We start from the raw sequence: 72,089 nt of genomic DNA on the forward strand, positions 1-72,089 counted from the left end.
TTTAAAAGTTGTAGTGGTTTTATAGTTATTAGCTGCCAAGCTATTAATGGAGATTGTGTGGCCAAGCTACTGCAGTTTCAAGACTACATAACTGTTGAGACCAATGCTGAGAATTATTTTTATTGTAAAAAGGAGTAAGAGGCCAAAGTCCAAGTTCTTCAAGTGTTAAAAATGGGACATAAGGCCTCACAGTAACTGAACCAAGTTGTATTTCATCAGGCAAAAGTGTTAGAAAGAATGAGAAAGAATTAAATGTAGCTGGGAATCACCAAAAAGACTGCTGGTACATGGCTTAGGAGCCACAAGGCATTTCACCCGTAGTTTGATCAATTTACTAAAGTCATATGATCCTATCAGTTGAATAGGAGGTTAAATAAGGTCCTAATGGTCAGGAGAAATACTGAACACTTGAGAATCAAAGGCGAAACAGTTGTCACAGACATAGAAGATCTACTATTTGTGCCAGATCTATGAAACAATCTTATTGCCATCAGTACACATGAAGGAATGCAGTGACCAATTCGCAGACTAACAGTATGTTCAGAACAATAAAGGAAAGAGGTACTGTAACAGCACAGACAAATCATTGCCAACAACTTTATATATTAGCCCATGAGGAGTATTGTGCAATGGCAGCTGCATTTACTTTTAGGGGTTTAAATAGGTATACGTTACTGTTCAAGACATGATAATATGGGCCTGTAATTAAGCAGCCAGAGTGTGCAGTGATATTTGAACCCAAAACCTTGTGCATTTGCTGCTGTTGTTTTAGCCACAATAGTGGCTCCGATGTTCCCATACATGCTGTAGATATTTACTGTAAGACAGGAACCAGCACTCTCATTAAATGTGCTCCAATCCAGAAACTGTATTATGCATTGCCAAAAATGGTGTCCCTGGATCTTCCACCACTTAGGCCATGAGTCCCCCAATAAATGTCTCTTTCATAGCTCTTGTTACATCAATAAATCACTGATCATAGTAATGCAGCCCAGTAGCTAGGGCTATGCCCTCACTGCCCCATGCTACCTGCATTTGGTTTGCAGTGTGTCTGGAAAAGCAGTAGAACCCTCCTTGACAGCCATAAGAAACTCCGCACACTCACTCTGCAATGTCCATAGGATGCCCTGGTGATTCCTACTGGTACTTGAGCTTTACCCCTCAATATGACATCATTGCATCACACGTTGGACTGCACAAGTCATATATTAGCTATATTACAGTTCTGTAGTAATGTTTTGCTGCAAAGTGTGTTAGCTACTTAACGACAAGTGATCTACTATTGCAGAGATGCGGACATGGGATCTTCAATATAAATAAACGTAAAACAAAATAAAAAATAGATTATATAATTACAAAAATGTACTTAAAAAATGGTTTGCCTCTCACTGCCAGATTCCTCCCCAACCCCCCATGCCCTTCTACTTTTTTCATGATAATCACATGGTCATAATAAATTGCACAAATGTCATGCAGAATGTCCATATCCCAAATTGGAAAAATAGTCACCATCCTCCTAAGTTTTGTCCATCAAGTGGCACAACATATGGATATATTAATGCACCAATATGTAGCATCTTCAAACTGTACATACTGTATATGCATGTATCTATAATGTGTAACGCATAATGTCTCTGGGTAGTATGACTGTAATGTACATATGTGTCTTTCCTGGGCTTAGGAGAACTAGGAAGTTATACTTTGAGTACATAGCTACAATTGCGTTAATTGCCCAGAACTAACTTTGGGGAAAATTATACACATTCTGTATATATATAAATCATAATGAGAAAATGTTTTCCAAAATGAAAGCATTATAGCTTTTTATGACCTGAAAAGAATCATACAATGTGTTCTGATATAATAAAAACTGAAAACCGTATTCCAAGTGAAACCAAACTGCCTTAATTGGCACCTTTGGGATATCACAAACTGCCATAACTCAGACAGCAGGGCCCATAGTGTAGATTCCATAAAGCAACTGAACATTTTTAATAAAGTAGTCTTTAATCAAGAATTTAAAACAAAAGACCAAAAAAACTAAAAGCGATTCACTAATGACAAAGTAGAAACACCAAGCAGCGTGTAGCAAGTTTGGTCCAACACCTCTTTGATCAGTGGCGGCCCCAGAAGGGGAGGCTGCCTGCAGCACACACCAAATTTCAAAAAGGGAGTCGCAACAACTGCCACTGACTCCCGGATGGCAATGTTTAGCAGTGTTTGGGGTGGGGAGTTGGTGTGACCACTATTTGAATTATGGCCAGTACTGCACCCCCAGCTCATATTTATAATGATTACATCCATTCAACTTGGTCTCACTGGTGTAAAAGAAACAGAAAAATACCAAGGCATCAATTTTAATTAAAAAATAGTTGAAAATAAACTAAGCTAAGTAAGTCTTTTGTTCACACTTTTAAATGCCAAACCTTGTTCGGTACATCTGGACCACAGCGATAAGCCCAACGGTGCAAGTACTACTGTTTCCAGTGTAAGCATTTATTCTGCTTAGCGACTGTATTCTGCTGGGTATTAGCTGTAAGTCTTATTCTGCACATTACATTATTAATATTCCTAGCATGTTCCCAACGCAGCCGCCAGACCAGGCACAAGAGCCTCTGTTGTGGCAAATTCTCTCTCAGAGATGAAAGCAGGAGAATATGTATCTCTGCATGGTGTGTTTTACATCCTGCTGCTGGCATTCCCATTTATATGTTTATTTTTATATTATTTAGCATGGCATTTTCTGTGTGGGAAATGATTTGGTTCTAGAAAAAAAAACAGCTGTCGGAAAAATTTGTCTTCTTCACTATGAATGTAGCAATCAACAGAATAGTGAAGAGGATTTTACTTATGAGTAGAACGTTACCTGACACAAATGTACCTCTAAGCCAGACGTGTCCAATCAATGGCCCTCCAGCTGTTGTGAAACTACAAGTCCCATCATGCCTTGCCACAGTTTTGCTATTAGGGAATGCTAAAACTATGGCAAGGTATGCTGGGATGTGTAGTTTCCCAACAGCTGGAGGGCCACAGTTTGGACATGCCTGCTCTAAGCGTACAGTGGTTTGCATTCATTCTTGCAGGTACACAAGAAATTGAACAGATTTAATATAAAATAGTGAAATGTGAGAATTGCAAAAGTTTGGTCACCCATCGAGTTGGGGGCGAGCATTTTAAAATTATACATATACTATGAGCCCGATTCAGTCCTGATCACTGTTGTGTAAATTAGCATCGGCCAGCGAACAAGCAGATGTCGCTCCGCTATAGTGAAATCCCACCTTGTGAATTAATGTGCTTGCTGTACGAATAGAAGTGTACAGCGAGCGAAGATTGCGCAGATGAGCGAATATGTCAAAATCCATTTGTTAGATGCTCACCATGAAATGATTTTTCCACTGGGCACCAGTCATCGCAGGCTCAGAATAGCCATTGACTTACTTGGTGGCTGCGATGAAATCAGCCTGATCGAGACTGGAGCTGGTGTCACAAACCCTCCCCTAAACCACTTGGGCATGCCTGCATTATCCTAAGCATGCCTGGCTTTTAAAAAGGAAAAAGTTGCAGGATTTCCTTGCAAGCAGGTGTTCCGTGCGCACATTGGGGCCCATACGCATGCGCAGTGTATCGGTAATCGGCTGCTGTGCGAAGTCGCACAGCAAAGATCAGGTCTGAATCGTGCCCTATGTATGAGAATGATATTGTCTAATTAGAAGTAGCAAAGAAAAGGGCCAGATTCAGAAAAGAAAAAAAAAAGAAAAAAAACAAGTAACTTTGTGTACAACAATGTTGCTACACAAGCTGGAGTACAGTCAAAGGAGGGAAAGGTTACAAGTGGAGTACCCCAGGGATCTGTACTTGGACCGGTGCTTTTTAATATCTTTATTGGTGATATTGCAAATGGAATTGAGGGTAAAATGTGCCTTTTTGCAGATGACACAAAGGTATGCAACAGGGTAGACACACCAGGAGGGGTAAAACAAATGATTGAGGATCTAGGCAGATTAGAGAAATGGTCAAGAGAATGGCAACTACAGTTTAATGACAAAAAATGCAAAATCATGCACTTGGGTCTCAGAAATCCAAAGACTCAATATAGTATAAATGGCACTATAATGGAAACTACTGAGGAAGAGAGGGATCTAGGTGTCACTATTTCAGGGGACTTAAAAGCAGGTAGGCAATGTAACAAAGCAATGAAGAAGGCAAGTCAGATGCTTGGTTGCATAGGGAGAGGTATCAGCAGTAGAAAGAAAGAAGTAATAATGCCACTGTATAGGCCATTGGTACGACCTCACCTAGAGTATTGTGTTCAGTTCTGGAGGCCATATCTTCAGAAGGATATAAATACATTAGAGACTGTACAAAGAAGAGCAACTAAAATGGTGCATGGCCTACATCACAAAACGTACCAGGAAAGACTAAAAGATCTTAATATGTATACTTTAGAGCAGAGAAGGGAAAGGTGGGACATGATAGAAACTTTCAAATATATCAAGGGCTTTAACAAGGTACAGGTGGGAGACATTCTTCACAGGAAGAGGAGCAACAGAACACGAGGACATGCACTGAAACTAGAGGGAGGAAGATTCAGGGGAAATGCGAGGAAGAATTTTTTCACAGAAAGAGTAGTAGATAAGTGGAATAGCCTCCCAACAGAGGTGGTAGACGCAAATACAGTAGAACAATTTAAACATGCTTGGGATAAGCATATTGATATCCTTACAAAAAAATAAGGATCAAATATGGTTTGAGGTAACATGTTTAAAAAAAGGGGCAGACTAGATGGGCCAAGTGGTTCTTATCTGCCGTTAAATTCTATGTTTCTATGTTTCTATAAGCTGAGCAAATACATTTATAATATTTCTCTGCAGGGTAAATACTGGGTGCTTTTGTATGTAGCCCATGCTAGACAGCTTTATTTTACACTGCAATTAAGATTTCAGATTGAACACACCTCACTCAAATTCAATTGTCTCTGCCCATGCTACATCTGCCCCACCTGCAGTGAAATATGGTTTTGCCCATTTGAGTGCTAAGCCGAATCAGTTCCAAAGTCTGCACCTAATCTAAACTGGTAATAAGCCTTTGTGAAGACGTGTGATTGGATGAATTGTGACTGGATGTGTATGGCAAGAAAAGTTGGAAAGGACTGCGCCCCAACGCAATTTTTGTCTTGTGCAGTTAAGTTGGACTATAACTCTAACCTTTAGGTGAGTGAGCAACATCTAGCTTCTAATAAATGTAACTGTTACTGTTGTCACGGCGATATTGTTCTGGGATACAGTCATTAGATTGACCCTATTTAGGTCAACATGCATTGGGTCGACCACTGAAGGTAGACATGGCTTAGGTTGACACTTGAAATAGGTCAACATGGCTAAAGTCGACAAGTTTGGAAGGTCAACACAAGCATTAGGTCGACAATGGGAAAGGCAACAGTCAAAGGGGGGTATTCAATCTGGAGGTCCCGGTGGTCAAGCTTGACTGAGAACATGCAGACGGGATTCAATGTCCCGCCTGCAGCGGGACGAAAAGGGGGCGTGGACGGGAGTTGCAGCCGGGAGCTCGTCACTTCCCGGCCGTTCTCGGCAGAACGAGCCCGACAGTTTGTGAAGTCGGGCTCGTTCTGCCGAGATACCCTGCTCAATTTCTGTCGAGGAAGACAACATTGAATGGGTGCCGGGCGGCCATCTCCCCCGTGGGGAGATGGTCGCCGGTGATTGAATACCCCCCACAAGGTCGACATGGGTTTTTTACAGGGTTACTCTTAGCCGACATGTGAAGACAGGCGGTATTTCATGGCCTACCATCCACTATGGTGTGATCGGAGAATAAAATAGTGCTCAAAGCATGGCGAATGCAGCGGTACACTTTGATGGTGTCCATGTCGACTATTTCGACTGTTGGGATATGGTTGTGTCAACCTCTTTTATGTGTAGACCTATGCCATGACAACCTAATATGGGTCGACCCAATGACCCAATACTGAACATGTCAACACTGTTACTGCTGTTCCTCAATAAACCGGCTAGCCTAGTTGTAGGTCACTGTGCCACATATACATCTATCACAATTTTGCAGGTGTAGGTTTTGCACCAATAGGGTATGTCAGAAATAAACACTTTGGAAAATGTACCCTCTTATCCCCTGTATCACACTGCAATAATTTCACTCTGCAAAAGTACAGTAATGGTGCTTAATACATACAGTATAAGGGTGTTGTGGGTAAAATGAGTGACCTACTGTAACTGGTAAAATTATATTCAAAAGATAAAGCTTACATGGATTTTCGGTGAAAAGGTATTTGTCCTGCAACTTCATCCTGTACTTTTATGGAGTAAAGGCGGTACTTGTTTCCTAGCACGGCCACAAATCTTATGGATCGTGTACCTTTAGTTAAGGTACACGATCCATACGATGGACCCGATTTCCTTTGAAATCAGGTCCATTTGGCCGGCTAGGACAAAATATCGGGGGCATCGCGTCGGTCGGGACCGTTAACAATGGTCCCGACGCGACCGACGCGATGCCCGCGATTTCCCCATAGGCTTCAATGTTAAAAAATATTTTAACATTGAAATCGTGTCGGGAAAGGTAAAATATCGGGGGCATCGCGTCGGTCGGGACCATTAACATAGGTCCCGACGCGATGCCCCCGATTTTTACATAGGCTTCAATGTTAAAAGATTTTTTAACATTGAAATCCTGAAAAAATGTGAAAAATGTGAAATGGGCCAATATGACCCATTTCACATTTTAGACGTCCCCGTCGTCACCCCACGATAGACGCCAACCCGAAGCGTGGCGAGCGCAGCGGTGCGCGTCCTCCGACCTTTTCATTCCCCTACTATCCACGTCGGCGTGGAGTTGAGAATAGAATAGTGTGGCGAGCGCAGCGAGCCACCGAGCCCGAAGCGTGGCGAGGGGACGCGGATACCTTCACAGTTATACGCGTCCCCTCGCGGGCTTCACAGGTGTCCGTGGCGACGCGGACACCTGTGAAGTCCGCGAAGGGACACGTTTACCTGTGAAGGTATCCGCGTCCCCTCGCGGGGCTCGCTGCGCTCGCCACGCTTCGGGCTCGGTGGCTCGCTGCGCTCGCCACACTATTCTATTCTCAACTCCACGCCGACGTGGATAGTAGGGAAATGAAAAGGTCGGAGGACGCGCACCACCGCCCCTCGCGGGCTCGCTGCGCTCGCCGCGCTTCGGGTTGGCGTCTATCGTGGGGTGGGGTGTACGCCGTGACATTTGGGGGGGTTGGGAATATTTTACATTGAATCCAATGTAAAATCAGGTCCCAGGGACCCGATTTACATTTCATTAAAAAAAAAAAATCGGGTCCAAAATCGGTCGGTCGCGTCGATCGCATCGCATGCGACCAAATCGCATGCGATGCGATCGACCCGATTTTTCCGACACGACCACCCCGATGTAAATCGGTGTGGCCGTGCTAGGAAACAAGTACCGTAAAGGCAAACCTCAAAGTCCTTGAGTCCCTGTTTTTAAGTAGAGGTACATTTTTCTTATTATGTAATCACCTTCGTTAGCAAACAGATGTGTTTATGTTGTGATGAAAATGATTTATAGGCGCTTTATGCTGTCGTACACACAGATCACACAATGAATTGTGAATAAAGTCTATGTACATTTGCTAGCTGCTCTGTCTTGTTATTTTGTCACTGTGAATTGCAATCAATAACTCACTGTTATTCCATCACTTTTCATTCCTCCCTTTGCAGCTGTGCTTCTCACAATGGCTTGTGCTGGCGATTAAAACACACACAGAAAGACCTCAAAACAAATAAATAATCCATTTTAAATTATATTTTTAATGTACTAGGCACAGCAAAGAGACTTGAGGAGATTTTACATTAAAGGCACGGCCAAGAGCGACAAGGAATCACTGTGTATAAAAGATGTATTGTGTTTTGGAATCTTTTCACTGCAGTCAAATTTATTGTTGTATCCAGCTCTGCTCATTGCTAAAGAGGCTGAGACCGAAAGGTCAGGAATGCTTTGCCAGTGTGAAGCTGGTTACTTAGCTAACAGTTAAAGCCAGTGGCGTAACTTGTGCAAGGCAGCCCCCGCCACTGCTTGGAGGAGCGGGGGCTGCGTGGGCGCTGGCTCCCGCCCGGCACACTGAGTGCCAAAGTGAGCTGCTGCTTTTGCTAGTATTGTGTTGCTGACGGCCGCTGCACGGCCGCAGCCATGACAGTCTGACAGACTCACTGTCAGACTGTCACATTGCCCTTACTTGATGGGCGGGCGGCTTTCCAATGGGAGGATGGGTGTGCCAGCGGCTGTCGAATGAGAGGGCAGGGGGCGGGCAGGTGCGCGGCCTGGAACAGTGACAGAGGAAGCAGCAGTGGCTGCTGGTCCCTGCCACAGCTTCTCCTATGCGTGTGACGTCATCACGTCACACGCTGGAGAGGGCAAACAGAGCAGAGGAGCCGGGAAGATTCAAGCTGAGCATGGAGGGAGCCTCAGGGAGCAGAGAAAACAGTATCCCAATCCACCCAGTCCTAGTCCCGGGAGCGCAGGAAGTCTCTCTCTCTCTCTAACCTGCATATCTGAGGTGAGGTCCGTCCTGTCTCTCCCCCCCCCCCCCCCTTCCTCCCAGCAGCAGCAGCAGCAGCAGCACACTGGTAGGAAGTTCAGAACTGTTTCTGTGCACACTGGCAACCTCCGTCTGTCCGCGCAGGCTGGGCAGCTGCAGCATTGTCCCTCTCCCTGCTTTCTGTTCCTGACCATCCTGCGTCCTGCTCCAGCGGCTGCCTTCTCTTCCCCTGCACTCTGCACTCCGGTTACAGAGCCCTCCCCTTCTACAGGCTTCAGCACAGGAGCTGAACACAACAATAAGGTTAACCCTTTCAAACCCTGGTTTTCTACAGTGGGATGCAAAACAGTCAGTGTCTGTGTCATCACATGTCAGCATATTTGTGTCTGGGTGTCTGTGTTATGTCTCTAGATGTCCGCGTCTGTCAGGATCAGTGTCTCTATGTGCAGTTTGTGTGTCAGCGTATCCCTGTGTATAGGCATCTGTCAGTGTCCATGTGTCAACATGTGTGTCTGTGTCAGCGTCCATGTATCAGCTTGTCAGCGCCAGTGTTTTAGGATCTGTCCATTTTTCAGCATATGTCTGTTTGTCGGTGTCTGCGTCGGTGTCCAAGCGTTAACATATGTCAGCATACAGTACTTCCCATCTGTACCGATTTTCATGCGACAGGGATTTTTTGTCTGTCCCATGACATTTTGCGCCTACACAGAGCATCTATTCACGGAAGACAGAGGGGCTGGGGGCATGCCAGAAGCTCACAGAGCGTTTAGCATGCCTCCATAGTGATGAAAACGGGAGGCATGGCTTGTGGGAGCATTATTCCCAATAATCCTTGCCCCCTCTCAGTGCAGTCACACACTTTTTCTGGCGGCGGTGCGGCTTCGTCGCACAGAAGTCTTAATTATAGAGTAAGAAGCATAAGGATGTAGGGTGGAATTGAATGCCGCCTGAGTTCAGTGCAGTGCAAGATGTCTGCTGAATTATGACGTTTTTTAAAGGGGCATTAACTTACAAGGCAAAACCATGCCTGTTAAGTTAATTCCCCTTTAAAAAACGTCAGAATTCAGCAGACATCTCGCACTGCACTGAGCACAGGCGGCATTAAATTCCGGCCATAGTGACTTAGGTGTGTGGAGTATAGTGTAAGATTAATGACAGCATGTGGCATATAGTGCAAGGGGCATTATGATGTGTGACGTAATGTTTAAGGGGGGGGGGGGGGGGCGCCAAAAACTTTTTTGGCTGGGGGGAGCAAAATTTATAGTTACGCCACTGGTTAAAGCATGCCTGACAAATACAAAAACCATCCAAAATTTGTCATTGCCAATAACCTTGCTAATTTATCACTCAACGCTTCTTGAATAAATGAGTACAGTGAGATTTCAGCCAGTTATGTATCCTACTTGTTATTTTTCACATTTGCTGACTGGTGTAATGGAATATTTGGAGGGTTTCCATCTGTTTATAATATTATTTCCAGGAAATGCCCATATATAATACTTTATATATATATATATATATATATATATATATATATATATATATATATATATATAAAGTATTATAGAATAGCATTTTGGAAAGGTTACAATTCAGTGGCATAACAATAGCCCGCAGACCCCGTTGTGACAGCGAGGCGCTGAGTAAATGTGGGTGCCGGAGGTCTGCGGGGCTATCGCTGAACCACTGCTGCCTGCCGGGACTGCAGATCTACTTGCCTGCAGTCCTGACTCCCGGCGCTCCTCCTGCTGCTGCTGCTAATGAAAAATAGCCCTAACAAAATGTCCACCCCCTTACAGCAGACAGGTTTTGAGGATGTTAGAGGAGGCAGTCTGCTGTTAGGGGCCACCATTTTGTTGAAGGTATTTTTCATTAGCAGCAGGAAGAGCGCCGGGACCGCAGGCAAGTAGATTTGCAGGTCCCGTAGACCAGGGTTGCCAACCCTCCCGGAATGGCCTGGTGGCTCCCAAAAATCGGGTCCCCCTCCCCGCCCCCCGGAAAGGTGGGCAACCCTCTCGTATAAAGGCGTACCCCCTTTCCCCCCTGCATGTCCCCAGTGGCAAAAGCTTTAAATTGTTGCGATTTGCAGCTTTTCGGTGGAAGGGGGTGGGGCTAACAATGCAAATTGCGCATATTTAGCCCTACCCCCTCATCGGAGACCCGCATATTGCGGGATTTGCATTACTGGGAGCAGGGACTGATGATGTCTCCATCAGGCCCTGCCCCCAGAAGTGATGCTGACAGTCTCCTCTCCGGGAAGACCGTAAAAGTTGGCAACCCTGCCGTAGAGGCGGCAAGTAGATGGGTGAGTGAGGGTAACTTTACTGGGGGGGGGGGGGTTGTTGATGAGGAGGTTGGGAGCGCTGCCGAAATTTTCCGGCAGGGGCAAATATTTTGTAGTTACGCCACTGTTACACTTGCAGTACCTGTCATTTTAAGGGCACCTGGGGCCTGATTCAGACCTGCTTGCTAGACAACGTATATTCGCTGCCTAGTGAGCAGTTGAACGCCGCCCTGCCGTACTTCCGCGTCCTGCAACCAGAATCCCCACAGTTGCATGCGATTGGATGTGTACGCTTACACCATTGAATGATTTTTCCATTGTTCGTTAGCCTGGGCTGACCTTTCAGTGTACTCTTCCCGAGGAATTTGAGATGGGCAATAACGTCATGTGACATCAGCCGCCCACCCCAAACAGGCATGGGCACACCTGCATTCACAGGGGTATGCACAGCATTTCTGTAGGCCCACCCATGAAACCCCAACATCCACCCAATGCCCCTCCCCTTCCGGCCCACTATTGAGCGAATACTCCAGTGAGTGTAAAACTTCACCAAACGCGTTCACTCTGGGGGTTTGCACAAGCGCATATTCATGTATGCACATGTGCAACCCCCAGACATTAGACGGGGCAGTGAATTCGTCCCACACTGAGCGGGTCTGAAACGCCCCCATAATGCGGTGCAACTGAAACTTTAAACAAGTATGCATGTAAATATGACACAGAAAAGTAGTTCCGAAAAAAAAAAGGAAGAAAATGGAATTGCCATAACTCACAGGTTCTCAAACTCGGTCCTCAGGACCCTACACAGTGCATGTTTTGTAGGTCTCCTCACAGAATCACAAGTGATATAATTAGCTCCACCTGTGGATCTTTTCAAATGTATCATTGGCAACTGCCTGGTGACCTGGAAAACTTGAACTGTGTGAGGTCCTGAGGACCAAGTTTGAGAACCACTGCCATAACTAAAACACAAGTGAAATATGTAACCACCATAATATATGGAATTCATCTGGCACTAGGGTAAATGCAATGTGGTGGCTTTTGCAGTACCCTGCTTTTGATGTGCTTATCCTCCAAAGTTTAAGACGACAATAGAATTTCATGCATTACATCTCATGTTTTGCATTTAACTTTTCAACATTTCAAATTTGGCATCAAGCATGCCAAGGAGCAGTGGTCTTCAAATACCACCTCAGCAAATTTACACTAAGGAGTAAATTTGCAGCAAAAGAGAAGAGATACAGTATAAACAAAGTTCACTAAAAATTCTACCTTAAGCTTGTCTAGTCAAATGGTTAACGAAGAGTTTCCCAAACTCCAAAATTACGTACAGTCCAGGTTAAGGATATCTATACTTGAGTCCAGCTGGCTAAGCATGAATAACCATCCTGTGCTATAGCATGAATATCCTAAAAACCTAGACTGTAATGAAAGAGTTTGGGAAACTCATGGCTAACATTTCATAAAGGGGGCGTTCAATCCTGTGCCATATAACACGGAATATCCCCTGGAGAGGGCATGCATGTAAAGTCAGGTATTCTCAGTGTAAGGGAAATGGGGTGGAGAGCTGCGCTTCAAATTAATAGAAATGTGTATAAAAATATACACCTTAAATAAGGATTTCTACCTATATACTATTACAAGGGAGTGCAACTGTATTATCAGTCCGTGCCCCCGGAAGTCCGGATGACGCGGCGAGTGGCTCTGGCTGCAGGTTCCCTCCCCCCGACGTCGGCGTCCATTGCTGGCCGCGTCGCCGGAGGACGCGATAGCCGGAAGTTGTCACGGTGTCTCCAGGAAGATACTCCCTTCCTGACCGCGTCACCGGACAGCCGGAAGCTGTCGCGGTGCCCCCGGGAATATACTCCCCTCCTGACCGCGTCACCGGAAGTCCGGATGACGCGACAAAGGGGAATACATGCTCTGCCGTGTTTCCCCTCTCTAACTATATGGGACACTCTTCTAAGTCGCGCTGCCGGAAGTCCGGACAGCGCGACAGGGAATAGCAACCCCCCCTGCCCTCACAACTCATATATAAGCATGTTTGAACAACCTGGAAACGAATCACTTATCCCTCCAATCGGAGCACCTGTCAGCTAAGGTCATGTGAGTTACCATGACCACCATGTAAACAATATTGAAGTCATTAGTTAACAAACACTATATATGTCCATTACAGTGGGAAAATACCCACAATGTAAATGCCTATCTGGTTACTCCATTTATACTATGAATGAATATGTAAACATTTGCCTCCTACTTTAGCGTTATAATTATTTATTGAATAGATTGGTTGATCTAATTAATTTGGTCACATGACCCATGTAACAGGAAATAAATAGCCAGCCATGCTTTAGACCTGTTATCCTCTGATAAAGCTGCCTGGAGCAGCGAAACCGGTCAGGACACAGGCTGTTCATCTCTATCCAGAATTCCAACTGGTAGCATCAAAGAACCCGGAAGCGCTGGTTTGTGTTGCTTCTTACCACCTCTGTCCAATTGGACCACCCAGCATTAGCAGCAAGGTCGAGGTTGAGGACCACATCCCGCATCACTACATCCAGCGGAGGGAGACGGTTATTTGTGCCACCCTGGGCCGCTCCTGATCAATACCATCGAGTCCTCCCCACCATCTGCTATAACAGGGACACCAACCAAGCCCCACTATTTGTGGATTCCAATCGGGCCATCTACAAAATTGCAGTCCGGCATCACCATCTCTAACCGGCCTGCCATTGGATTACAATTAATAGCAGGAAAGGTAGAGGTTGAGGACCATAACCCGCTTTAGTGAATCTAGCGGAGGGAGTCGGCACACTGTGTCAACCCGAGCCACTCCTTACATCGTTACCCGGTCCTCCCTCCCTACTGCTCCACTTGGGGAATATTTCCCAACCCTACACAGGACGTGTACCACCTCAGCCCTGTACAGGACTTTTTGGACTTTCCGGGCCCTACCCTTATTCCTATTGTATCTGGTGAGATGAATTTTTATATGTAATATATTATTTAATATATTTTTACAATTGTATTTTGGCTATGTGCTAATTTTTAGATAATAAATTTTCCTTGTACTAGATCAACCAATCCATCATTCCTTTTTTATCTGTAGAAATCCTTATTTAAGGTGTATATTTTTATACACATTTCTATTAATTTGAAGCGCAGCTCTCCACCCCATTTCCCTTTTTTTGTATAGTACAGGACTAACTACCCTGTCTTAGAGCAGCAGCTAGGGATACACAGCTCCGGCCAGGCGCACCTGCACCCCGACCCACTCAGTGTGGTCGAGGTCACCTCCATTCTCTCTTATTCTCAGTGTAAGCCTTGATTCTGGTGACCATACACTGACATATTTAAGGGAACCATAAACCAGGAAGGGCAATCCGCTAATCTACTGAAAGCCCTTAATCTACCAACCGGATGTGCCATCAATGATTAGTGATCTGTCAGCAGATCGGGGAAATGTATCATGTAAAACACAACTTGTTTCTGCAATTCCTGCCAGAATTGGGGATGGGGTTTTTTACATGTTTAATATCCCCGTTTCCCCAACGCCACCGTCAGGACCGCTGGTCTATGGGCACCTTTATACTTAATATCCACGGGTGGTGAGTACATAAAGGGAAACACGGGGGTGGATGGAGGTTCGGCCTCTGAGAGCAAGTTATATTATAATAGCAACTGTCTTATTGGTTGCTGTATTTTTAGTTAGGTTTGCACATTTTATCAATGTATAGACATAAGCTCACAATATGCACAGATAGAAGATCAGGAGGATTTACAATGTCTTGTGTCTGGGGAATTAAACTTTAATACATTTTTTTGATTATACAATTAAGTCACAAGTACATTGAACACTCCCAGGTTTTGTCCTTGTAAATCTTTTTACCCTTGAAAATCCTTAAGGTTCTTATCAAGATGACGATTATGAAAAGGAGGAGGTGAGGCCAATGTCATGTAGGCATGTACAACCCACACACTATAAGCCAGAGTGTTTCCCGAAATATATAAAATTATACATTTCCCTCACCGATGCAGATTGCATTAACTGGAGAATCTTGGGTAGGGACAGGAAGTTGAGTTTAGCAGTACAAAAAAATAATACTATAGAACACAAATAGGTAACAACACAATTGTTACTAAGCAGCACACCCAAAAGAAAATATCTACTGTATTTCTAATTCTATGGAGATTATTAATGTCCCTGGGCTTAAAGTGGTCCTGAAGAGGTGGTGGAAACTCATTTCCTTCTGTCATCTAACCCCCCACCCCTCCGCCTCCCCCCATTAGGCAGAGCTAGGGCCAGTGGCAGGTTTGTGGCACCACCCTGCAAACTGTAATGCTTTTCTCTTAGAATTATTGTGTAGGGCCAAGATAGAGGTTGAACAACAGTAGTTCAACCTCCCCATTACAGGTCCCCCCCCCCTTACTTTAACCCCTGTATTTCCCTTTAACACAAAGCTTACTTTGCTATATACCGTAGTTAAGGTTAAGGTTTGCACATTTCAACAATGTATAGAAATAAACTCACAATGTGCACAGGTTTTTAAAAAAAATTATATCATTAAACATAGACGTACCTACTAAAGTCAATTGATATTGATCAAAGAGTAGTCATAAAAGCTCCACATTGAACTGTATAGTAAAGCTGGCGACTAACTATAATAACCGCTGTTAAATTAGATCGATTCCAGCATATGCATAAATGGAGTCCAAAATGAGGCTTGGATATGGACTGATAGAACTTCCGCATAAAGATCTCCTATCGAAAGACATATGTAAATAAAGCCATACTGAGGCTTGGCATACGGAGCCGGCAAAATGTCTGCGGAAATGTAATCGATACAGAGTCTTAGCCCGGTATGACGGGTGCATGCGGGAAAGCGGAAGTGACCGCTATAAATAGCGGAAATGCTGCTGTACCTATACCTCCTTAGGAAGCCGCTGAAATGGAAACCAGGCGGAGAAACGTGTAGGATCGGGGAAAGTGAGCTGCCATCTAGACAGAACCAGCGATTCCAATATCAGATTGGAATGCATTTAGGATTGCACCAGCGGTCAAAGAGGTTCGTTGGGGACTGAAAGTTGGATCCATATTGTTGTTTCCGGACATTCACTTGAGTATTAACCACAAAAATGTGCACATAAAGTAGGGACTGTTACTTATGAATTTCTACTAACCGGTTTTATCAAAGGATAATCCAATTCCATACAAATGCATGCTGCTACTAACCATTAATATTGACACCTCTGGAGCTATAAAGCTGAAACGTTTTATTAATTTGTGTGTGTAAGTCTTGTTTGTCTATTATGTTGGCCACATTAATTTTTTTTTTTTAATAAATACTGAATATTATTAAGCACAGCGCTGTTCCACTTAGTTTTTTTGCACAGGAAGAAGTTCAGGATGATTTACAATGTCTTGTGTGTGGGGAATTAAACTTTAATACATTTTTTTTTATTATACCATTAAGTCACAGGTACATTGGACACTCCCATGTTTTGTCCTTGTTAATCTTTCTACCCTTGAAAATCCTTAAGGTTCTTATCAATATGACGATTATGAAAATATCCAAGAGATATGTCAGGTTAGCTGGGTGTACATGTAATTCTATATACATACAGTAACAGAAACATGTACGTAGACTTACCTATTTTGAGGTTAGTTTAGCAGTACAAAAAATAGGTTGAGTTTCGCAGTACAAAAAAATAATTCTATAGAACGCAAATAGGTACCAACACAATAGTCAGTAAGCAACACACACACAAAAGAAAATATCTATGTTCTAATTCTATGAAGATAGTTATTGTCCCTGGGCTTAAAGTGGTCCTGGAGTGGTGGAGGAAACTCATTTCCCCTAAATTCCCATTCATGTCACCTAACCGCCCCGCCCCCCGCCTCCCCCTATTAGGCAGAGCTAGGGCCAGTGTTTGGCACCCCACTGCAAACTATAATGCTTTTCTCTTAGAATTATTGTGCAGGGCCAAGATGGAGGTTGAACGACAGTAGTTCAACCTCACCATTGCAGGGGGTGGAACTCTGTTCCACCCCGTCCCCCCTTACTTTAACCCCTGTATTGCCCTTTAACACAAAGCTTACTTTGCTATAAACCATATGCATTTTGATAATTTATGCAATATGTGTGACTATTGCACAAGATTAATTTGTTCCGCGTGCTCTGATTTAAACAAAGAATTCCCCTTTGGACAAATGTGGGAACAAAAGCATATGAACCTGTTGCATGCTAAATAGTATTTATTCTAAAAGCTTTTCTCTCACTAATTTTTATATATAGTGCAAATGCGGATAACTGAAGACTTCACCTGAGTTCTATGACTTTTGATTAGATATTCATCTCCGGTCTTTGAAGTACTTTAAATCAGAATAAATCTTCATAGTTAATGTAGGAAAGAACTGCTACCAAGAGCCCTGTTCTTGCTACTGGGATTAAAAAAAAAATACATTCTAGAACATTTAAAAAGTTCCTTAAAATAAACAGAAAAAAGGAACTCAACTGTAATTTGAAAAGAAAATATTTTGTTTTATGAACTTTATATAGTATTTTTAATATTCTTAAAACCAGAAAGATACAGTATGTTCTTAGAGCAGTGATTTTCAACCTTTTTACCTTGCGGCACACTAAATAAGATTTTAAAATTGCCAAGGCATGCCCTGAGATCCCCACAGTGCAAAACACATTGGCCCAAACAGGAGGAAAAAAAAATCTATTGGCCCACATATAGAAAAAACTCACACTGGTCCCCACAGGTAAAAACAATTAAAGTAAGAATATCAGAAAAACATTCTTACGGAAAAAATAAACAGCATAAAAATACATAGGGCCTTATTCTGGTCTGTGCGGCCGGAGCCGAATATGCGGCCAGGACCGTGCGTCCTAAACCCCGCCTTCCGTACGGATCGCTCACTCCCTCCGAATGCAGTAAGCCGCTGACCGCACGGAGCACTAGTGGATTTCTCATGTATACACCTCCTCCATCTCTGGGAACCTCCCCCATCATTCGATGGTCGCATACCATCGAATGCAGGACCGAGCGGTCAGGCAGCTCCCGCAAGCTCAGACCACTCGGGCATTTCTCCGTGCAAAAGCAGGGATCTTGGCGGGCAGCTGACATCCGGCAATGTCATATGTCCGCCCCCTACACGTGCGTCACGGCCGCATTACCATACGTACGCCCAGCGTTTTCATGGGAACGCCCATGAAACGCGGGGCGTATGCATATGTTAATAAGGCCAAAAAGCCCTTCACGCCCCTCTCCTCCCCCTGTTCGTAGTGTAAACAATTCATGCGGAATTTGGACGTATGTCCCTTTCGCACATGCGCAGATATGCCTCTGCACATGCGCGAGACACAAAACATCGGCGGAACGAACGCACGCGGACATATCCGCAACAACCAGAATAAGGGCCATAGTTACCAGAGATGATCAGATTCCTTATGAAAACCTTAGAATATGGCATTTATCTTTTAGTGATATATTTTAGGATATCGAGTTAAGATTATCTGAAAGACAAAGGGGTTATCAAATTATCTGGATACCAGCTTAAATGATGGGAATAGGTTAAGCCCACAGCAGTTTCCCAAACTATACCATTACAGTCTGGGTTTTAAGATTATCTATGATTGGGCACTGATGACTTAATTAGTACCTTCATCAATTTGATATAACTATATAGACTCATTCATGGATATCCTTACCTACGTTTTTTCCTGACACTCCCAGAAAATGTCCGGTTACCACCTACAAATGGTTGACTTCCTGTCAGTCAAACTGCAGACGGCTTGCGATTGAAAAATTCTCTGAAGTTTGTCGCTGGTTGGCATCACGCACACACATTGCGGCCTATACACATGCGCAGTCAGCTGCCTTGCAAAATGACAGGGCTGTGATCAGGTCTGAATAACCCCCATGGACTGTAACGGCAGAGTTTGGGAAACAGGATGTGACAGATTGGGTTTTCAAATAGTTTATTTAGATCTGCAGTGGGAGTAATCTTCCTCTCTGCTGATCGATGCTATTATACGCATCCACCACAATTAGTCTTTCATGGTTTTCCTGACATCACAGTGATACTATACCAAAAAAAATTGTGATGTCTATGGAACTGCAAACATTTTGTATCACAAAAACATACTTTCAAATATTTTGGTGCAATCCAATTGACAGCATTCCACCACTTGGTGGCGATTAAAATAAATTGTTACAGAAAAAATGCTATTGGATTGATCGTCTCAGCACCATTGTTTACCAATAGGCTCAACGAAGGTCAACATCGTTATTACTACCTTTAGTGACCAATTCATTTTTTTAAACTTTTGTTGCTATTTAAATCAGATTACACCTGTTTATTGGGTTATTTGTTCTTGATATTGTACTATACCACTTTAGTCTTTTTTCATTATATATGTATGTAACTGCGGGTGCAGCACTTATACCTGTTTACAATATTTTAGTTATGCTACAATTTTTTATATATTATTTTGTTATATAGTGTTTCCTTTTTGGGACTTGTGCTATATATGTTTAGAGTTCTCTATGGCTTTTTTTGCTTGCAGTGGCTGGTGTTGAACCAGGTCATTGGGATACCTGCACCAGCTCCAACACTTTCGCATTATTGTTCATGCGGCTGGATGTATTGTTGTTACAGTAGGTTGCTAGCATCAGCGCCATCATTTTTGCCCATCCTATCCATGCATTGTCATGCCTGAGGTCTGGTCTTGACCAGAGTATTACTCAAGCATAGGGGATGACTGAAACATGAACTGGGGAGCCTTTATAAGGCTTTTGTGCTTGAACTAGGATATGGTACCAGAGATCAAGCCCGAAGGCGTGACCAGAATGGAGGAGATTATTTGAATAAAACAAGTAATTTATTGTGCCTACAAATGATGGTAACAGATTGCAGTAGATGTTATGGAGTCTTGGTATCACGGTATTAGATATATAGACAGACAGGTAATCACATGCATATATAATAGAAACAAGGCTACTGTATAATGGGTAATATCAAGATGTTGCAGTGTAGGAATACTGATGATGTCCCAAATATAAATTACAGCAGATGATACAGTGGATGCTTGAAGTTGAGATACTGACTGCTGGAGACTGAGAATATACCAATGATGAGGAGTATTGATGGTGGAACACTGATGGAACTGGAAATCGATTTTGAAACACAGATGGAGCAGCGGTATCCAGGGTGGAATGCCAACGGAGTTCGGTATCGATGGTGGAACACAGATGGAGCAGAAGTATCAAAGGCGGAACACCAATGGAGCTGGATATTGATGGTGGAACACTGATGGAGCTATATATCGATGACAGAACACTGATGGAGATTGGGTATCCATGATGGAGCGAGGATTGATGGCGGCACAACGATGGACATACGCCAACATGGACACCGAATAAGTGTACCGTGTTCGCTCGCCATGCTTCAGGCAACGTGCCTTGCTACTCAAGGCACACTATTATATTCTCCCCCTATGTCCACTTGGATAGTAAAGTAAGCATCTTCCCAACTGTCACAAAAAACATTTCAGCCCTAATTAGGCATATCCTTAATGCAGCTAATTGCTCCATGAGCCCTGCTTGAAAACAGTTTTACTCTCCTCAATCTGGCACACCTTCCATCTTGAATTTACTACTAAATACATACATGAGTCTCCGTACACGTTCACAGGATTCTGGTCTCATGAATCTATCACTCGTAATCCAAAACACGCATGTTTTACAAGCCACTGCAACACTTTTTCTCCCTCCTTTTCCTTACTAATTTTACCCTTCTTCCCTCATCCTTTTCCTCTCTCCCCTTCTCCGCACACCTTCTTTTCCTGTACTTTTTTCTTGTTTTCCCTGTTTATAATATACAGGATTCCATCACCATTTGTTTTCCATATTTCTACACAGATTTCAACTTTACTTGCTCTCTGGAAATACTGTTACCGCAGAATGGTTGTAACACATGTGGTCAGCAGACCGCCCAAGCATGGCAGCATTGTGAATGCAGAAAATTGATGCGAGGAGCCATGGCGGTTTTTACCTATGGGCTGCAGCCCCCCCCCCAGGTAAAATCCGCCACTAAAGTGAAGCCAGATGCAGTCTGTGAGACCGCACTGGCTTCACTGTGACTGGCAGGGACTTCCTATTGGAAGTCCGACCTGCCAGTCACCAAGGCAGTCTTATTGGGAGGTGTTCCCTCCCCCGGGACACCTTTCTGTGGGCTGCCATGCTCAGTGCCTGTCATCTGTATTATACAGGCGCCGGGACCATGATTCCCTTTAGCAGCAGCCCATAGAAGCTGGTCACATGTGCAGTACAGATGTTTGTACTGTGAATGCGCCAGTCCCGACGCCTGTGATCATTCATTGCAGAGGCGCCGGGTACTTTCTACAGCAAGCACCAGGAGCAGCGGTGGTGACGGGGGGGGGGGGGTTGTGCCTGCATTGCAGTACCCCCGCAGCGGCTGAGTCAGCCCCCCTCCCCAGAACAGGTATGGGCCGCGACTGGGAGGGAGTCTAAAAAAACAGAGAATTCAACTGACTTTTCAGAATCCTTGGATCACTGACTGAAGACTAGTATTATGGAGCTGCAACCCCATGCTGAGATGGCCATGACCCACTTTAGGATAAGGACCCATAGTTTGAGAACCTCTGTCTAGAGCTTCTCCCATAATGCAAATGGATAGCAACATTGCTAGGCTTCCTCCACTATAGCATTAATAAATGTTACATTGTGGGCACAAACGGACTAGATATAAGACTATGAGAAAACTTCTGGTTTTCTCACATGGATTCATCTCAATGTTCCTCACTCCTTCAAATAGAGTCTTGATATCTTGGCATATACAGCAAATAATAACTACTGTAGGTACAATATAGCTTGAGCTATCAGTAGGTCTTATCTTACCCTCATGATTCCAAGATTCAAAGTTTTTGTGTCTCCAAACTTTTATGCAAAATGCCCAGTGCAAACTATTGCTAAACATTACTGGAGACCATTTAATCAAGAAACAATGTGGTAATTTGTCTGCCAGCTATTGCTAGGGGGCACGCCTCCCAAAAAACAAACTGTAAGTTGCATACCTCCCAACATTTGAAGATCTTAAATCGGGACCTGCTGCACCAAAAAGGGGTGGGGCTACTGAATGGATGGGCATGGCTTTGGGAAAGGAGGCATGGCTTAGCACCAAGACCCCCATTTTTGTCATTTTCGAGGACGTACCCAGCACTCCCCTAGCACCTGGGCAGCCTCCGGCTCCCTCCCTGTCCTCCCTCCCCCTGCACTGAAGAGATGCTGTGAGCAGGTGCACAGCATCTCTTCAGCGATCATTGCTGCTTTGCACAGCAGAGCAGCGGTAAACTCCTGCAGGAGGGCAGTCTCCAATAGAGGGGCTGTTCTGCTGTAATCGGGACAGCTAGCTCAAAAAGCGGTGGAGCTACTCAATGGGTGGGCGCTGTCCTGCTGTATGGGCGGGACTGTCCTGCTGTAATCGGGACAGTTGGGCTTAAATGTTTTTGTCACAGTTGGGAAGGGGCCAGGGAAGAAGGGAGTGTGATAGGCAGCATGGTTATGATATGCTTGTAATTGAAAGTATTAAGTAATTTACTGTATCCCAAAAGAGTCTAATTTTAGGGGAAGACCTACCAGATGTTTGCGAATGAGCCCTCTTCTCTATAATCCCTCCAGCACTTATTGGACAACTGAGACGGGAAGGTACTAAGAACCACGGGTAAAGGTGCTTAAATAGCTATTTACCTTTATTTGTATGGTTTTTTTTTTCTGTATAGGTGGATAGTATTTACTTATTTTTTTTAAAAATTCTGCCAATCCACCAAATTATCTTGATATAGATACCATACTAACCTGACTACTTATTGTACATACGGATTAAAAGAGGTGGAATAAAGTAGAGGTACTGTACCAAACTATTCACTCACTGTATACTACTGAATAGAAGAGGTGGATTGTGTCAAATCAGAATTAGGGGGAGATTCAATCGCCGTCGAGCATCTCCCGTGGGGGAGATGCTCGACGGGCCCTATTCAATGCTGTCTTGCCCGACAGCATTGAACAGGGTTTCCTGTCAGAACGAGCCCGACATCTCTAGCTGTCGGGCTCGTTCTGCCGAGAACAGCCGGGAAGTGACGAGCTGCCGGCTGCAGCTCGTCACTTCCCGGCCGCAACTCGCGGCCACGCCCCCTTCTCGTCCCGCTGCAGGCGGGACATTGAATCCCGCCTGCATGTTCTCGGTCGTGCTGACCGAGAACGGGACTGGGTCACGGCAGGCGAGCAAGCTCGTCTGCCGTGACCCGAACATTGAATACCCCCCTTAGTCTGAATTCTTTACCTGTTGCTACAGTATCTGTTGGTTACTCTGTTAAATCTAGTAATTCACAATAATCTTTATCATGTGTTACACTGGTCCTCCAAGAGAACACAGAAAGACACAGGAGTCTACTCAGAGAGACCGCAGAGCTTAATATTTTCACTGCACCCATTATAAATATGCCACTGTATGCGTCTTCATAGACTATTGCTCAAACTGTGCCACATTGCCCCTCTCGGCATGCCAATCCCAGGCAACTCGGTAGCACCGAGAATTTTCTATGTAAGTCCCATTATGCTCTGTGACTATGTACATATGTAAAACCAATTTGTGTGCTGTCAATATGATAGCCTAATGTCTTTAGTGCACTTATAGATTGGATGTTGCCCATAGCAACCATATTTAGCACCTTCTAGAAATTAATAGATATAATCTGATTGGTTGGTATAGGCAACATCCCATCTTCATTAGAACTCCCATCTTAGTAAATTTACCCCTCATTCTCAGTAGCGCTATACAATAAAGACACTAGGGGGCACATTAGACATTAGGCCTTGGAGAGTGATGAAGTGAAGAAAGATAAACTACCAATAAATGATCTCCTGTCATGTTCAAACACAACCAGTAACATGGCAGTTAGGAGCTGATTGGGTGGTACTTTATTCTCTCTCCACTTTACCACTCTCCAAAGTTTAGCACATCTCATCCTAGGTATATTGGGACAAAACTCTAATTAAAATCTCTGTCATGTTTCACTTCCATCATTGCTAATGCTAGAAGCTACCACAAAATAGCGCTACTATGTATTGCATCTTTGAGGCACAAAGTTCAATTTCAGACAAAATAAGTGTTCTCTAGAATCCACAATTGTTATCAAAATAATAGTGTCTGTCTTCTCTCAGAACCCAATGACATGGTTTTTACAATTACACCATGAAGTTTTCTTCAGTTGATAAAAGATTGCTGCCAGCTCATTGGTGCAAGCTGTGCATGTATAAAGCCAGAGATTATAATTGGCTCGCCATGTCACACATACTTGTTAGGTTGTCACAAGAAAGCTTCCTGAAGTGACCAAACAATGTGATTCCAGCTGTTGTTTCAGTTGGGCTGCAAAACCCTAACTGGCTGCTTTTAACAGGGTTTAAAAACATACTGATTTCCATAAATAGAAGTATAAGGTACAGCACCTTCTTTTTAGTGCAAAATGCTTTTTATTATTATTATCATAGAAAAAACAGGATGCATGCTTGATTTCATTTACTTAAAATTTGGCATTAAAAACGAAATGATAATTCTGCAATGAGGGAGATAGAAATCATTGAATCCTGCACAGTCTCAGTTTCAGACTTGTACCTTACAAATGGGAACTGCCATTGCTGAACCACAGTCTACATGGAGAGAAGCAGCATTCAATACCAAGGTCAGTTTATGTATTAGGCTCAAGAAACGCGCAGAGTAAGTCATTTATACTGTGATATTGAAAATCTCTAAACTTGTGATAGATAATCAATACAAATTGTTGGGGCTTCTCCATTGCATGTCGCCTCAAGAAGGGGTCTTTAAAAAGCAATGGACCCCATCAGAAAGTCCATGCTGTATCCAGGTGAGCCCTCTGGTGCATTGCACACTCTTCCCGTGTCCCCCGCTGTCACTCTCCCCACATGGCCTGCCTCACCTGACACTAACCTCACCACACGTCACTGTACCATACCTGTCCTGATGGGGGGAGGGGGAGTGAGGGACAGTGCTATCTAATCTGTCCTGATGGGAGGGAGGGGACACACAGTGCTAGCTATGCTGATGGGGAGTGGATTAGTAGGTGTTACATAGGCGTATGTCTCAACCCTTTACAGCCCCTATTCTCCCTCCACCTCTTTCTGATCACATCTCTTATCTTTGTTTCTCTACTCCCACCCCCATCTCGTATGTCGTTTAACTTATATACACCTGTCCCCCTCTCTGCCTATCCCCCTGCCTTTCTCTCCCCCCCTTTCCACTCTATATCACCTTTCTCCTCCTCTCTCAATCTCCCTCTCTTGATGACACCGTCTCTTTTTCCCTCTCGTTCTCCATACAGTATACCTCTCTATCACTTCCCCCTCCACCTCACTGACTCCTCCACCTCTCTCCCACAGGACCCCTCCTCTCTCCTCCTTCCAGGGGCGCTGGAACGTTTTTAGGTTGGGGGGGGCAAGATATAATCTCATTTTGGCGCCCCCTAAATTGCTATATGTTACCCCCGGGCACTATACACACTGGCAGCGGCATATACACGTGGGCATTATACACAGGGCAGCGGCATATATGCATGGGCATTATACACAGGGCAGCGGCATATATGCGTGGGCATTATACACAAGGCAGCGGCATTTACGCATGGGCATTATACACAGGGCAGCGGCATATACATGTGGCCAGAGACACCAGGACTGACATTAATCCAGGGGTTGTCATTTACTCGTAAAAAGTGGAAAAAGTGGCAGTGTCACCCCCAAACAGATTTATGTGATTATGTCTGATTATGATAATCAGACATAATTACATAAACCTGTTTGGGTGTGAATCCAGGGGTAAATGACAACCCCTGGATCTGTCAGTCACTGGGGAAGGGAGGGTGAGAGGAGCAGCATTTACCTTTAAGTTTTAGTTGTGGCAGCACAGCGTGATGGCTGCTGCTGCGGCTGTTGTAGGATGCTCCCGCGGCTCCCGCCCATGCACTGATCCACGCGACCAGTCTCCCTCCCTACGGCCCGCATCACGCCCGCCAATCACTGTGGACGCATCACATCCACAGCCACTGTGATTGGCAGGCGCTGGTTCTCAACATCTCCCAGCAGCAGTCATCCATGTGGGCGGACGGCTGCGAATAGGAATCGGATTCTTGCTCGGCGGGCGGCTGAGATTAATCAGTAATATAGGCGGACGGGCGGGAGGCTGGATCAAGCTTAATCAGCCCACCGCCCGCCTATATTACTGATTAATCAGCCGCCCGCCCGCACAGCTATATTACTGCAGTAATATAGCCAGGCGGGCGGGCGGCTGTTAAACAATAAAATATGCAGCTGGACGGGCGGGCCGGACAAGCACCCCTGCTTTAGCGCCTCAGTAATTTGGGGGGGGGGGCAAGCTGCCCCCTCGCCCCCCCCCCGTTCCGGCGCCACTGCCTCCTTCCCCACTCACTCTCCTCTTTTACTCTCTTCACTGATCTCTTTCCCCTTTTTTTCTCTCATCTCTCTCCAATATTATCTCTCTGCCGCTAGTATCTCTTTCTCATGCAAACTTGTTTCCCTATGCTTCCCCTCCCTTTCTTTCTTCCCTTTACTCACATCTCTCCCTTTTTTTTGGCAGTATTCCCTCTTTTTCCATGAAGTCCTCACTCTCCTCTCTCTTTCCCCTGACCATAAGAGGCATTGTAGTGATAATTATGGGAGGGGGGCCCTTTCAGATTTTTGCTATGGGGCCCACAGATTTAGCAGGACTAAATGAATGCGTTTAATTAAATAATGTATAGAAACCCTTGTTCATTCATATTTTGCAACTTTTAATAATATCTCTTCCTCTCTTCTTTGGACTAAGATCCCCAACATCGGACTAATTTTTTTTTCTTTATTTCTATATATCTCTATATATAGGCATATAATTATCTATCTATGCCCTTCTAGTTTTCTAAATTACTCTTTTTATCTTTTTTTATTTTCTGTATTGGTTTAATAATATATTAGATATATTCAATAATGTGATTGATTGATTGATGAATATATTAGATTATTACAATTGTTTCAATATTATATCATTACCAATACCGCCTATGTTGCTTTTTCGATATCTATGTCCCCAATAAAGAATTGGATCAATAACAACGTGTTAATCTCTTTGGATACCAAAAATTAATTAATTGTGGACACTCCTTGGGTTGTTATTGTTATCAATATTATTATAATTTTAAATGAAATGACATATAGTTGAAGTATCTATAAGGAGAAAAATTATACTAAGTTAAAATCAAAGCCGGGACCAAGCGGGAATTGAACCCAGACCCAGCCAACTGTGAGCTTGCTTGGTAAACAGAGACTCTACTGGGTGAGCTATTGCTCCCCATTTTAAAGTATGAAACCTTTTTCAAATTTTATGTATACATACATTCTTAAAGGTGCCCATACACGTTACAATTATTGTATACAATATTGTATACAATATCGCATCTCATCCGATCTCGGTTTTGTGATGACATCAGATGAGATGAGATCTAGTACAAAAAGTATGTGCTACACATACTTTTTGTACTAGATCTCATCTCATCTGATGTCATCGCAAAACCGAAATCGGATGAGATGCGATATTGTATACAATAATTGTAACGTGTATGGGCACCTTTAGATGTCGAGATGCCATTTCTTTATTATTGTTTATTGCTTTTAGTACATATATTCTTTTCTTATTATGGTATTATATTAGTTTAACCAAATATGAACCTATGAATGTAATATTGCAAATAACTGGATGAGAGGAAACTCTGTTTACTCTAGCATGTTATAAAAACATCTGTTTAATGTTAACACTTCTGAATTAATTAATGGGAGGATGATTGATAAGAGATTTTGATTGGTCACCTCACCTGTTAAATATTCTGGTGCTTCCCTCCAAAATATTTCTTCTGATGAAACCGCTAAAACTAACCCACAGCGGAGAAATGCGTTAAGGGTTTTTTGGACCACTCACACTCCTTTGGTGAAGTATTAGCCTTCTGGCTCTACTACTGAATTCTACTGGTATCTACAAGAAATCACTGTGCCGCAATTGCCAGGACCTTTATTACCGATGCTCCACCGATTAGTCCACTAGAGCAGCAACTCTACAAAGGAGACGGACGGCTCGCTCTCTGTCTGTTACATCGACATTAAGTGGCAGCAGCCGCACAGGTGAGCTTGAGCCGTCTGTGAGAACCAGATCTTGGTTGCTCTGGACCCCTCTCCTGCAAAGGGCACTTTTCCCAGCCCAAGCCTTAATCTGCTTAAATATTTTATCAGCCGACTAAAACACATACAAGTGGATATAAATCTGCCAACAAAGTATACAGGATCAGAATTTTGTTTGGATACCTACACCAAGCTACTATAAGTAGGTGTTGATTGCTACTTAATTTTTACAATTAAAAGCACTGGACACTTTCTCTCTCCTGATGGAGATGATTTGAATATAAATTCAGGACTTGTTTCCAGTATTTCTATAGGAGTGTGCTTTTTGGTACCATATTCAATTTTATTATTTGTGTATAAATGTATTTGTTTTTTATTCATTATAAATTGATTATTAATTATTTATTAATAAACTGGATTCAATATATTCACCTGCATAGCGCTCTTTTCCCTCTCCAGGAAGGACACAATGCTCTGTTTCTGGACTTCCCACTTAATGTATGATTGCCATCACCTGTGGGGAGCTAGGTAATTGATAAGAAAGGTGTTTCACCACAGGTGCTGGCAGTGGCGTAACTATAATTTAAGCACCCCCCCCCCCACCGATAAAAGCAGCCCGGCCGCCCATGCACCACCACCACCCCCCCTCCCCGGGATCCCCCGCAGATTTACTTGTATCCACTGTGGTGGTCCCTCCTGGCTTTGTTCCGATGCTATGAAAATTGGACCATCACAAGATGTCCGCCCCCATACAGCAGACCGTTTCAGAGAACAGTCTGCTATATGGGGGCAGACATTTTATGATGGTCCGTCTCCATAGCATCAGAATGAAGCCAGGAGGGGAGCCGGGACCACCGCAGCCAATACAGGTAAATCTGTAGGTCTGTGGCGGCGGCATTACAATAGCCCAGCAGCCCCTGGTACCCACACTTACACAGCGCCTACCATGGGGGCTGCGGGGCTATTGTTATGCCACTAGGTGCTGGCAATCATACATTACCAGGGAAGTTCAGGAACAGAGCATTTTGTCCCTCCTGGAGAGGGTCATGTTGGGAGGTATGCTAAAGGGTTCCAGAAAATGGGGCAGATGTATTATGCCTGATGAAGAGCTAAAGTGGAGATAAAGTTGAAGGTGATAATGCACCAGCCAATCAGCTGTTTTTGAAAAAATGACAGTTGGGAGTTGATTGGCTGGTGCGTTATCACCTTCTACTTTATCTCCACTTTATCTCTTCACCAGGCTTAATACATCTGCCCCATAGGTTCTAAAGGTTCCTACACATGGAATGATTTGAAGGATACTATGGGCATTCCCTATCGATCTGAACGACCAATCGTTCAAATCGTTCTGTGCATCATTAATGATGTGCGTACCCACCAATCGTTAACGTTGGTCTATGATCCATGCATGCAGGAAGACCATAGACCAATTTTTTGGGAAGTGTATCAAATCGTTCAGGGGCAGATTTATTAAGCTCGGTGAAGAGATAAAGATACTGTTTTTTTGTCACCGGCCAATCAGTTCCTAACTGTGAAGTTACAGGCTTGGTTTGAAAAATGACAGGTAGGAGCTGATTGGCCGGTGATAAAAACTCTTCACTTCACCGAGCTTAATAAATCTGCCCCTCAGTGTGTACGCACGATGAACGATTTGATACACTGGTGAACTATATCGGATTGCTTACGGCATCGTTCCGTGTGTATGCATCTTTATAACTATATACTGTCATTATATAAAACACGTCATTCCTATCATAACGAACAAACAAGCTTTACTCTTCTCACAATACCGCTTATGCTTTTCAGTTGCACTGCCAAATGAATAAAATAGTTTTTCACTACAGGACAATGCTTTTAAGACTTCACGAAAGACTACGCTGAATGTCAAAGGGCATTCTAGGTTCTGCATGGTCGATGTGTAACTTTTGTAACAGCAATTTCTTAATGGAAGCATGGATGGCAAAGAATCTAGCACTGTGAACAAAAACACAAAACAACGGTTAAAAATAAATGTTAGATAAGCAAGGTGACCGGGTGACATTGGTTGTTTGCCGTTCTGAGAATACTTAGCTTCTCTTGTGTATACAAATGACATACCCAGCTTTTGCTTAGTAAATTGTTAATTTAAACCACCTAAATGCATAGCCTCTCTCGTATATCATCTTTCACATGGCTGCGATACACTGACACTTATTCCTGCAAAAAGTCTACTAATATTGTAGTTTTGCAATCCATCCTCTGGTAAAAGTTAGGTTTAAAGATTTGGTACTCTTTACTTAGAAGGGCGCCCATCTCGGCCATCTCGGGCATTGAATGCACTAAAAAATCAGGTGCGATGCGACAGACGAGATGCCCGAGATTTCCCATAGGGAACAATGTTAAATGTCTCAATTGACCCGATTTTCCTGTTCAATGCCTCAATTGACCCAATTTTTCCATAGGAAACAATGTTAAATGGGCCACAGAGGCCAAATAGGCACCCTGAAGTGAATAATGGCCACCCGAATTGTTAACGCCACCCCACGATCAACGTCAACCCGAAGCGTGGCGAGCTCAGCGAGCCCGCGAGGGGCGGCGGTACGCGTCCTACGACCTTTTCATACCCCCACTATCCACGTCGGCGTGGAGTTGAGAATAGAAAGTGTGGCGAGCGCAGCGAGGGGACGCGGATACCTTCACAGGTATCTGTGTCCCCTCGCGGGCTTCACAGCTGTCCGCGTGCGCTCGCCACGCTTCGGGCTCGGTGGCTCGCTGCGCTCGCCACACTTTCTATTCTCAACTCCACGCCGACGTGGATAGTGGGGGTATGAAAAGGTCGTAGGACGCGTACCGCCGCCCCTCGCGGGCTCGCTGCGCTCGCCACGCATCGGGTTGACGTTGATCGTGGGGTGGCGTTAACAATTCGGGTGGCCATTATACACTTCAGGGTGCCTATTTGGCCTCTGTGGCCCATTTAACATTGTTTCCTATGGAAAAATCGGGTCAATTGAGGCATTGAACAGGAAAATTGGGTCAATTGAGACATTTAACATTGTTCCCTATGGGAAATCTCGGGCATCTCGTCGGTTGATCGCACCCGATTTTTTAGTGCATTCAATGCCCGAGATGCCCGAGATTTTTTACTAACGATGCCCACGATCAAAATCGTGGGCGCCCTTCTAAGTAAAGAGTACCAAAGATTTAAAGAACAACTAACGGAAAAACTGATATTACATTGAAAATGTATAACAATGCCCCATTTATTGAAGCATGTACAGTTGTGCTCATAAGTTTACATACCCTAGCAGAATTTGTGATTTTCTGGCCATTTGTCAGAGAATATTAATGATAACCCACAAACTTTTCTTTCACTCATGGTTAGTGGTTGGGTGAAGCCATTTATTGTCAAACAACTGTGTTTACTCTTTTTGGTACTTGTTTCCTAGCACGGCCACAATCTTATGGATCGTGTACCTTTAAGTTAAGGTACACGATCCATACGATGGACCCGATTTCCTTTGAAATCAGGTCCATTTTGCCGGCTAGGACACAATATCGGGGGCATCGCGTCGGTCGGGACCATTAACATTGGTCCCGACGCGACCGACGCGATGCCCCCGATATTTCCATAGGCTTCAATGTTAAAAAATATTTTAACATTGAAATCGTGTCGGGAAAGGTAAAATATTGGGGGCATCGCGTCGGTCGGGACCATTAACATTGGTCCCGACGCGATGCCCCCGATTTTTCCATAGGCTTCAATGTTAAAATATTTTTTAACATTGAAATCGTGAAAAAATGTGAAATGGGCCAATATGACCCATTTCACATTATAGATGTCCCCGTCGTCACCCCACGATAGACGCCAACCCGAAGCGTGGCGAGCGCAGCGAGCCCGCGAGGGGCGGCGGTGCGCGTCCTCCGACCTTTTCATTCCCCTACTATCCACGTCGGCGTGGAGTTGAGAATAGAATAGTGTGGCGAGCGCAGCGAGCCACTGAGCCCGAAGCGTGGCTATTCTATTCTCAACTCCACGCCGACGTGGATAGTAGGGGAATGAAAAGGTCGGAGGACGCGCACCGCCGCCCCTCGCGGGCTCGCTACGCTCGCCACGCTTCGGGTTGGCGTCTATCGTGGGGTGGGGTGTACGCCGTTAAATTTGGGGGGGTTGGGAATATTTTACATTGAATCCAATGTAAAATCGGGTCCCAGGGACCCGATTTACATTTCATTCAATCAAAAAATCGGGTCGAAAATCGGTCGGTCGCGTCGATCGCATCGCATGCGACCAAATCGCATGCGATGCGATCGACCCGATTTTTCCGACACGACCACCCCGATGTAAATCGGTGTGGCCGTGCTAGGAAACAAGTACCCTCTTTTTAAATAATAATGACAACAGAAACTACCCAAATGACCCTGATCAAAAGTTTACATACCCCAGTACTTAATACCATGTATTGCCCCCTTTAACATCAATGACAGCTTGAAGTCTTTTGTGGTAATTGTGGATGAGGTTTTTAATTTTCTCAGATGGTAAAGCTGCCCATTCTTCTTGGCAAAAAGACTCCAGTTCCTGTAATTTCTTGGGCTGTCTTGCATGAACTGCACGTTTGAGATCTCCCCAGAGTTGATATTGATCAATGATATTGAGGTCAGGAGACTGAGATGGCCACTCCAGAACCTTCACTTTATTCTGCTGTAGCCAATGATAGGTAGACTTGTCCTTGTGTTTTGGATCATTGTCATGTTGTCAAGTACGTCCCATGTCTGTAAATACCCTGTTTGTTGTATTACTGTCTCCTTTTGTAAAGCGCAACGGAATATGCTGCGCTATATAAGAAACTGTTAATAAATAAATAAATAATGTGCAGCTTCCGGGCTGAAGAGTGCAAATTTTCCTCCAGTATTTTCTGATAACATGCTGCATTCATCTTGCCATCAATTTTGACCAAGTTTCCAGTGCCTTTGTAGCTCACACATCCCCAAAACATCAGCGATCCACCTCCATGTTCACAGTAGGAATGATGTACCTTTCATCATAGGCATTGTTGACTCCTCTCCAAATGTAACGTTTATGGTTGTGGCCAAAAAGTTAACTTTTGTAAACATTGTAAGAGCGGATGTGTGACCCAAAAGCATGTTACCTGCACAACTTAATCTTATACTCTATATCAGAAATAAAGACACGGAGACTTAGGTTTGGCAGAATCTTGTTAGCTGATTTATTTAAAATTGATTCTTAAGCTAAATTATTTAAATTATTTAAATTATTTAAATTATTTAAATGGTGGCCCAGAAAGAAACGGCTACGGCTAATCTCCACCCCAAACTAGTATGCGTACTTTGGCCTAACAACAGAAAGCGGTATCCGCTCTACCCCTGCATCAACTGCCCACCCAGCCGGGTGGGATCGCTATCCCCGGTCGGGTAATGTAGCGGAGGCCTAAGCCAATGAGGGGCAAGCGCACCGAACAACACCAATTACGCAATAGACATAACTCAATAACTCATTAAACTCTAAACTTGCCGTTCTTTCCCGCCAACGCGGGGACTTTGCTCCCAAAGGCCCCTGCCCGCCACCATCTACCCTATGGATTCAATCACTACCCATAGGTCCTCAACAAACATGAACAGACCCTCCTGAACCAGATGTACTCCGTCGGGTCTGAACAGATGGCGGTGCCTAAACCTAATGCGCTCGTGTGGAACCACTGCACCGCCGTTAGCCAAAACCCAACGCGCAACTGCTGAGTTCAATTTCTTTCTCGCTTCATCAATGGCCCTGCAGTCCCTCGCACCTCTCCAACACAAGCGGGGGACCACAAAAGACCAAACAACAATGCAATCAGGCCATCTCGCTTTTATGGCAGCCAGGTCACCTACAATCAAGGCCCGCAACTCCAGTTGGGACATCTTCCCTAAATCATTCCCACCTAGATGAATCACTAGAATTCCGGGTACTCCAAAAACACTCATCTTCCTCATGAGGAAAGCCCTTAGCTCACGCCAGGACATCCCCCTCGCTCCCAACCAACGCACCATGCCGGAACAATGGGAAACAGGGCCATCACCACACATCACCATCCTGGCCGCCCAGTACACGAAAGAATGGCCTACAATCCATACCCTGCACGTGTTGTCGCCCACACCTATAGAGAAGGAATATTTAGTTTGAATTAGAAATTGTTCCAGTATATGCGAGCAGTTAATCATTATTTTAGGAGGGTCTGCCAAAGAAAAAATTTGAATTGGTGCACGAATTTGGTGCGGTGGACTGCTTCAATCACATTGAAGCCACTCCTAGACACGTCAGGTAAGAGACAAACTGAGGTAGGGAAGGGGAATGGATGGGTATAGGGTAACAGGGAATTACTCGGCCGGAGGAAAAAACGTCTGAACCTGCTGAGGGACTCTTAATTAGAAGCCAAATTAGCCGAATTAGAATTGCCAGATTCAGTCCGTCAGGTCAGGCAAAAAAGCGTGAAAACTCCGGACGCTGGCCCAACAACAGAGCGTAGCTAATCCCCGAGTAGGAAACTTGAGGGTGGGGGGTAACACAGGAGTACGACCACACAGCTGGAAACCATACACGCATAGACATCACGGCAGGAGATTAGGGCGTATATATTTCTTGTATGTCGCAAAGCGCCATCGCCCTAGTCGCTTAATGTCCTTGGTTGGCCATCCAGCGCTCGCTGCTGCCGTTGCTGCGCCAATCCTAAAGGAGTGGGTGCCGAACTCAGAAGGAGACAAGCCCAGCTCGCCCAAGCACCTGCGAAGCATCCAGCCAAACTGGTACCTTGTCAGAGGTGACCTGTTGTAATGGACCAACCACGATCCTTCTCCACTAGGGCGCACAAGTGCATAGCGTTCGGCTAAGGCTACTGGGCAAGCGGAGGCTGGACTTGTCGCCCCCATGCGCACCCACGTCCCTCTTGCTGCCTGATCAGTTTTAGAACGCCTAATCCTGCACAGGAGCGACTCCTGTTCTATGCGTATATCGGAAAGGAGTAGGGCCGACCCCTTAAGTTTGGAAGGGGACACTAATTCCAACACCCGAAAAGCCCCATGAAAGGCCATTGTAAAGGCCAAACTAAATAACAAGGATTCAAACGCTGAATCCGCAAAAACACCAACCTTACTCAAAATGGCTACTAACAAGGGAAAATCAATGGGGCGTCTATGGTCAGGCGCTACAGGGACCTGGCGGCCCCAACCCCTCATGGCTCTGCGCACCAGGAAGCATTTAGTGAAATCCTGGGCCCCTTTTAGCTGTGCAAAGAAGGAAATGCCTGCAAGATATCGCGTTGCAACTGCCCTTGATTTGCCGGAGTTATACAGGTTCCAGACAAAGGAAAGCAGTAGCTTCTGGCCCCGCCTACCTGGCTGCGCTGCACCTCCCGAAAAAGCTTGCCATTCCAACCACGCTTGGCGATAAATCCTAAGGGTAGCCGGCGCTACAGACAGCTCGGCTAGTCCCTCCAGTCCGGCCCGATGACCTGCCAAACATAAAGCGGGCATGAAACACCAATGACATCAGCGTTAGGGGCTAGTTCCTTGAACCGCTCCCACTGAAATCGCGACAAAGCATCGGCTACCTCGTTCTGAACTCCTGGCACGTGCCTAGCCTTAAATAAGATGTTATACCGGAGGCATTGCAAATTTAACTGCGTCAGGACCCTAAGCACTAGGAGTGATTTAGCCTTCTGGTTATTTATAGCATGGACTGTGCTGAAATTGTCACACCAGAAAATAACGCTGCTGTTCGCTATACGTTCGCCCCAGATTTCCATCGCCACCATAATTGGGAACAGCTCTAGTAATAGCAAATCCTTCGTAAGGCCCTTGCTAATCCAGGATGGGGGCCATGCCTGAGCGCACCAGCTTCCGGCTAAGAAGCAGCCGAAGCCGGTGGAACCGGCTGCATCGGTGTAAAGTTGCAGTCGGGCGTTGTCAACGGCCGGGGGCAGCCAGATGCGAACACCATTGAATTCGTCCAAGAAAACGGCCCAAACGGCCAAGTCACGACTAATTTCGGCAGACAGACGCACCAAGTGGTGCCCCCTGTTGACCCCGGCAGTTGCTCGCTCCAGCTTGCGACAGAAAAGGCGACCCATTGGGATGATACGGCAGGCAAAATTGAACTGGCCTAACAAAGACTGAGCTTGGCACAAGGTAATCTTCTTAACCGTACAGCAGGTGGCAATGGCCTGCTTTAGCCTAACCACCTTATCCATGGGCAAGCAGCATTGACCTCTGATGGTGTCAATTTGGATGCCCAGGAATGACAGGCATGTTATCGGACCCTCCGTTTTGTCTTCCGCAATGGGCACGCCAAATTGCCGGAAGACAGAACGTGTTGCCGACAGAAGTTCTGCACACTGACTGGAGTCAGCTGGACCTACGCACAAAAAATCGTCCAGGTAGTGAGCGATCCCGCTCAGACCGGACGACCTTTCGACGCACCAATGCAAGAAGGTACTGAACTTCTCGAAGTAAGCACAGGATACGGAGCACCCCATCGGCAAACATTTGTCGACAAAGTACTCCTCACCAATGCGAAAGCCCATGTACCTAAAAGCATTGGGGTGAAGGGGTAACAACCTGAATGCTGACTCCACATCAATTTTTGCCATCAGGGCCCCCCTGCCATGTGACCGGACCATCGCCAATGCGTCGTCGAACGACTGGTATGCCACCGAACAGCATTCGGCTGGTATAGAGTCGTTCACCGATGAGCCAGAGGGGTATGACAAATGTTGGATTAGCCTGTACTTGCCGGGGGCCTTCTTGGGCACCACCCCCACTGGCGAAATCACCATGTGTGGTATGGGTGGAGCAGAAAAAGGCCCAGCCATACGTCCCATGCGCAGTTCCTTGTCAACCTTTTCCCTCAATATTTCAGGGAGGGAAAGTGCTGACCGAAGGTTCCTAAATGAACCCCCTACAACTTCGCCCTGAATAGGGAGCTGAAAACCGTGTGAAAAACCCTCCTGAAGAAAAACAGCCGTCTCTCTGTCAGGGTACTGATGGAGCCAGCTGGACATGGCTCTCACCAGTACGGGGGTGTGTGCTCTATCGAGCGGTACCGGAAGTGGAGGGTCTGGCTGCTGCGGAAGAGGGCGCCCCTCGAGAGGGGCGGCTCCCCCGAAAGCAGCCCGATGCAGGGTGATTACCGGAGCAATTGATACAAATGTGTTTGTATCTGCACCGCTGCCCCTGACTGCAGAAGGAGTTGTTAAAAACATAACACTTTCCTTTTGCAGATCCGGGTGCAAAAGGCCTGGCGGCCGTGTTAAAACGCTTCTGCGCGGGCTCGGGGGCTGAGCGTTGCTGAGCTGGGGGAGGAGCGGACACCGGGACTGGTTGCCGGGAACCCTCGGCGGATTCAAGGTGTGCCTTTGTTAAACTCATCCATACCTCCACGTCCTTGCACCCCAAATCCATAATATGCAAGCAGTCCTGCTTACGCCGGAACTGCTCATCATAGGTTCTCCATGAAACCCCCCCATAAGACCTATACATGTCGTGAACCATGTGAATATAACGAATTATATTCATATGCTCATCGGGTCTGTCTTCCAGATAACAAGCCGCAAAAACGCAAAAACCAGCCAGCCAATTGTCATATGAGCGAAAGGCTTCCGCTCCAATCCCGCCTTTTGCCTTACTGCTTTAAACGCTTTCTTGGACTCGTCAGTTAAACTGAACAAGTCTACAAACTCCCCTTTTTGTATCTTTGCCCTACAGCTCTCGCGCAGGCCACGCAGGACCGCTGTGTAATCGCAGCGGACCACCCCTGGTAGGTTTCTCCTCTTACGCTCCCTCCTAGAGATAGATCTAGTGTGTTTTCGCTTGCGACTACCTGCCTGCCGCACAGCCTCCTTCTTGGCGTATTTGGCTGCCCTCTTACGGGCTTTCTTGGTGCTCCCGGCATCGGAACCACCGGCCGATGAGGAAGATGATGTAGAGGAGTACCTACTAGAGCCAGACCCCACAGTAGATGAGTATGCCACGGACCCCTCTCCCCCTTCAGCCGTGTCCTCACCTGTCGACTCCGGCTGGGCAGCCCATGTGTCGTCATCCTCATCAGTGTCATCTTCAGCTCCATCATCTTCGGCTTCATCAGGAATGACCTCGATGTCCTCGGCCCCTGAGGAAACAACAGACAACGGCCTGGCCGGCCACTCTGCCCAATCCGAAGTGGGCTGACGCCTGCTGGTAGCAGCATTAGACCTATCCCTGCGGCCTGTTTGCTGGCGTCTACTCTGATGAGGGGTGCCGGGCCCCCTAAAGGCCCTGACAAACTCTGAGCAACCAGGTATGTCCTGTCCCCTCAAGAAGGCCCTGCTGCTGTCACTACCAGCACCTATGGTTTCATCAGCCCCGGACTCAACTAGTGGGGCTAAGGCCCCCGCCATGGAGGACAGCGCTGCTGACAGTAAAGCAGGGTCAAAAGCAGGGGTAGGATTCCGTGACCCTCCCCCTGTACTGGCAGCCCTCCGGCTGCCGCTGCGGGATGGCCTCCCCCCCCTGCGTTCACTTCTGCTAGCATTCCCCCTCTGTTCCTGCTCTGCCCTATCCTGGAAACCAGCTCTCTCCCATGAGGGTTTATACCCGTACATGGGGGTCTCAGGGTCTGGGGCTAAGTTAGGCCTACCCCTAGTGCTGCGACCCTGGGCACTGGCCGCACGCGCTGGTGTGCGCTGGCCGCCAGACACCCTGCGCCCGCCCGCCATATTGCTTGGCGCGGACGGCGTTTCATACTGAAATGGCCGCCGCCCCCTGGAGTTCCCCCTAGCCTGGGGGATCTCTGGGTCACCCCTGGCCTCATAGTCAATGTCAGGGGTCCCCACACCCCCGTCACGCCGAGCGCCGCCACAGCCTCCGCGTGGCGCAACACCCGTTAACCCGGGGGTGTCGCAGGCCGCAGACCCCGGCGCGCGACCACCCCGTCTGCCCCCAGCGCGGTGTGCTGCCCGCCCCCGCCCGGATGCGACGGCCGGAGCAGGAGGATCAGCGGCTGACGCCACCGTTACCTCACGGCGGGCGCGACTCTGCCCTGCGCGCCCGCCGCGCGACATCCCCCTCCCGCGACCAGCTAGCAGCCTGGGACTGGAGCGCCCTGCCACCGGAGCCTCAGGAGAAGCTGCCGGGGCATAACGGCGCCCCCCCCTCGGCGCCACGGCCTGCGGATAAGGAGCATCGTCGACGGCCGGTGAGTCACCGGTGACCCTACCTCCATCACCGTCTGCAAAGCGGGCAGGCGGCCTGACCGCCCTTCTAGGTCGTCTGGGTGCTGCACGGGGCATTTTACACAGAAAAAGGCCTAATTGAGAGACACAGAAAAAACTGGTGTTACTCACGAATTTCTCTGAGGAGAAGGGGAAAACTCCTCCTCTCTCAGGGATTATCTACAGAGCTAACTCTGCCATAACCTTGTCCTATTGGCTCTCCATGTCACGTGTCCCCTAGGTTCCACCCCGCTCTCATGTTTAACCCTCTCCATGCCTATCCAGCCATTACGTTGTTCGTCTCATCACTCCTAATGACTTTGTTCCAGAAGTTTTGAGGCTTTTGTGCTGTTTGGAGTATTGTAAGTGGGATGCTTTGTGGCCTTTGTGTAGTAATGGCTTTCTTCTGGCAACTCGACCATGCAGCCCATTTTTCTTCAAATGCCTCATTATTGTGCATCTTGAAACAACCACACCACTTTTTTACAGAGAATTCTGTATTTCAGCTAAAGTTATTTGTGGATTTTTCTTTTCATCCTGAACACTTTTACTGGCAGTTGTGGCTGAAATTTTTGTTGGTGTACCTGACCGTGATTTGGTTTCCACAGAATCCCTCAATTTCCACTTCTTTTTTTTTTTTTTTTTTTTTTATTGACAGGAAAATCAATGAAATACAATATACAGTATTGCAGGATCTATGCAAAAGCTTTTGGTGCATCTCCATATAGGAGGTAGATACTAGGCTTTTGTTTAAAGACTGGTATTCTGTCAGCATGGTTTTCATGGTCAGTTCAGGAAAATCATTTTGCCACTTGGAGGTTGGTTTAACGCTATGCAATTACGGCAGAGGTCATATATAAGTTGAGAGGGGACTATCTAACCGTGCATGTAAGAATCTATCAAGAGCACAAAGGGCCTTATTCTTGTTCACCCTTTTTGACAAAATCCTTCTTAGATGGACAAAACCATGTGCACTGCAGGGGGCAGATGTAACATGTGAAGAAAGAATTAGATTTGGGTGAGTAATTTTGTTTCTGTGCAGGGTAAATACTGACTGCGTTATTTTTACACTGCAAATATAGATCTCACTTTGAAGTAAAACCCCACCTAAATCGAATTCTCTCTGCACAAGTAACATCTGCCCCACCTGCAGTGCACATGGTTTTGTCCTTCTAAGAAGGATTTTGTCAGAAAGAGTGAACTAGAATAAGGCCCAAAGTGCACCATTTGGCCTGGCCGATGTTAATACAGATTGGGCATAGATCTTTACCTGCGCATTTACAAATTGTGGTATCTGAAGTTGAGGATATTTATCTTTTAGACCCTTGTAAGTCAGGATATTTAGGGAATCTACCTTTAGAAGATTTGCAACATACTTGAGGCCTCCGACACTCCAGGATCTAAAAACATTTGTAAACTGGCTGGGTATGAAACTGGGGTTGCCCCATAGGGGTAGAGAAATGGATGTGTATCTGGAAGTATGGACAGCAACCCAAACCAATCGCCATGCCATGCAAGTATGTAATAACGGCAAGCCCGGGGAGTCTTATGTAATAATGCTACTAAGTGCACTAATCCCTTTTCTTCAGAAAAATTATCATAAGTGTCAGTACCCGATATCCAGTCCATCGCAATGCGATATTTGGCCGCTATAGCATAGGTTCTGAGACACGGTAAATTGAGGCCCCCCCCCAGTTCCCTTATAGGGAGAGGGTCGGGGGCATATGTCTATTACCAGTGGGCCTATCTGGGTCCCGGCTCCCTTCTTCTGCTATGAGGACCACCACAAAATGTCCGCCCCCATTTAGCAGACAGTTCTCTGAAACTGTCTGCTGTACGGGGGCGGACATTTTGTGGTAGTCCTCATAGCAGAAGAAGGGAGCCGGGACCAGCGCCGCGTACTGAACGTAGGTAAGACTGCGGGGGATGGCGGGGTTGATGCGGCGGGGTTGATGCGGCGGGGTGAGCGGGCGGGCGCCCTCCCTTTAACGGCGGGGGGGGGCGCCCAAAATGTAGTTACGCCCTTGGCTGAGGGTCTAGGATTGCATTGAAGTCACCTATTAGTAAAGTACCCTCCACCCACCTTTGCAAATTGGTGTAAAGGTCTGAGAAAACGACAGTATTGTGACCTGGAGGGACATAAATACAAGCTAACCTATATAGTTTGTCCTCAATAGAGGCTTTCAAGAAGAGGAACCTCCCATCTGGGTCAGACCATTCCAACAGTATGGAGTTATTGAGGGATTTCCTAAAAAGTATCAGGATACCCCTAGTTTTAGTGAGAAAAGAGGCCGACTTACACTCCCCAATCCACTTGTCTGTGAGGGTTATTGGGTCAGAGGCTTTCCAGTGGGTCTCTTGGAGAAAGGTAATGTCTGGACGAAATTTGCGTAAGTGAGACAGAACCTTTTTCCTTGTAAGAAGGGTGTTTAGGCCCTCCACGTTCCAGGAAGCTAAGGTGAGATTAGTTTTCATGGAATGCGGCTGTGGAGCTCTAGTGGGTAAACGAGTGCTCATCCAATTTCCTGGGCAGGGTGAGAAACTATGAGGGCCTGAGCCACCAGAAGCATAAGTAAGAAAAACATTTTGCGACAATAAAACATGTGCCATTAACAACAGTATGCAAGATACAGAGTAAATAGACCCAAAGACCGTCACACTAGTACGTAATCGCCAAATGCCACTTCAGTGTATGTTGGGGCGAGTGTCCAAATGCAGCAGGATGAAGGAGGGGGGGGGGGGGGGCAGGTGTGGAACTAGTAAATAGGAGGGACGATTGGGGGTTGCAGTAGCAAGGAAAGCAGGTACTCACAGTCACAGTAGTGCCCCGTAGGGTCTGCAGGCTGTGGCACCTCAGAAAGTGCCTGGATTCCAGGGATGTAAGGCGGTAGGGAGCCAAATCAGCCGTCACCGGACCCACCCGAGTCTCCCGCGTCCTCAGATGGCAGTTGAGGCTCTTTGTCCCGGCGGCTCAATTGTAATCAGGTGAGTAAACCCGGGGGAGCATGGAGTGCAAGTAAAAGCATGTCCTCTCATCGGAACCATGCCCCAGAACCCATTTTCCACTTCTTAATTAGAGTTTGAACACTGCTAAGTGGCATCCTCAATTGCTTGGATATCTTTTTATATCCCTTTCCTGTTTTATACAGTATAATTACCTTTTCGCGCAGATCCTTCGACAATTCTTTTGCTTTCCCCATGACTCAGAATCAAGACATGTCAGTGCAGCACTGGATGAAAGATGCAAGGGTCTTTCAGGAGACCAGAAACTCACTGACCTTTTATACACACACACACACACACTGATTACAAGCAAACAGATCACAGCTGAGGATGGTTAAATTTAGTCGCCATTTAAACCCGTTTGTGTCAACTTGTGTGCATGTTATAAGGCCGGAAATCTCCAGGGTAAACTTTTGATCAGGGTCATTTCGGTCGTTTCTGTTGTCATTATGATTTTAAAAAAGTGAAATCAGTTGTTTGACAATAAATGGCTTCACCCAACCACTAGCCACGAGTGAAAGAAAAGTTTGTGGGTATCATTCATATTCTCTGACAAATGGCCAGAAAATCACAAATTCTGCTAGGGTATGTAAACTTATGAGCACAACTACATAGCTGAAAGAGAAAAATATAATTTTAGGAAACATTAACAGAACCAGGGTGGTCCCCTGTATAAACATTTCAACAGAGAGTAATATGAAGGCTGTTACTTAAGAAAGTCTGCTCCACTTGGCTGCCTACACTTAGGGGTAAATTTATTGATATTAGAGTTCTATTGCAGAAGTTAAATGGTCCATGCAAGCAGGGGATGTCTCAGTAGAAGAGATGCCTCCAGCATGTACAGTAGCTTTGATTGCAGCTTTTATTACAAAGTCACAAAGCTGGGATGCACCATTGGGACTGTCAGTCAGAATGTTCCCCCACAGATGGACAGCTTAGCCTCACTTGTACAGAAGTGTGGGCTGCGAGGACAAGAAGTCTCCGTATCTCCCCTACTAGAAAACATGGGTGACATGCCCCTATTTCTAGGAACAAAGACCTCCCTATAACCCCTCTTCACCCCCTCAGCACTGCTTCCTGACAATCAGCATAAGTCAGTCCAGACCACCAGTGCAGTATAAATTGTCCTTGACTACATTGAAAAAACAGTGTTTGCTCAATTGTTCTTTATGCATGTAATGCCAGTGTTTATAAGAGGGGCGGTGAAGCTCCATGACAGGGGCAGGGCCTGAAATAACAAACTAACTAAACATGTTATTCTGCACTGATTGACAGCAAATCTACACTATGGGCCGGATTCAGACCTTTTTAATAGGCTGCGTATGTTTGCAGTCTTGTGAACAGGTAAACGGTGCCTGCGCCCCCATGCAAATCCCCACATTCACATGTAAGGAGATGTGTACACTTACACATCCCCTAGCATGCAGCCGCAACAGTGAAAAATCATTCCATGGTCGCTATACCACTCCTATTTATTACCACCTTCCCAAAATTCACAAGACCCTTACCTCCCCACCTGTGCATCCCACCCCATATTTTAGGAGTAGGTTCGCTTACTTCTAATTTGTCCCATTGTTTTGACACTTATTTAAAACCAGGGGTTAAAGTGAGGGGGAACGGGGTGGAACTGAGTTCCACCACCTCTACTGGTGAGGTGGTACATTTTAACCTCCACATTGGCCCTGCACAGTAATTCTCACAGAGAAGCATTCTAGTGCGCAGGGGGATGCCAAAAACCCTACCACTTTCTCTGTGTCTGCCTACTAGGGGGAGGAGAGGGGGAGTAGTAGACGGCATAGAGAAATGAGTTCCCCCACTACTGCATGACCACTTTAAGTCCTGTTTACAACAACGAGTTCCCTCACAGATTTCACATCAAAGATACCACTAATGTTCTGAATTGAATTAAATCAAATGAATACAATGGCAAGAATCCTATGCATTTTTCACTCTGGATGTACACAGTTTTTATTCCAATGTATCCCAAAGTTTGGGTCTAGAAGTAATAGAAAAAAATACTTATTCTTTCATTGAATTCAAAAGAAGTGTGGGGAAACTCCACGGAAGGGATTTCGGTCCATTGTCTACTTTTACACAACATTTATTGCTTGTACAATCTGACTTTCTGCCTGTAAATTGTAATCTCTGACTAAGGTTCTTGTGAAATGTCAAGGCACATAACTGTATATATTGTAAGCAGCTCTCCACACTGAAGAAGTGAGAAAAACATTATGCAGCTCAACATACTGGATATCCGTAATCTTCTATGACTACAAGCATGGTCTGTGACAGCATGAGAGTTTTATCTCTTGCTTTTGGGGTGGAAGCATCACCTCGAACCATTGTGTTTGAGTAGTATGCAGAATTTCATCATGGGAGACGGTTCCTGGAAGAGAGAAGCATTGCAGTCGACCTGTGTCCACCATCCCCAAGGATGATGTTGCTGCTGTGCCAGCGATAGTTGTGCTTGACACCAGGGTGACTGTAGCCAGATAATGACGAGACATACACGATGGATGCCTCATCAACTGACTTAAAAGCAGAAGAAGGCTTGGATGACTTGGTGACACAACATGCTGGCCAGGTTTGTTTGAGGTCACTCAAACTCTGTATGGGAGATCATCCGTGGATCCTAGATCTACATTTTTGATCTAGAGACCAAGCAACAGTCAATTTAGTGGCTCACAGTTGGTGGTGCACCACAGAAGTTCCGATGTGAACATAGCATGACAGGGAAGATGGTGACTGTTTTTGTGACCAAGACTGGTCATGTAGCTACTGTACCACTCATACAGCAGCCCACAATGACTGTGGACCAACCAATGGATGCCCTTCTCCATCGTGACAATGCACCAGCCCACAAATCCTGCAAAGTGGTGGATTTTCTGGCCCATTAACCTATGCAGGAGCTTGGTCATCTGCTGTACAGTCCAAACCTGGCCTCTTGCGAATTCTTTGCGATCCAAAAAATCAAATGCAAGATGTTTGGGAATATTTTTTTGAGTCATCAGAACCTGCATTAAAGACCATCATCCAGCATGTAGAAGATATACCTGCTTTGGACTAGTCCAACTGCTTTACCAAGTGGTTTGCACGCATGCAACTTTGCATAGACGTTCCAGTATACACTTTGAAAAAATATGATGTTTCCTTTGTATTTAAATAAAATACAGTACTTTTTCTGCATCCGGAAACTATTTGCACACGCCTTATATTTTTCGGGTATCATTCTGTAGGTGGTACTTCCACAAACATTAAGGGGGAAATTTACTAAAGGAAATTTGTAAAAAAATAGGTGTATTTGTATCCAGAAATACACTTATTTTTGACATTTACTATCCCGAAAATATGGCAATTCGTATTCATATTGATGTGCTATCAATACGAATACGAATTGCCGTATTTTCGGGACAGTAAGGGGGAAATTTACTAAAGGAAATTTGTAAAAAAATAGGTGTATTTGTATCTAGAAATACACTCATTTTTGACATTTACTATCCCGAAAATACGGCAATTCGTATTCGTATTGATGTGCTATAAATACGAATACGAATTGCCGTACTTTCGGGATAGTAAATGTCAAAAATAAGTGTATTTCTGGATACAAACACACCTATTTTTTACAAATTTCCTTTAGTAAATTTCCCCCTAAATGTCAAAAATAAGTGTATTTCTGGATACAAATACACCTATTTTTTACAAATTTCCTTTAGTAAATTTCCCCCAAAAACTCTATATGCACAAGACAGAAATTAGAAAAATGTTCTAATTGGAGCACTCAGGAGTCAATTGAACAAGTTATTTATTTGTTTTTCATGAAAAGAATTGCTAAGAGATACAGTGCATGTTATCATTTGCTTTCAGCTGGAACAATATAGTGTAAAGTACATGAAGAAAACCATTGAATGAGAACAAAAAAAATTTACTAGTGTGTTTATGATAAGAGTTCTTTTAATTAAACGTCAAGTTACTAGCAATAAGGATGTTATGACAGGTTTATTAGAAGCAGAATATGGGGCCTGTTGCGGATATTAAAAATGCATATCTCTGCATGAGCACAATAATGGACGCTGCTGGGAGGAATGCTGAACTCGCATTGTAATCTAAACATTCCCTGCAGATAACTTACTCAAGTTTAAGCACAAACGGAACATTCGTTGGAGTTAATATGCACTTACATTTACTTTATTTGCTAAATCTGGGAAAACACACCTTAAAATACTCACATGAAAACCATGTTAATTTACAAGGCACAGCATAGCTAATAACGTACAGTCACTATTGGAAATCAAATTAGTCCTATTTTTCATTTAATGTATTACACCTACACAGTAAAGGGCCCCTTACACTTGTGAGATTTTGTGAGATTTCATCCAATTTGAGTCAATTTATCTGACAAGATCTGATGTGCCTGTCTGACAAAATCTGATGTGCCTGATGTGTAGGACACAATCCACAATCCTGTGCCATTGGGTATAACCAAGAGATTGGAAGAGATTGAACCTCCTGCACATATGATAAATCTCTAATCAATCAGGTTCAATTTGTTGAGACAATTAGTTGACAAGTGTAAGGGATCCTCTGGTGAGAGATTTGGAAGAAATCTCCAGGTTTTTTTTAAAGCGGCAATCATTTACACGTCAAAATCTAACTGGTTTTGCAGTGTAAATGATTGCCGCTTTAAAAAAAAATATGGAGATTTCTTACCAAATCTCTCACTTTTATGAATCTCTCATCCTATTAAATCTCACCCAGTTTATCCAAAAAGCACAAATTAATCTTTTTAACCTTTTAAGTATAGCACAATAAGGATATTTTCAGATACACTTGTAACCAATGGCATGAACACGTTATGAAGCTGCTGGAGGAACACAGGCGGTGAGATGCTGGAGTGACAGAGGCAGATATGTGTATAAGTGGCACTACTACTGTAGGCATTATGTGTATAAGCGGCACTACTACTGTAGGCATTATGTGTACGGGGTACTATTACTGTGGGCATTGTGTGTAAGTGATAATACTGTGTGGCATACATTTATAAGGTGTATCCCTGTGTAGCGTAACATGAATAAGGGGTACTACTGAATAATGTAATGCCACTCCTGCATGTCATAACATGAAAAAAGAGGCACTGCTATGTTTTATAATATGATTCAGGAGCACTACAATCAAAGAACACTCTAAGCCATGGGTACTAGGCTGGAATTGATAATGCACTGGGCTGGGCCAGGCTGGGACCGACTAAGCTTCAGGTACTGCACTGGGACTGGCTATGATACAGAACAAGACTGTTGATGTTGAGTGCACACACTACAGGAGAAAGTAAAAGATATCGCTCAGAAGGGCCATTTTTACTTTCTCGCCTAGTGTGTATGGGGCTTTTTTGGGAATAGCACAGCTAAAACATTGAATGGGAAAGCTTAACCTAGGAGTAATGTGGGGTACACACCAGGACGACCCGCTCACGATGCACATTTTGAGCAGGTCGTCAGTGTTTCTTCCGACCCGCTCACGATGACGCGTGGGGGCACGACCTGCTCACGATGTGCACCATGAGCGTGTCTGATCCTATGGCGACCCGCACCCGGGAGTATGGTCGTTCTTCAGATCCTACCTGCTGCGGGGGACCGCGCATCGGATCGGTATCGGTCCACACCAGGACTGAAAATGACCCAATCACCACACAATCTACATCCAATCGGTCGGAATTGGGTCTAGATTGATGGGATCGGACCCTTGTCCTCCTGGTGTGTACCCAGCATAACATTGGATAATATTGTTTTATTTAAATGTAACTTAGTAGAAGTCCTATGCACTCCTGATAGCAGCTTATACATGTATTGTGTACTAGTGAAATACTGTAGGAGATATAAATGTATTCATCATAAGCACTATGTTGCTCATACTGTATATATTTGGCTACAAGCAGCCGCACGTCACTGTATATCATGTTGTCACATTATAATGTCTAAGAATACTACATTAGCACTCAAATAAACCTGGCACTATTACAATTTCAGGGAAATGATTCACAGGAGAGGAACTATATTTTGTACATTCTGTATGAGTTGTTGCGTTATATAATCTGCAGACTATTCGCATTCAATATCAATAACATGTTCTCATATCTGTGTGTAAGGGTTCTGGGAGTGTCCCCGCCAAACCTACCTCCGTTGCCTCAGACTGGGGTTGGCGGGCGCGTGCAGAACTAGGCTTCGCCAATAATAGCCGCGTTCGAAGGAGCCAGTTAGTCTGGCTCCAACCCTGATGCCACCTGGTCTTAAGAGTGACAACGCGCCCACCAAGGCCAGGAGAGAGCAAGGGGACAAGCTAACTAATACCCACAAGAAATGGGGAACTCCCAGAAACCCCAGGGGAGCAACAATGCTCAGGAGATGACACACAATAAAAATGAATGCACCGGTACCAATAGTGCCAATACAGGGTGTGGGTGTAACAATACACTGAGATGTAATAAGCAACTGTAACAATACAAAGCAATGGGCAGGTTGGTAATCCCCAACTTAGCTGACAGATGTTTATACAGCGGAGAAGTTGGGACACCGCAGCACAGACTTGCAGGACAACCCAGAACAGGTACACTGGATCGCAGGGATGACACTCTGGGTACACGGTACATCAAACAGACTGGACAGACTAGGGTTAACCACCAGGGACCAGGAACACCACTGAACACAGCAATACAGGATCCAGGGATCACGACAGACCGACAGGAACACAGCAAGACTGGGATACAGACTGGAAGCTGGAAGCTGGACAGTGTGGAACTAAACAGTATGGAACTGAACAGTATAACTGGCAAGGGAGTGAGTGACCAGAGGGTTTATATAGTGAGCACAAGGAAGTGCTAATCACACATTGCAAGCTAGCAGCCTAATTAAGACACACCTGAGTCCTAATAACACACCACTGAGAGTGAGCTGCAATGGCCCATGCTGACCACTGGAGGCCACCAGCGAGTAAACACACATACGCAGGCTGGAATAAACCCAGGGAGCAGAATCCAGGGAAAACAGACAGACTACACACAGAAAATGTGAATAGCAAATTACACCGATCCGCTGGAGGCGGATCATAATACTGTGTTAGCGTGTCTACTCCTGTGGGTCTTATCTGCGTTAGCATGTCTACTCCTGTGGGTGTTATCTGCGTAAGCGTGTCTACTCCTGTGGGTGTTATCTGCGTAAGCGTGTCTACTCCTGTGGGTGTTATCTGCGTTAGTGTGTCTACTCCTGTGGGTGTTATCTGCGTTAGCATGTCTACTCCTGTGGGTGTTCTCTGCATTAGCATATCTACTCCTGTGGGTGTTATCTGCGTTATCGTGTCTACTCCTGTGGGTGTTATCTGCGTTAGCGAGTCTACTCCTGTGGGTGTTATCTGCAATATCTGCGTTAGCGTGTCTACTCCTAGTAGTGTTATCTGCGTTAGCGTGTCTACTCCTGTGGGTGTTATCTGCGTTAGCATGTCTACTCCTGTGGGTGTTATCTGCGTAAGCGTGTCTACTCCTGTGGGTGTTATCTGCGTAAGCGTGTCTGCTCCTGTGGGTGTTATCTGCGTTAGCAAGTCTACTCCTGTGGGTGTTATAGAATAGAATAGAATCAACTTTATTGGCCATGTGTGCTTGCACACACTAGGAATTTTTTGTGGATTACAGTGCAGCATCAAGCAGGGATGAAAAGGGGGGGAGGGAGACATTACATATATTACATAAAGACATTACAAGCATTTAATTTCTAGCTACGACTATGGTGGTCAGGTCGCCAAGTAGGGACACGTTGTTTGGCTGTTGATATTGGGATTGCATTCGCTTTGATTGGATTGTTCAGGTGATGGACGGCTAACGGAAAGAAGCTTCTTGCGGATCTGGACGTTTTGACGGGGATGGACCTGAACCGTCTTCTGGATGGTAGGATGTCGAACAGGTTGTGACCAGGATGCAGCTTGTCGTTTGTGATCTTCTCAGCACGTTTCCTTACCCTGGATGAGAACAGATCCCTTATCGGGGGAGGCCGGTCCCTATGATCCTTTCCGCAGTCTTCACTACCCTCTGCAGTTTTTGTTTGTCGTTCTCGTTTGCGCCACCGTACCAGATTGTGATTGAGGAACATAAGACAGACTCCACGATGGCGGTGTAGAATACGCACAGCAGCTCCTGTGGGATGTTGAATTTCCTGAGTTGCCTCAGGAAGAACAGGCGCTGTTGGGCCTTTTTGATGTTTGTGGTTATGTTTAATCCCCATCTTAGGTCACTGGACATGGTTGTCCCTAGGAATTTGAAGGAATCAACCCGCGACACCACTGCGTTGGCTATTGTTAGCAGGGCTAGTGCATTTGTTTTTTTCCTGTAGTCGACCACCATCTCAACTGTTTTGGTGGGGTTTAGATCGAGGTTGTTGCTGCTGCACCACTGTGTCAGCTTCTCCACTGCATGCCTGTACGCGGTCTCGTCACCATCCTTGATTAGGCCGATGATAGTGGTGTCATCTGCGAATTTTATGATTTTCACTGACTGCTCAGCTGAGGTACAGTCATTCGTGTAGAGAGAGAAGAGCAGAGGGGAGAGGACGCATCCTTGGGGGGCTCCAGTACTGATTGTTTGTGTGCTGGACGAGAAGGCGCCGGCTTTGACCACCTGTTCCCTTGCTGTTAGAAAGTCCACTATCCATGAGCATGTTGATCCTGGGACTCCTAAGGTGAGGAGTTTTGGCTGCAGGATGCCGGGAACGATAGTATTAAATGCTGAGCTGAAGTCCACGAATAGGACTCTTGCATAGGTGCCTTGGTGGTCGAGGTGTTGTAAAATATGGTGCAGCCCGAGGTTGACCGCATCCTCTACACTTCTGTTCGCCTGGTAGGCAAACTGCATGGGGTGAAGGTGAGAGTTTGTCACCTCTCTCAAGTGCTTCAGTACTAGTCTTTCAAATGCTTTCATGGCCACTGAGGTTAGTGCAATTGGCCTGAAGTCATTTAGGTCCTTCGTGGGTGTTTTCTTAGGGACCGGGATGATGATAGAGCGTTTGAAGCAGGCAGGAACCTTGCACAAGTCCAGGGAGGAGTTGAATATCGTTGTGAAGATGGGGGCGAGCTGAGCTGCACAGGTCCTAAGGCTGGATGGCGACACACCGTTATCTGCGTAAGCGTGTCTACTCCTGTGGGTGTTATCTGCGTTAGTGTGTCTACTCCTGTGGGTGTTCTCTGCATTAGCATATCTACTCCTGTGGGTGTTATCTGCGTTAGCGAGTCTACTCCTGTGGGTGTTATCTGCGTAAGCAAGTCTACTCCTGTGGGTGTTATCTGCGTAAGCGTGTCTACTCCTGTGGGTGTTATCCGCGTAAGCGTATCTGCTCCTAGTGGTGTTATCTGCGTTATCGTGTCTACTCCTGTGGGCGTTATGTGTAAGCGGTGCTCCTACTGTGGGCATTATACCTCCCAACATGACCCATTGTAGGAGGGACCCAATGCTCTATTCCTGGACTTTCCTGGTAATGTATGATTGCAAGAAAGTAAACATCACTATAGAGTCCCAGCCTTCATAAGCCATACACTCACCCCACTGATTTGATCACATGATTACAGTCTTATTTAGGAATGACTGTGATCTGTACACATCCAGGATTGATTTTCCTTGCAGATGTACTTTCTCTATTACCCAGGGGCGCATACCTGCCTTGGTGTGTTTGAAATCTGTGCAACTGAACTTGCTGAGCCTTTCCTGCACACAGTGTTACTTACAGTAAGTGTGCATATTACATATTAATGGAGATACATTGTGGACAGTGTAATATGCAGTAATATCCAGCAGTAAATGAAAGTCCACTTGCTAGTTCTGATCCTTACAGTAAACAGCAGAATTCATGGAAACCTGTCAACGGACTATTAACTCCATGCAATAATCCAGGCCACATCTATGGACTATTGATTGTAAGCTTGTGAGCAGGGCCCTCTTACCTCTTTGTCTGTCTGCTATTACCCAGTCCTCTGTTATTACTGTATTGTTGTGTTACTGTTTTGTTCCTAATTGCAAACTGCAACTAAATATGCTGCTACTACAGTAAATGTTAATAATGTTAATGGGCGGTTTTCACATGAAATGCTCCTCCGCTGGCTTGCTCTACCTAGAGATCAATGCTCTGAATTCAAAGTACTGGATAAGCCGTGGAATACAAGTCGGATTCATCAGTCATATGGATAGAAACATCTGAAAGGCTTCTGAAAATTGCTATAATTATGCCTAATTTTCTGCAGGCTATGTCAAATTGAATACCAGCAATCTCAAGTAATGGGAGAGGAGGTAAAGTGCACTACTGTCCCTTTAAAATTCTTTACATGGGGTTTACCATTTGAAGTGGAGACAAAGGCGTTTTTATACATGCTGTTCTACATGCATCGAAGAACACAAGCCAGTCTCTAAAGAGCATTCATATAGTAAGGCTGAAGTATTACGCTATTATGTGGCCAAGTTAAAGCCCCCCCTGCACTGGCAGTAGGACATGTTTGTGTCTAAAAGCCACTGTTCATTACAGTGGGAGTTATTGACATCCCTATTTTGTAGGCACGGCTTGGTTTACATCACCATGGCAACGAGGGAGCTGTGCCAAATAACATCCTCACTAAAAGTGATGCTGGATCAGCAAAACAGAATACTACAGACAGTGGGCCAGATATACTATTGAAAATCAGCTCCTAACTGCCATGTCACAGGCTGGGTTTGAAAAATGACAGGTAGGAGCTGATTGGTTGATGGTTCACACTCTCCATTTTATCACTTTTCAAGGTAGTAGTACACCTCACCCTAAAATATAGATAGATAGATAGATAGATAGATAGCAACAAGCAATATAGAGTGCAGATTAAAGATTTATTTATCAAAATCATATTAAAGATAGTCCTTGGAAAAATCAGCCAATGACAGAACAGTGTGATCGGATGAGTAATTACTGAGCCCATTATTTATTTATTTACAGTCTCTTATATAGCGCAGCAGATTCCGTTGCGCTTTACAAATGTTGACTAAAAGAACATACTGGGTAAAACAGACAGACTACATGGAGGTAGGAGGGCCCTGCTGCAAGCTTACAGTCTAGGGACATAGGAGGGAAACACAAGGACAGGTACCAGTAATAGCACAACAGTTCCACCAAGGTGCAAGTCCAGAAGGGAAGCTATATAATACATACTGTAAGTGCCTTTGAGTGTTATTTGGGTGGTACCTAAATTTGATAGGCTTGCCTGAAGAGGTGAGTTTTCAGGGAATGCTGAAAGTTTGGAAGCTTCAGGAGAGTCTTATTGTGCGTGGAAGGGCATTCCATAGGATGGGAGCAGCCCGATGAAAGTCCTGTAAAAGTAAATTGGAGCTAGTAATCCATGCCGAAGAGAGACGCAGATCTTATGAAGAGCGGAGAGAGCGAGTTGGGAGATATTTTGAGATAAGTGAAGAGATATAGGTTAGTGTAGTATGGTTAATATGTGAGAAATATTTTAGCAGTGTCGTGTGTAAGATAGGGTTGTATCTTGGATATGTTTTTGAGATGCGTGTAACCTGACTTTGAGACAGACTGAAGGTGGGGAACAAAGGACAGTTCAGAGTCGAAGATGACCCCTAGGCAATGAGCTTGTGGGGTAAGGTACATTGACGAGTTGTCAACAGTTATGGACATATCAGGTTGGTTACTGCTCCTGGCTGGTGGGAATATAATTTATTCTGTTTTGAAAATGTTAAGTTTGAGGAAGCGAGAAGACATCCAAGAAGAGGTGGCACAGAGGCATTCAGCGACATCTATAGATGCTACATGATTAGACCTTATGCATGTGGCATCTGTGCCAAAATGACATCAGCCACATTTCTCCCCCTAGGAGCGTTATGTATCACATCATCAGTATGTGATGCTGTACAGGAGGGGTTGCGATTGCTGTAAGGGTCATTTTTGCTCACTAAAGGCCCCCAACCACTAGGGGGAGGTATCTCATGTGGTACCTCGCATGCAATACCCTGCCAACTCACCCAGCAGCTGCCTGGCGGCAGCATTGCATTTGATACATTATTTGCAGTCCTTTTGCATATAATGGGGCAGATATATTAAGCCTGGTGAAGAGATAAAGTGGAAGGAGATAACGCACCAGCCAATCAGATCCCAACTGTCATATTTCAAGCACAGCTGATTGGCTGCTGCGTTATCTCTTCCATGTTATCTCCACTTTATCTCCAGTTTATCTCTTCTCCAGGCTTAATACATCTGCCCCAATGTATCATATGCGGTTAGCAGAGAAAATCAGGGCTCAAGTAAACGGATATGCAGCTCCAATACAAACCAGACTTGTTCAACCAAACAAGGACAATAATACAATGAGAAAGGATTTTGAAATGTACTGTATCAAAGCGCTGTCCGTGAGGTGGTTTCTTTCCCTTTTATTCTTGGATTCTCCTCATCAATGTTTCATATGAAGAGAAGAAAAGGAAAAATCCACATGTGTAGAAATGTCAAACTCAATAAACACAGGGTGGACAAAAAAGGATAGAGGATGTACCACACTCACATATGTGTGTGCGATATTTTATACATAAAGGTATCTTTATGTTGGAAGAGACCTTCACCAGGGTCCACCCAGTGGTAGGGATTGATAAATGTACTTTTAACTCACTTAGGATGGAAATAAGAGAAACATATAAAGGTTTCTTTCACGGGTGTACTCCAACTCACAATTAAAGAGAAATCACATCTGAATATGGTCATTGGGTCTACAGCAAGTTGGTCGACAAGTGTTGGGTCAACACCGACAGGCGGTATTTCATGCCCTACCATCCACTAGAGCGTGGTGGGAGAACATCTGTCCGACTTCCAGCCCTGGGCCAACACAGACAATCTCACCACCTGTTGCATGAAGGCTCACCTGTGGATCCCATCTCCATCCTGCTGTGACTCCCATCTACCTTCCCACTTACCTCTGCTGTGGTAGTGTCAGCTGTGCTGCTGCCTCACACCAGTGGCTCCCGGTGTTGTGCATCGCTGTGGGTCCCCAAAGCAGCCTCCTGTCTGCCATGGGACACTGACACTGTATCCCTCTGCAGCTGCTGGCAGCTTCTGAGTTCTAGATTCCTGCCTTGTAGTGGCTCCCACATTCAGATCCTGATTAAAGGCACGTTTTCATAGTTGACTAAGCAGTATTGCAGCTAGGAGAACTACCCAAGTTACCACTGTGAGCTATTGGCAACTTGCGAGCTACAGGTTAGAGACCACTGATCTACACGATGCATGGTGGGATGTACCACGTAAGCTTGGCACATCCTGCTCTGTGTGTGTCCTGTAGTATAGAAGCACCTATCTAACATATGAACACTATGGCCTTTATTCAGATCTGATCGAAGTACAAATGTGTTTGGAAAATGGGCAAAACCATATGCACTGCAGGTGGGGCAGATGTAACATGTGCAGAGAGAGTTTAATTTTTTGTGAGTTATTTTGTTTCTGTGCAGGGTAAATACTGGCTGCATTATTTTTACACTGCAATTTCAATTTCAACACACCCCACCCAAATTTAACTCTCTCTGCACATGTTACATCTGCCTCACCTGCAGTGCACATGGTTTTGCCCATTTTCCAAACAAATTTGTACTGCCTATGTTCTGGATAAGAGGACAGCATTTTATTTCTGAGAGGTATAACTAATGCAGCGCTCACCGCTCTGTAATGCTCAAAGTGTGCAAAGTTCAGCATGGATCAGACTGTAGCAGAGGAGTCTACAGATATTCATTTGGACAAGATGAAAAGCAGAGACACAGAAATTTTATTTTACTGATGTGTGTGCCAATATGAATGGAGACCCAAGCTTCCAGATCTGGTCTCCCTCAGTGGATCCGCAGGACAGATATTGGTACAATAATCCACTTCATTCCAAACACACCAGCACATGTCCTCATGACCACTAAGAACAGCTGCTTTAGATTTTACACTTACAGGAAGTGGATGAAGAAGAACACAAATCATAGCCTGGATGAAAGTTTTGACGTCAGCAGCTGTAATGCCCTGCATGAGTGGCTGCTGCGTCATGTAAGCAAAATGGCCTTTTGCAGGCTAGAATTAACAGAACATAAGAACACTGGATGTTTATGTAAAGTAAAAAGTTCTGGGTGGCCACCTCTATCAGAGGAACAAGTGGCTCTTGTTCATGACATTTACACTACAAGTGTTGCATATCGAATAAACAACACTGCCATATTCTTAACTTTGGTGGTAAACTAGTCAACACTAGACTTTTTTCTGATGGCTGCACCTGCTAGTTTATCTTCATCATCTTTTCTTCAACAACACAGTCGTTTTTTTTTTTACTCCAGTCTTTCAGGCAAGAACGGACTGCTCATCTGTCACTTCTGGCCTACCAGGCCAGTCAGCCTACACAAAAAAACCTGGGCTCTGCATGGTTGTCCGCATGCAGAGACAAGTGGGTTTACCGTAAGCCTAGGCCCCCTTAAGCCATAAGGTCACCCCATCCCTTCCTCCCTAGCGAGGTTGTTTGTGAAATTGGCTAACATGACTGTCATACCCTCCAACTGTACTGAATTTGCCGGTACAGTACCGTTTTTTTTTTAACGGTCTGTACCGGCAAATTAAACTTGTACCGAATGTACCGATTTTTTTAAAGAATTGATAGCCGAGCAGAGAGTGCTGTCTGTGTTTCTGCCGTACAGTCAAAGCAGCGGCAGCAGCCTGGTCCGACATTGTTATCAATTCTCTTTCTCCCTAGTCTGGATGTCCGCGAGCCAATAGGAGCTCGTGGTCCGGCAGCCGCTCATGATTGGCTGCCGGACCGCAAGCTCCTATTGGTGGTATTAAATATACTTATTTAATATGCCAGCAGCCCACCAAGCCACCATGTGACATGAGCTGCAGCAATTGCTGGGTCGGGGGCAGGGTGCCTGGGGGTGTGATGACGCCCACTTTACACAAGGCTACACCCACTTTACCCATGGCCATGCCCCTTCCTAAATATGTACCGATTTCTGCCCTTCAAATGTTGGAGGGTATGGACTGTATGTGTAATTTCTGGAAATAGACATTAAGGTTCCAAAGGAACTTGGTTGTATCCTCTACTGCTGCCTCTGACACTGGGCACATATGACCTTATTCTGGTTACGGCGGCCAAACGTACGTATGTTCCATATCAGCGTACGTTCCCCGTACGCGGCCGGTGAGCGAAAGTCCACCCACAAAACAGCCGCATACGGACGGACACAAACACCGACAAAGGGTAGTGGCGTACACTTGAGCGTACGCCAACATACACGGACGGATCACCGCTTAGACTCCAACAACTGGCGTACAACAGAGCGTACGCCACCGTTTACGACGTCTCTCGTCCGTCTTCCCACCGACTTCTTGCGGCTATCTGAGCGTACGCCACCATGCACGGACGGGTCTCTATTGTTTTCAATGGAAAACTCAGTGTATGTCACCGCTCGTGAGAGTGAGCGTACGTCCGTGCACGCTGGCATACCCTTCACATATATGGCCCTCATAATCTACCCTTTCAACTATGATTAAGACAATTAAAATAATTATTCTATTTGTTATTCAATTATTGTTTTCTATTACCTCAATTGTCTACCTTAATGAACAGGCTAAAAATAATAAATTGTAACCCTCCTTAATGTTCTAATGTTGCATTTTTATCACTATCTATGTGTCCCCACATTGCAATTTACTTTTAAATAAAGTTATGCTGTTGTTTGTGTGTATGTACTAAATTATGTTCATAATTAGTGTGATCCGAATTTTTACTATGTATACCTACCCTGATGTTATGTGTGATGTTTTAATCTAACAACTTTAAACATTCATGCATTTTCACTATGTGTTATTTAACTCAAAAACACACACATTCACATAGCAATCGTTACCCCTCACCTCAAATTACAAATATAAGTTAAATTACACATCTGTATGTACCTGCCTTTACAAACCCTCTAACATTTTTATAATTAAAAACACAGGCAACTTCTAACTGAATATAAACTTTTATTTTTAAGAAACATAAAAACAAAAATAATCAAAAAATAAAAGGAGGGCCTCCAGGCGCAAAAAAAGAATGTTCAAATAAAGCAGGGTTAAAAATATTTCCTGCAAAATCTGGCCCACATCTTCCTGGTGCTGTTCAGTGTCTGTAGTGAAGGGGAAAAAAAACATTATATTGAATATATAATATACACAAATGTTTGTTGTATTTATTTTGTACATAATAAGAAGTTGTGAGTTAAGTGTGAAGGCCACATACATTTTTCAACTACATTGAAGAAGGGTATGCTGTAAACACAGTACTAAAAACTAATACGTTAACACACACATACTGTACATATTACATAACATTAAATAGATTCCTCCTTCTTGGATGAATGTATGCTGTATCCCAATTGGTATTTTTTTTTGGGGGGGGACTCACCTCTAACCTCACAATTAGGCTGTGCTATTTAAAGGTAATGACATTGTTGCGGCTTAAGCACTCCTTACTATGTTGCGGCTTAAGCACTCCTTACTATTTAAAATTTAGGACATTGCTCTACAAATTATAGGCCTAAAGCTATTTTTGTAACGCATGCATCCGCATGGCCTCACACACTATTAACAAAACAATCTATAAATTAATGTTGCACATCATGCTGGGAAGTAGAGTTACACAACACCTGGACCCACATAACTACAACACCACTAATGTCGGATATGTCATTGGATGTACTGTTATGGTAGTGTCTAGATCCCATGCAGTTTTGGTAATTTTCCCAGCATGCCCTGGGTCCACGTATACCTGGAGGGGGAATATAAATCTGTGGCGAGCGAAGCGAGCCACCGTGCCCGAAGCGTGCGAGCGTAGCGAGCCCGCGAGGGTACAATGCTGCAAACATAAAACAAAATAACCGACACCTACATGAATTACACATAAATTAAAAAACGTTGTGAGGGCATCTAACAACTTCCGCCCTCACTGAACGTCACATCCTGTAACCTATACTGCATGAGAACTAGTCTCTACCGTACTGTTATGTCAATTATTCAAGGGGTGAGGCATGGCCACACTCAAAAAAAACACCAAGGGGACCCTTGTTCCTGGAGAAGGACAGGCCACACCTCATGGTCGACCTGCAGTGATATGTTGCAACTAATGATGATGTTGGATACACATATGTGGTTGTTGTGATTGTTTATGTGTAGAAATGTGTAGGTAAACATTAGGCACATTATTTACTTACGGCTAGTTGAGCCATCCTGCTCGCCGCTGGTTGGGTGTCCGGTGGTTGGGGGGGTCAGGAGCAAGGGGGATGGGATTGGAGTTTGGATAGAGGTAGTGGGTTGGAGTGGGGATTGGAGAGGTTTGGGGGTGGGTTGTGGGGAGGTGTAGGGGGGTTGGAAATGGGGTGGGGAGGGGGTGGGGGTAGGGGTGTGGGTGGGGCTAGGGGAGTGGCTGGTGGAAGGGGAGGTAGATATGGGGTGGGCTCCAGCAGGCCCCAATGTTTCCTCCTCCTCCTCCTCCTCCTCCTCCTCTTCCTCCTCACGGCCTTCCTCCTCCCGGGCTGCCTCCTCACGGCCTTCCTCCTCCCAGGCTGCCTCCTCATGGCCTTCCTCCTCCTCTTCCTCCTCACGGCCTTCCTCCTCCCGGGCTGCCTCTTCACGGCCTTCCTCCTCCCGGGCTGCCTCCTCACGGCCTTCCTCCTCCCGGGCTGCCTCCTCATGGCCTTCCTCCTCCTGGGCTGCCTCCTCACGGCCTTCCTCCTCCTCTTCCTCCTCACGGCCTTCCTCCTCCCGGGCTGCCTCCTCACGGCTTTCCTCCTCCTCTTCCTCCTCACGGCCTTCCTCCTCCCGGGCTGCCCCCTCCCGGGCTTCCATGCGTTCCCTGGCGCGTGCTGAAATGTTCATGTTGATGGCATAGAAATCGAAGGTTGGGTTTCATAAAAATGGGGGAATGAAAAATTCACATTAGTCATGCTCATTACCTTACAAATGATAATTTCAGTTATATTTAATACATTTATCATGCTAACTAATTGATATGCTACACCCAAAAACAGATGGACTACATATACCCCCCATATACACCCCATAGACCCCCATAGACACCCCATAGACCCCCCATAGACACCCCATAGACACCCCATAGACACCCACATACTCATGTACATGTTTTAAAACTACAGAACTCATTGCTACAAAACGCATAAATATTTGTAAATTATATACTTACATCGGGCAATATGGCGCTGTATGCTGCATAGCAGGTGTGGCTGCCTCCGCTGCAGGTCAGACCAGCGCTGCTCCACCTGCCCCAGGCTTCTGCGGATGCCGGTCTGGGCGTAGATTAAGTGGCGGGCAGCATTATACGCCCGACGCTTCTCCCTATTAGTTACATATGGGCCCCTGGGCCCCAGGCGCCGGTCCATGATTTCAACCAAGGCCACCAGCTCTTCGTTTGAAAGGGGGTTAGCCCTGGTTGAAGACATATTGGCAATGGCGCAGTTATTAATTGCAGGTACATATATAACTTTTGGTGGTTGCTGATTGGTCTAAAATCTAGTTTTTTTTATTATTAACTTTATTAATCCTTCTTACATTAACAATATGTATGCGAATATAAACTTTCGCGGACCGTTCCGATATACACACACCATAACAAACAGTATGCTTTCAATGTATATACAGTGTGCAAAAAATTATACACGCAACCACCTACTAATACATACGCGGATCACAAGGCACATACAACATGTTGGTGTATGACAAATTTATCCTCATAAAAAATGTAAGGAAAGCATTGTAATGTTGGTATGTTGATACATTAGTTTAAGAAAGCATACATGTACTCCCAACAGAGACTACCTAAAAACACTCATCATTGGAATAACATGTGCACACATTTCACCATGTAGCACACAATGGTCAACAACCTGTGTATGTGCATGTACAGGTGAATGCTCAGGTGCATTGAGACCTGCGTAATTTCCGTGGTAATAAACGTGGAAATTATCGACGGGAAATATCGGCGGAAATATCGGCGAAAATTAGCTACTACATTGTGGTAAAAAGTATACGCCCCCTTGCTCAAGGTGGGAAATTACCATATAAATATGCAGTCAGATGCTGCCCATAATTGCTGCAAACATGTCTGGCTCAGATGATTCCGCAGCTGAGGACGCCCTACAAAGAGCACAAGCAGATCCCTGCTTGAAAGTTTGAGGCAGAGGGAGCAGGAGCGGAGAAGGAGGGCCCAAGACCAAGGGGGCCCCTCACTAACAATGCCACCAGCTCCACAAGGGCCAAGCAACCAGCCAGAACAAGAGGTTGCATCTTTTCAAACATGTGAGACCCAGCAGCTGCATGGTGAGAGAACTGGGGCCACCAGAAAACGACCTGCACCATCTAGGCCGAGTACTGAGCAGGATACCACCACCAAAAAAAGAAACCCTGCATTTCTAGAGGCAGAATTGCGTATTTTAGTTCCCAGGGCACGAGAATGGATAGAATTATCTACCAGGAAGCCGGGTGCCAGTGCAAGGAGAAACCTTTGGGAGAAGATCACAGAGGAAGTGAACCAGGTGTCAACAGTAGTTAGAGATTTGACATCAGTGAAGAAAAGGCAAGTGTGTTTCTCCACCTGATAATGTCATATGTGTGTACATATGTCACATGTATGTTTTGATAATAATAGAAAGGTGTGTTTGTAGATATTGCTACACTTCAATGTCACATGTGTACACAACCATGTCTAATAACCCACATTTATATATGAAACATGCACCATTGGTGTGATGTGAGGTTATGTGCACAGTTCTGCTCATATGAAGTATGTGATGGGACAACAGAAAGTGTGTAGTTGTAGTAACAAGTTCCAGATGATGCTACTGAAACAAGGATGTCAAGACTGTACACATGTAGCTGGTGCGAAACTACACATCTCAGCATGTCTTCCCATAGTTAAATAACTCCATATTATCAACACTGTCAAGCTATGGTGGGATGTGTAGTTTCACACCAGGTGGAGGTGCATAATTTGGCCAGGGATGATGTCATTTCTGCATAGTGATATATGTATGTGCATTTAGTGGCCTAATGAATGAGATGAGACACTGAAATGCCTCATAATGGAGGGCCTTATTCTGATCGGTGCGGCCGGATCCGATTATGCGGCCAGGACCGTGTGTGCGAAACCCCGCCTTCCATACGGATCGCAAACTGCGTCCATACGCGGTAAGAAGCTGGCCGAACGGACCGCACGTGTATTTTTCACGGAATACGCCTCCTCCATCTAAGGGAACCTCCCCCATCATTCGATGGTCGCAGACCATCGAATGCAGGACCGAGTGCTCCACCAGCTCCCGCAACCTCAGACCACACGGACATTTTTCCGTGCAAAAGCAGGGATCTGGGCGGGCAGCTGACATCCGGCGATGTCATATGTCCGCCCCCTACACGTGCGTCACGGCCGCATTACCATACGTACGCCCATCGTTTGCATGGGAACGCCCATGAAACGCGGGGCGTATGCATATGGTAATGAGCCCAAATAGCCCTTCATGCCCCTCTCCACCCCCTGTTCGGAGTGTTCACATATCATGCGGGATTTGGCCGTACGGCCCGCTCGCACATGCGCAGAGACGCCTCTGCACATGCGCAGATACAAAACATCGGCGGGCCGAACGCACGCGGATATATCCGCACCGACCAGAATAAGGGCCAGAGACATTAATGTGTGTGTGGGAAACATATGAACAAAAAACATAAGATCACCCACACTAGGAAATGTAACGTAGTCATGATGTTCACTAGCACAGTGGTGCACATATCTCATGGTGATATTTGTATTTTTTTTTTTTTTTTGTAAAACAATTTTTTATTTTGCATAATAAAATAAACAGTATACAGTTTTGATGAGCATATGTTGCATATAGTATACTTTTCTTAAACATTGGCGTTTTCTTCATAGGGTTTGAGAGATCGATCACTATCTGAGTCTCTATCACTTCTTTTACATATAGCTAATTAGTATTTCTCTAATATCTGACCACAATAATATAAACGATTACAGAGAAACTATATTTGTATTAAAAGGATAACATGAATTGAATAATAAAGAGCCTGGTATTATATTCATTACTTGTCTGAGATTCTGTGTTGTCTTATCTATTCCTATAAATCTCGTCAGTCAGTATTTGTGGTATTCGGGTTGGGGTTCAGAGTTCTACCTCGAAGAAAGTATTCCTCCAGACATAGGTATCTCAGTTACAGAACTCAAGTGGCTGTACTATTGAATTCAACAACAACCAAAAAATTAACTATTACATTTATACATAAACTCATCTCACTAGGCAACAAGGAGGAAAAAAGGGGGGGTGGGAAGATGTAGGGGGTGGGGGGGGGGAACCAGATATTCAATATTTGGGTTTCGTTACTCTGTGTCTCATGTCTCTTCACCAACTCTCTTGCAGAGACTCTCCAGTTTTCTCCATCATCCGGCAATTTGCCGTAAGAGGTACCAGGAGGTAGATTCAAAGAGCTTTTGTATGCGCTCCTGTGTAGTCTGGTCAAGACTTTTGATATATAGTTCCCAGATCTGGTATCGTGCTCTGTCTTTCATAAAACAGTATATTGAGGATGGCTTTTTTAAATTCTAATATGGAGGGGGCTCTCCAGTGGATCCAATGTAGAAGTATTAACTTCTTCGCTAGCGTTAAAATGATTGTAAGGATTGGTATTATTTGTGTCTTTTTGGGGCCGAGCTCCCACGTGTGGAATTGTAGGAATAGGCAAGCCAATGGGTTTTTCTGAAGTTTCAGGGTATATGTATGGTTGACATAACCCATCAGCTTGTCCCAGAAATTCCTGACCTTACCGCACTCCCAGATTTATGATAGTATGTAGCTTTTGATTTTTGACATTTATAGCAGGCCCCTGTGTCATCAGGAACAAAGTGGGCTCTTTGTACTGGGGCAATGTATGCCCTGTTGATAAATTTTATATGTGTTTCCTGTAAGGATATGGATTGGAGATGTTTCATCGTGAATGAGAGGTTGTTGAACAATCTAGGAGGAGCCGGAAGGTCAGGAATGTCTGTCAGCCACTTCTCATGTCCATGGTATCGTTTCACATCAGTTGTAATCAGTGAGGAGTATAGGTAATGAATCCTATATCCCATCACGCATTCCGGTCTAAGTAGGGCATCTATAGGATCAGCGGTCTTTTTTTTATCCATGGGGTGGCCCTGAGATTGAACAAAGTGTCTGGCTTGCAAAAACATGTAGAATTGTCTATTGGGAATGTCATATTTTTCTGCTAGGTTTGTGAACGGCACTACAATGCCCCCTGGGTCAAATAGTTTGCGGATATTGGTGATCCCTTTATCTCTCCAGCCCTTAAATTCCATATTTTCCATGCCAGGAATGAATAGGGGGTTACCCCATAAAGTGGTGAAAGGGGAGCACGTAGGGTTTCTATGTAGTATTTTGTTTATTTTTTTCCACGATCTGTATGTGTCTCCAAACAGTATTGACTCCCTGATCTGCTTATGTATCATCCTGACCGGAGCATGAAGTAGTGCTGCCGGGGAGTATGGTTGGAATAGCTGTCCTTCCAGAGTGGGGGTCGTATATTCATATCTGCCCAGAAACCAATCCGTTATATATCTGAAGTGGGAGGCTAGTGAGAAGGCCTGTATGTCTGGCATAGCAAGTCCTCCGTCTTGTTTTGTGAGTCGAAGTCGATCAAAGGGGATGCGAGGTTTTTTGCCTGCCCAGGTAAACTTTATAAATAATGTCTTAAATTTTTGTGGGTCTGATTTTTTCAGCTGTAATGGTAGCATTTGTAGTAGGTAGGAAAGTTTAGGAAACGCTACTGATTTTATAACAGTTATCCTACCCGCAAGTAAGAGTGGGAGTGTCATCCAGCCCATTAGCTGTTTTTCTACCGCCGTGTATATGGGAGGAAAATTAACAGTGTAAAGGTCTTCTAGCTTGTTCGGGATCTGAACCCCCAAGTATTTAAGGGTGGGGTGGCATATCGTGAATTGTGAGGTGAATGAGGGGGAGGAGAAAAACCCTGAGAGGAGTGAAAGGGTAGTAGGCGAGACTTGTCATAGTTGACTTTAAATCCTGAGAACTGGGAGAAGTGGGATATTACAACTTGTATAGCCGGAATGGAGGTGTTGGGATCGGAGTTGAACAGCAGTATGTCATCAGCGAAGAGGCTTATTTTGACTGCTGACGTATGTACCATTATACCCTGAAAGTCTCGAGTAGCTCTCAGGGTAATTGCCAGGGGTTCAATCGCCAGAGCGAAAAGCAGCGCCGACAAGGGGCATCCCTGTCTTGTCCCTCTAGCTATCGGGAGGGAGGCAGATAAGTAATTATTAGTTAGTATTTGGGAAGTCGAATTATTATATAATAGTTGAATAGTACGGATAAAGTCGGTCGGGAGTCCGAATCGTCTCATGGTATGGAAAAGATGGTCCCAGTTGACTAGGTCAAACGCCTTTTCTGCGTCAAGAGAGAGCAGGGCGTGTGGGCCAGCGGGCCCAACCGACTCTACCCATTGCATTGCTGTAAGAGCCTTCCGCACGTTGAGTACGGAATGGCGTCCCCATACAAAACCAGTTTGGTCAGGGTGGACCAGTGTAGGGAGTTTAAGTTTGAGTCTATCGGCTAGGAGCTTTGTGAAAATTTTGTAGTCCGTATTTAAGAGGGAGATGGGTCTATAGGAACTCGGGAGAAGGGGGTCTCTACCCGGTTTATGTATGATTTTTAGTATTGCTGAATTGAAATATAGTGGGGGGGGGGGGCGTACCTTGCAAGATTGCATTATATAGAGAGCAAAGGGGCTTGACTAACTTAGGGGCCAATAGCTTATTATATTCATTAGATAGCCCGTCGGGGCCTGGGGATTTTCCTGTCTTCAGGGCTTTAATAGTGGCCAGGACCTCTTCTTCTGTTATAGGGGCTGTCAGTGTGTGTGAGGAGTCTACGTCTAGCGTCGGGTGTGTTAAGGATTCCCAAAATTTCTCTTTCTCCTGAAAGTCTACTTGGGGTTGGGAGTATAGGTTTTCGTAAAAGGTATGTAGTGTTTCTGCTATTTGTGAACCGGAGTGTACTACTGTGCCATCCGTTTTTTGGAGGGCTTGTATAGTGGTTGGGGGGTGTTGGCCTCGTAACAGATTTGACATAAGTCTGCTCGCCCTATTTCCATGTTTGTGGAATCTGGCCTGGGAGAGAAATGTGAGTTTAGACTCCATTTTTGATAGTAAAATATCAAAAAGAGATTTCTGCTCTTCATACTGGGCCTTGTTTGCCCTTGTGGGGCTTTTTTGAAATAACTGATACGCATCCGTTAGTCTAGTTTGGGATTCTAGATAGAGCCTCTGGGATTCCTTTTTATGTTTTGAAGTATAAGATATCATGGAGCCTCTAAGGACCGGCTTGGAAGCCTGCCAGAATAGGAGGGGGTTGTTTTCCTCTGTCTGTACATTAGAGTGTTTGTAATCCATCCGGGTTGCATCTAGCATATTACGGAAGTTTTCCGAGTCAATTAGCTGGGATGGGAAGCGCCACTGCTTCACCGGGCCCCTATCGATGTATGTCACGATTGCCACCCAGCTGATCCCATGGTCAGATATGGTTATAGGTTCAAGTGCTGAATCTTGAACTCTCGGAAATAGGGACGGGGACATCAGCACGTAGTCTATCCTGGATAGGGAGCCGTGTACTGCTGAAAGGCACGTGTACTCCCGGTCAACTGGGTGGCACGCCCTCCAAACATCTACTAATTGTAATTGGGTTAGTATGTATTGGATTCCATATTTGGATGTCTGGCGCCTAGAGGGCACAGTGATATTTCTGTCAAGTATGTTAGAGGCAGCCAGATTGAAGTCTCCGGCCAGGACTATTTGCTGGTGGGCATAGGGAAGTAATCTCGTGACCATATCTATGTTAAACTGGCTCTGATTAGCATTGGGAGCGTAGATATTGGCAAGTATGTATCGAGTGGAATGTATAGTTACGTCAGTTATTGTGTATCGTCCCCCTGGGTCAGATTGTGAGGAATGTGTCTCAGTTGGTATGGATTTCTTTATGAGGGTGACTACTCCTCTGGCCTTAGAATTATAGGGAGCTGATGACAACACCTGCCATCCTAGGGTATTTAATTTAAGTATCTCAGCAGGTATCAGATGCGTTTCCTGCAAGAACGCCACCTCAATCCCCACTCTGGAAAGATATAGCAGAGTTTTTTTTCTCTTTGCGGGGGAGTGGAAACCCCCGACATTAAAAGTTCCGAATTTCAGGGAAGTCATGGGACAGTTGGGAGACAAGGTAACTCACAGATCTGTAGATGTTTGATCAATTTACACGCGTGGGGCCAACTTCTCGGCTCCTGCGGCTGGTGGGCAACAGCTGGAGAGTATCTGAGTAGACAAAACCATGTTAGATACCTTTTGGGATTCTGGGGAAAAAACATGAGGGAAGGAGGGGAGACAAACAACAATAACCATAAAAACATCAACACTAATACAAACCAGGTGCTTCTGGTGCACCTAACCTTCTTATTTTCCATTATCAACTTCCGGTTGGTAACGGATGAGGTGAGTATAGGCTTGTGCCTAAGGGGCTGAACCAGCAGACCCTGTCTCCCTCAGCCTTACCAAGCAGGTATTAACAGACACCTTAATGGTGTGAACTTATAGACAACTGACCTATGATGCCTTCCTGTGTGTAACAGCAAGGAGCAGAGAATATCATAGATAATTACTTTAACCTCGCTGGTCCTCTCTACATAGTATAATCATTATGTGTTCCACATACATGAAGTCCCGATAAAGTGAGAGCCAGCCAAAAGCTGAACCAGGGGCCCAAAAGTTGGGGATGTTTTCTCCAATTTCAATTACCGTCCCTAGCACAGTCTTCTGGCGAACATAGAAGGGGGGGGGGGGGTAAAAGGTAAGATCTGTTCTTCATCTTTCGAAGTTAATGTACTTTAACAGGAATGTCTTGCAGAGAAGAGATTCAATTCTGGGTAACATAGGGAAGAGAAAGTAATAGGGATAGCGGGTGGGGGTGGTATTGGGTTAAATGGGTGTAGGGGGTGAAAGTGGGGGTGCCGGAGTCACTCCTGCTGGTCTTGCGTGAAGAGGGGTTGAGAGGACGGTGATGCTGATGTCTCCTCAGGTGTTTCTTCTTAGAGGAAGGCCTCACCGTCCGATACTGTAGAGAAGTCCTTGAAGGAAGAACCTGAAAATATGCGGAGGCGTGCTGGGTACAGCAGGGCAAACTTCCTGTTGTTCTTGGCTAGCCGGGAGCAGAGAGGTGTAAATTCCTTTCGCGCCCTTGCTACTTCTGCAGAGTAGTCTTGAAACAGGATGAGTTTGGAGCCATTCCAGGATATGTCTCGTTTTCTCCTCGAGGCCGACCATAGGGCTTCCTTGTGAATGTAGTTGAGACAGCGGAAAATAACTGGTCTGGGGCGTGCATCGGTGGAGGATCGTTGGGGGCCTATTCTGTGGGCTCGTTCAATTATCAATCCCGTGCATTCCTCAGTGACTGATAGCATTTCTGGGAGTGTGGTTTGTATGAAGGTATATAAGGCCTGTCCTTTTACTTCTTCAGGTAGACCCACCACTCTGAGGTTGTTCCTTCTGGAACGGTTCTCCAGGTCATCTATCTTTGCCTGCATTTGGTATTGTGATTTCTGCATGGCTTCATGTTGGGCTTTGAGCGTGGTGATGTCTTGGAACATCTCTCCAGTCAGGTGTTCGGTGTGGGTTACCCTCTTTGTAATTTGTTGAAATTGCGACTTAATGTCTTGGACTGCTTGTGTTACTTTTCCTGCATGGGCTTCCATAATTGGGCCAATCGTGTCATGTATGGCCTGCACAATGTCTGTATAGGTAACTGGGCCCTCATGTGGTTTTGGGGTTTGGGTTAGTAGCCGTCCCAGATCAGGTGAAGGTGGGTTGCCAGTCAGGTCGGGCGAAGTCTCATCTCTTGGGGCCCATGATGGGGATGTCCCAGTGTTTTCAGACTGTGTGGGGGCAATTGCAGTGTCCTGGGGTTCACCGCCTTTCTTTCCCTTAGTGGCAGTGCCCTGGGGTTTGGGCTGTATAATGGGAGGTGCTGCGGTCGCCATTTTGTCCCTGGCTTGGCGGCTGGATGAGCGGTGTCGTGGGGTTTCCTCTGATGCTGGTGTTTGCTGCCCTTTATTCATGGTAGGGAGGACCCAGGGTCAGCTAGGGCTTAGAAGCTGGGGCTGGAAGGGGTGTTTACCGCCTGAAGGGTCTCTGTGCAGAGGATGTGCGGTGCAAGGCAAGGGGGTCTCTGTAGGAGAAGCCTTGCAGTTCAGGGAGGGTATAGGGTGCTGGTTACAGCAGGGCTGCAATAAGCAGGAGAGGTGTCCTGTCTTGAGCGGGTGTGGGAGCTTGAAGAGCCGGGGCTGCTTGGGTGCAGGGGTCAGGGTGTGGAGCTTACCTCCGCCTGTGTGGCTGCAGTTAGGTTGGCCGAGTGCGGCGTTACAGTGTCTCTATGTGCGTGGCTTGGCGGACGCCGGCTTTTATATGCTGCTGCGGGCGGTTAGAGGGTCCCGGCGTCCAAGGATTCAGGCTCCAGGCACTCGGCGTCACCCGGCAGTAACTCCGTGGAGGATACGTGCGGGGGTCCGGGTCAGCTTGGAGGCGTTAGCCGGGGGGAGGAGTGATCCCTCTCGTCGGCGTCTCCCTGTACAGGAGCGCGTCTGGTGTCTCGTGCTGCCCGGGGTAGGGACTTTGATCGCGCGGCAGCAGGGTCCGTGGTGCAGCGATCCAGGCTGGGAACGGCTCGATTCGTTCCTCGTTGCAGCCCCTCTGATTGCAGGTGGGTTAGGGGGGGGGGGGACCAGAGGGGATGGTCTTGGTCGGCTGGGTGTTAGGCTGGGGAGCACACGGAGCCCTAGTTGGGAGCTGCTGCTTCCTCCAGCGCCGGAACCGGAAGCCGATATTTGTATTTTTGACCTTGTAGGTGGTCAGACTTCAAAACTACACTGAAGAGGAAGATGACTGACCGGTACAACCACAGCATGTCCACCGGGAGGGGGCCTATCCCAGAGAGCTTGGAATATACCCCCTGGAGCAGGAGGCCTTGGATGTCATTGATGTGGCCGAGGTCAGGGGGATATCCAATATGGATAGTGACCTCCCAGTGGAGGTCTTTGCTGCTGCTTTTGATGGTAAGTCACAGTAATGCATTGTATTTGGTAAGAGAGATTTTTTGTGTATGTGATGGTGACATTGTTTACAATTATTATCCTAGAAGAAGCAGAACCACCTGATGAACTGGCAGCATCTTCCTCTTCAGAGCCACAGGTGGAGCAAGTGGTCCAGCCTCCACCAACACACCACCCCCAGCCACAGGCCACATATGATGCCAGGTGGATCGAGATGCTGGACAAGATCAAGCAGCAAGGGGTGGAGGCTGCAGGCCGTCAGCAGCAGTTTGGGAAGTTCATGGGGGATTGGAAGGAGACAAACAGGCAGCAGTTTGAGGCCTTCAACCGCCAGAATGACATTCTGGCGGCTGGCATGCAAAGCATTGCCCAACAACTCAGCCGCCAGAATGACATTCTGGCGGAGCTGCTCACCACCGCCAGGTCCCTAAGGGCCAATCCCCCATCTGCTGGCCCACCCCAAGCTGCTCCCCAACCTTCCACCTCTGCTGATCCTCCTGTGTAAACTAGGGCAAACCTTCAGTGCCAAAGGCCCCTGTCCCCAAGGCCCCATCCAAAAAGGGGAAAAAAGGGCCAAAATAATGACACCTGGGTCACTTCCTCTGTGTTTGGACCCCAAATTTTTAAATTGCATTGGACATCCACTTCCTGAGTTGGCCATCTATCCATTTTCGTGCTATGGGCAGTAAAGTGCTTATTTTGACCTCTAGAAATGCAGGATTTATTTTTGGTGGTGTGTATCATGCTTAGTATTCTCCCTGGTTGTTGCAGGTCGTATTCTGGTGTCCACATTTCTTTCACCATTGCATTTGCAGGGTAACACATGTTTGGAGATGTGCAACCTCTTGTTGTTGCTGATTGTTATTTTTGACAATATTTTATTTTTATTTACAATATTAAATTGTGAACTAAACTGTGTTGCTGAACAGCAAATACATTTATTTTAACAATGAAAACACAATTGTTGTATGTGTAATTTCTTGTGTGAAACAAATAATACTTTTATGTGTACTTACTGACCAGGGTATTTTTGTGCATTTATTGATGTGTTGTAGAAGTTTCCCATGTCTAACCCTCTCCATGGCCATTCACATGTTCATATCCAACTTTTCCCAGCTAATTAGTTTGTGTCAGCACATGTGCAGAGCAACTTAATAGGTGAGAAAGCAGTTTCTGTGCAGGTGAGGTAACTCCAACATTAGTAGGTAAAAGCAGGCCCAGAACAATGATCTCATCATGGAGTGGGTGAGGTAGGCAAACAAGGGTCAAAAGGGACATTTGTGTAGGAATGCATATGTGTCCTCCCTAAAAAAACAGTCATGTCTTGGTACAGGTATGTTAAAGCTGTGTGAGTTGACCAAACATGATGAAATTGCTTGTGAACAAACATGTTTACACATTTTTATATAAATGATTTCTCAGTGTCATAAGCAGATGTAGGAATCCTTTGTTAGAGAGATGTGATTGCAATAATGTGATTGGTGGCATTATACATCCAGAGTGTAGTAAATCCAATTCATAGC

Source organism: Crinia signifera, chromosome 6, assembly GCF_055691185.1.
Source record: "Crinia signifera chromosome 6, ASM5569118v1, whole genome shotgun sequence".
Classification (NCBI taxonomy): Eukaryota; Metazoa; Chordata; class Amphibia; order Anura; family Myobatrachidae; genus Crinia; species Crinia signifera.